The sequence below is a fragment of the Danaus plexippus genome, assembly GCF_018135715.1.
Source record: "Danaus plexippus chromosome 16 unlocalized genomic scaffold, MEX_DaPlex mxdp_23, whole genome shotgun sequence".
NCBI lineage: Eukaryota > Metazoa > Arthropoda > Insecta > Lepidoptera > Nymphalidae > Danaus > Danaus plexippus.
The window spans coordinates 144,180-196,936 of record NW_026869851.1 but is presented as its reverse complement, the minus strand read 5'-3'; the positions used below and the strand labels follow the sequence as shown (position 1 = coordinate 196,936).

The window sequence follows — 52,757 nt, the reverse complement described above, 5'->3', positions numbered from 1 at the left end:
TACAAAGCAATTTTTCCCCTGTACTTATGAATTGATAAGCCTTTATTGTTGATTGAGTATTGTTAGTCAATCACTCTTATTATAATGATCAATTTTAAGCGTCGAGTAGTTTTATCGGAATGTTAAAATGTAATAATTAATAAATAAATTTCTTTCCTAAAAATTTATATTATTATTATTAATTTTAACCGACATAAGTGAGTGATAAAAGTTTTTGAATATTTAAGTTAGTACACCCCTGACATTAAATTGTTATTTTATAAATCGATGAAGATTTTCCTACAATGTTTTGATCTCACTGTTTAGTCTCCAATAAAAGATTCTGTTCGTCTTTATTTTATGGAGATTTTTTCAAGACAAAAAACTCAAGTACAAGAAAAGTACAAATCATTTTGCAACTAGCGCAAATTATAAATTAATATATTTATTTACCGCTTACAGAATTTAATAGGCCTCTACAGAAATTGAGTGCGTATTTCTAATACGTATGTACAATACAAAAAGAGGTTAGATTATCGATAAAAACCTCAAGTTATGTCGATTTGTTCAGCTATTGAAAACATTTTCTTCAGAGTTACCTTATTTGTTGAAACAATGTCACTATGATATCTGTGATACTTGTGAAATTCGATGGAAACTGAGCCAAATGCTGCATTGCGCTTTTCGAATCAGAAAAGAATTACTAAATAATTCAATTTAATAGATCTTATATAGTGTAAATCTGTAAATTTTACTGAAAAATTAAGTTATATACTATTATATTTTATCGAATTCAGTCTCAGTCGTACAAAGGTACGATTTTAATAGCATAATAGTTAATTATATAAAGTTGTTATAAAGGGATTTTTCTTTTCACAAAAACTATTTTTCTTATGTTGCAATATCTGTATATGTTGTAGTAGATTTCTGATCCGGTCGTCTCTAGGCTATATTTAAGATTAATCTTTTGCAGGCAAACGACTGGTCAAAAAGTTCCGCTTTGCGAAACTTTGTGTTTTATTTGCATCGTGGTTACATAAAACCTCTACACAATTTTTTATATCATTTATGTTCATTTTTATGTCAATCCAAGTGAGAAACGTGACTAGATCCTAAGATATCTACAGGTTATATTTGTTTTAATAAATATTTTACCTGTTTCAAGATGAATTCACTAAAGTATAAGATAACAAACACGTGGGTGTATTTATTACAGCGTGCTATTACTTAGTGCGTAACTTACATTATTAACATTTAATCCTACCCTCTTTAACAACTTAGAGTGCAAGTTTACATTTTAACGAGATGTTTTTAAGCCACTGAGTAGAGACACATTACCGGTATGAATTGGAATCCTGTTTTAATTACGTTTTAAGTAGCTAGGATGTAGGTAAAGGTACTGAAAAATCAAAAAGAAAGGATAAAATTTCAAAATGTTGTTTAACTTCTCCTATTTTTCAGTAGTCAGTTTTGTGCACATATGTGGTGGAGATTATTATCAGCTTCAAGTCACCCTAAGGTGACTGCACTTTTAAATTTCACGAGACTATATATACATCTCGAGACTTGAAACCGAGCACACCAAAAAATCAATTGTTCCATCCTCTTGGATTCTTCTCTTTTCTACTCTCTTATGATATGCGAAGTTTTTAAAAAAGTATCCTAATGGAGTGCCGTAAAGCGGAAAAATGGTGAAATCTCTTAATCCAGGGCCAGCCAATGAATCTTCATAAAACCTTTTGGACTGCATTGTTAAAAGCTCAAAAAAAAGTAAAAAAAAAATGATTCCTGCTCTTGATTACAACAATTTACTGAAAAATGAGAAGGATAAGGAAAAAATAATGTTTAGAACAAAGATTTCAATTTTATATCTAACAATATAATATTTATATAGTAACATCGATGTTAATTTATTAATATTTCGCAAAAAAATAACAAGTTACAACAAAAAAATTGTTATAAACTATATACACATTTTAACATTATTGTTCAATATTGTCGTCGTCATTGATTTCATTGATGTGGATTGTAGGTGAAGGGTTAGTACAGCTGTCACCATTCCATTCCAAGAAAGCTACACTGCAATTTTATACCCTTTTTCTGCACCCACAAGATACTCCATCCGGTTTTGTTTTTTTGCTGGAAAATTAAATGTTATCCTCATAATGGCTCATTTGTCTCATTTTTATTGTTTTATCATCAGGAATATGATTAGTTGTTAAAATACTCTACGATTCTGTCAGAGAAAACTGGCAGTCATCTTTTTCTTCAATGTATTTAAATATCTGCTCTATTGCTCCGTCTTGGATCGTTATTGGAGGATTTTTTTTCTCCCTTTGGTATTTTTTTTATGGATTTTTTTTTTTAATTCACATAACAATCCGCGTGATATTTAGCTCCTTGAGCTACTAAATCTAACACGCCTACAATTCTTTTATAACTCTTGCGACAATATTCACTTTTTTCTCGACTTATTCTTGTAATCAGAACTAGTTACATAGCTAATTTGATGTCTTGAAGATTTAGACTTTCTGCTTTCCTTTACTTCATCTGCTTCTTTTTTAAATAAAAAAACACCTATTTTTCCAACCAAAGTCAGTTGAATCAGGCGTTTGAAGTTTTTTCTTTGGTGGAGAGCGGGGTGATGCAGTTTTTTATTTTTTTTTTAAAGAAGCATTCATACATCCTTTATTGATATATTTTTGTCTGCATACCGAATGCACGCAGACAAATTCGCGAGCATTTAAACACTGAGATAGTCCACCGCTCTTTCTGCAGAAGCAGATTTCAGCGTTGATATTCCTTTTGTTACTTTTACAATTTCTCCTAGTTCGGAGCTTAATTAAGGACTAGATCCGATTTTGGCGCAAATGAGGTCCTGATAACTTTAATCACTATTCGATGGTTCATTCATTTTGTTACGAGGCTGTAATTACAAGTATATTAATAACTTAAGTATGTTTATATCATGATTAATAATTAATTTATTGAATTTTACTATCGCATTCTAACTTTAAGCATGAAATTATTTTAAAATATATGTTTAATTATTTACAAATGTTTTTTTTATAATTATAAATGAAAAACAAATACTTACTTTTTTCAAAGTTCGAATAACACAATTGTTTTGTAATTATGTAAATGTTAAATAGTTCACTTTTGTTGCAAATGCAAAATAATGAATATACATAAATAGCCAATTTAAAAAAATATATTTTTTGTTCTTGAAAACCCAAAAATAACTTCGTATTTAGCGTAGCTAGTTGCCACGTATACTAATCTGTTAGGGACTGCGTCAACAGCAGCTGTTGCCCCTTCTATAATTCCCCCCACCTCTTACCCTTCATAACTGCAGTCCCTTGAGGCCCAAGGACAAGCTTGTAATAGTTCTCCTTTTCAAAATATAACTTTAAATTAATAAAAATCAAAGAAAACTCTGAAAATTAATAATTATAAAATTAAAAGCGAATAAAAATTTGTTTTTTAACTTTTCATATATATTTTTGAAAATACATTTCAAAAGTTTATATAAAGATTCATTGACTGGCCCAAGGGGCTGAGGTATGGATTCCGAGGTATAAATCTTACGGCGCTCCACTATCCGTGCTCACAATGTAATGACCAAAAAATAGAGGAATCGTTCGAATAGTTACCACTTAAATTGGGACGTTCTAATGATTTACGCAGAATATCTATTATTATTTACGTGGTATAAAGAAAGTACATTATGCTATTGCATATGTAATGACGGGACACTAACAAGGGGTTTAATTTTATAGTGAACTTAGTAAACTATCCGGAATGTATTCGTTGCTAAAACCGTATGACCAAGAATACAATACTCTACACCATTATAATTTTGAAGTTCATTAATTCAAAAAAATTATAAAAGCGTTTTCATTCTTCTTTTTGTCCTGCTATTATAATTTTTTCGAATATTCATTTATTTATACATTTTCATAATCATTACACATGTCAATACTAATTTTTATTTTATTTTTTAAAATATCCCGAAGGATCTTGAGTTCGCAAATAAAAGAAATCCCAAGAATCCTTTTTAACCATGAGCAGTAAAAGAGAGTCGTATAAGTTTGACATTCATGTGAATGTAAATATGTTTATGACGTCACAGAATTTTCTGGAACGTAATTTATTAGAGCTTCTCCTGTATGAAAATTATCAAACCGTTTGGAAAGCGTCAGAAGAACTCAACAAATTTATGGATAATAAGTATAATATATATATAATATAATTGATATTTGATATTAAAAATAATATAAAAATCAGTCAAAAAATAAAATTATTATTTATATTTAGAAAACAACTGAAGTCTAGTATAAGTCAAGTTAAGTGTAATAATAAAAAGAGAAAATATAAATAGGTTTTTAATTAAATTAACTTATCTAGAGAGATTTGTTGAAATTGATTCCTATTTTTTTGTTTACTAAACGGTCCTAGAAACAATGTATTTTATTGTATTTTAGATCAAACTATGAATAAAACTTATTTTTGGAATTTTTATTCATAGTTTGACTTTGTGTGGTAACAGTCCACAATAAAGAAAAATAGGCTAAACAAAGTAAATACAAAATATTGACTAAATTAAAACTTATAAAAGGTGAGCATAGCCACGTGACATGTTATTATTCATATAAAATATTTGACTACAGAATAAGAGTCTTAACTAAGGAATCAAAGGATTCGGATAAACCAAGATCTCTATTTCTGCTTCAAGAGAAATATTTTATGTATATATCAGCTTATTTTTACAAAATTCCAGTCGATTTGCTTTCAGATTTGAGAAATGATAATATAGCAGACCATAATTATAAAAAACTAATAATTAAGAATAGATATGAAATACTTTTTCAAGAGATATATTTAATATATATTTTTTTTAACATAAAATTTATGACTTAAGAAACTGGTGTTCAACTTAAATAGAAACAAAATAAAACCTGTAAAAAATAATTCAAAAGTTTTCATTGTACTTGACAATGAACTTATTATCAATTTAATTTGTTTTAATTGGTGTTATGTGAACAATATTACACAGTCCTGAATACGTATAAATATAATTCGATAGAAATATATATGTATGTATATATTATATACTTGTAGGATGATGAAGCGTTGTTTGTTTTAATAAAATAAAACCAGATTTCAATGAATAAATTTCATTTATAATTAGTAAACAGCGCACGTCATTCATTGTTCTATGGTATAAACGATTTCGTTGGCTTTTCCAGCACATGTTACAGTAGCACATTGCATTTCGAATAAAAAATATTGTGGTTTATTAAAATAAAATTTTTACGTTCACACGTGGCTGTGATTTACAAATTTAATTCCACGTTAATCTTGTAATTTATTTAAATAATTACAGCTATTTTTTTTTGTTCATATAGGAAGTTTATATAGATCGAACTAAAGGCATAATAAAAAATTATGTTCACAAATGCGAAATGTAATTTTAGATCGATATAAAATATCAACTCATTAAGTTATCAAGAAAAAATACAATAATTTTTCAATACAAATCACTGCGAAACCAAAAATATAATTCTTGACAAGTATCTACTATATATAAACATAACTTTGGAATAGTGTATTAATATACTTAAATTAAATTAGAACATTGGCATGACACTAAGTGACGGCTGTATGCTTTACATCTTGTTAACACCTGGAGTTATTGGTCACCTATGTTGATGTTATTTCTTGTTTGATTGAATAGTGATTATAAATATTTCATTTAATCTTAGTATTTTCTTAAGAAGGCAATCTATTCTGCTTATTATAAATACAAGCTAAGCTTGGATCCCGGACCGGATTAAAAATTTTAACTATAAACAATAAACAAAAATATATCTATCGTTCTAATCCCTAGATATTCTTAAAGAAAATATTAAATTCCCCAGATTTTTTTATTATCACGCTTAGGTTTTTTCGTTATTAAATTTAGCTGAACATCGTTGCTTTGAGTACTAATTATATTGACTCTATTTAATAAGCTCCTAGCAATTATATCCAACACATTATTTTATACTCTGTTTATTTTGAATTTATTTATTCAACAAAATCAAATATATCAATTTAGTTATTTGTAAATAATTAGGTATTACAGTTATTATTTTACTTATGAATATGTTAAACAAATACAAGAGATTGTATTTATTTTTTTCAAACGTTTAATTGTCAATGTATGTGTACATACCTAAAAAAAGGCTGTTTTGTGAATTCTAATTAATTATAATAAAATTATGAAACAATGAAAATCATGGTTCACATCTCATTTCAAAGGCAATGTCACTTTGGTTTGATGAGGACAAACAAGTAACTGGAGTCTAGTGACTGTTGTACACAAACGTTTCAGTAGCGTTCGTATTGTCAATGAAGGAAGTCGTCGCGGACACTTGCTTGTAAACTTTGAGTCTGTCCTAATAAGTTACATTACATCGTGTGTAATTGGTGTTTATAATTATGTTTTAGGGTAAGTTTTTTCCCATTCTTATATGTTATTTTGTAAAATATTTACGGTTCCTTTTATTTCAATATATTACATTTTTTATTATAAGAGATCGTAAATATACAGAAATAATTTAAACATACGATATTAAAATTATTCATATAGCGTTTCTTCTTTGTTATTCATGGAAATTCTACGTTTTTCCGAAAACAAACATTCGGTTTTAACCATTAAACATTATTCGGAAAAGCTTTTAAGGTAAAACGGACATTTTCGTGTAAAATTCATTATATCAAAAGGTTTTTGTGTTTATTGACGAAGAAGTGACGAAAAAAATTAAATCTACATCTTTTTTTTTTTAATAAAAAGTGCGTCAAAGGTCAATTTTACAACAACAGATAATTTATTCACACCATGGATTTATCTCTATTATTGTTATTAACACATCATTAACATTTTAATTATGTAAATTCGAAAAATGATTAAAATAGTTGTCACTGAAAATAAACGTGAAAAATATTGTCATCACAATTAATGTCTGTGTTATAATATTGATAGGAGCTTTTTTGTTATATATCTGTCATCTAATATATATAGTTCTTATATTAGACGGTATATATACTAATGATTATTTCAGGAATCTATAAACAATTTCATGGTACACATTACACGTTTATTGCAAGCCCAGATATATTTATGATTTCATTCAATTTATTTGAAAATTTATTTGTTATTAAATAATCTATTAACACATTAATGGTTACGAATGGCTTTTAATTTCTCTTCCTGCTTAAATAACAAGAAAATCACAGAGAATTTCCTATTAAAAATTCTACCGCGGAAATAAAATGTTCTGCTTAGTAAAAGGAAAAAAATTATACATAAATACGAAAATAAAATAATAATAGAGAAGAGACACTTTTATATAGAATGTAATTAATTATTGCACTATGCTTTTTTTTAATTCTCACGTTTTTAAACTATATGTATAACATTTTCATTATAATGTGGACACCGCATGTTTTTGCATAGTTGAAAAAATTTTAAGTAGAAAATTTTGCGTACCCATAAAAATTATTTCAAAATGAAGATTATATAACTTTCGGTTGATTTATAATAGGAAATTTAACTCACCATTAACGACTACAATTATGCTTCTTAATGAAATTATTGATATATTTCTTCTACGTTATGTCAGCCATTTTGTTTTTGTTTTTGATGTGTTCAGACATGTTCTAATGGATTGTGGTCAGACGATTGTAACGACGAATCCACAAGATGCTCTAAGTCTTAATTATCGTTTCAACGCTTCCTGGAATTCCTTTGGCTTTATAAACGTTATAAATGTCAGCTTCTTGAAATGTGATTGCGATGGTTGTTTTCAAAAACTGTATCTTCACAAGCTGTGAAACTACACTAAAATAAAAATACAAGACACAAAGCTATATGGTCTTAAATCTTCGTAAAGTACAATTGTGTGTCATAGGTTCTTTGTCTAAGTTTTATTAATACGCCAAATTCAATAGAAAGCCATAATTAATAATCCGTGCACTATCTGATGAGATAGTGATAAAGATTGGGTGTGTCTAACACTTTGGGACAACACTTAATGTCATATTTCGCTATAATAACAGGAAAAGTAGAGTTTGCTTAATATTGGCTCGTTTATTCGTGACATTATTTAAAAAAAACTGTATTATAATGTCTTATTGATTTACTTTAATAGGTATATAATAATCTTAACTTTTAAAAGATTACAAGGTAAAATAATTATACTTAAAGATTTATATTTAATTTTTTTTAATTATAAAATCAATGAATTATTTCGTGTCGAAAGGAATTTTAAAATACAATAATTAAATTTAAGGATCAAAGAAAAGCGTTTATGTTACAGAGTTCAAATGAGATGAGATATAAGAAATGTTTTCTTACGAGGCTTTATGAGAATTGATTTAGGGAAATAAAGCAGAATTGTATAAATAAATATATTATTGATGAGCTTGTGTCCATCAAATTTGAATATAACACGTGAATGAGTGTCTGTTTGTGCCATCAATAACTTATGAACCTTAATATAATGTTTTAATATAACGATAACCGTAATACATTTAATTAAGTTTTGGTAACTCTTTAAAAACTTTAAGATAAATAAACAAACATAACTATCGATATTATTAATTCATAATTGTAATACAAAAGTATCACATAATGTGTACAACGTAGTCTTTATAATGTACCTAGCATGCTTAACGAGCCAAAGAGTTACCTAACAAGATGCTTGAAATAAGATTTTCCATCATGAATTCAAAGAATGTCTACATACTTTCTAGGTCACTGGAATATTTTGAAAGCTGTTTATGAATAAATTTCTTTGTTTTATGAATTTTGTATCCTTTAGTATCAAAGGAGTAATTTCTGTTACTATCTAAATAATTTTGATCCTTAAATACCTTAAATTTAAAAGAATTTTTATTATTTCTTTGTAAATAATAAACAAATAAAATGGCTTCACATCGTTATGTTATTTGGTTATCAATGTGAATGTCAAGGTTTTTGACTAATATTGTGTACGAAGCTTGACCATTGACCGAAATTCCATACATTTTAATATCCTATTTAGGATGTAATTATTTTATTATAACAGTTTTGTATGTATATATACATATAAGTGCAAAACAATGGCTGAAGGGTTGCTTTAGATTATTCATGCCTTGTTACAAGATTTATAGTCCATCTAAATATCTGATGTATGTTTTTGTACGTGTTTTCTATTAATTTTAAAGGACTCATTTGAACGGACCAGCAAAGTCTCGTATTGGAATGTGAATGTAAAATAAGTAATCATACATTTTTATTATCTTAGTGACGTCATAATCATCACTAATACTGCTTAATGTTTAGTCAATCTTAAATATATAACAACTTTATACACAATATATGTATGTTATATATATTAGTTTATAGATCACTTATTTCTAGCATGTTTCTTTGGTATAACATAAAATTCAATTCTCTTATGAGATATCTAAAGAAATAATAATAGACTTATATATTGGTAAATAAAATAATATGTTCCATATATGTATATAATAAATGAGGTATGCAAAAACAATTAATTATTATGTTGCTTCTGCACGCCTCAATTAATAAGTACCACATATATGTAATAGACTATATGAATACTGTGAACGATAGATAATATAAGAAAAATAGGGGTGCCATCCTCGAAAAGGATTCCCTATAAACTATAATAATATTTAAGGCATCACAGCTGCGGGGAAAGTTATAATAATGTTGCACATCTCAAAAAGTTACCCTTGTCTTCAGTAAATATCGGCTGAATGTTGTAACTTTTCTTGTTTATAAACTGTATCGATGTGACTATTTTTATGACGGCACGTGAATCTTTATGTACATATAAGATATATTTAAATTCTTTTTATTTTATTTATATATATGCTCATTAAAAAGCAACAAAGGTATAGTTTTTTGGTGGTGTAATGTAAAATGGAATAATTGTTTAAAAACGTTGAGTATTTAATAATTTACAATCCATTTTTCACTTAAACTGTAGTAGAAAAATATGGAAGAAAGTTACACTACAAAGGTTCGTCCCTAAAGAATATTTGGGTCCTTAGTTATTAAACTGGAATTTTATCGTATTCTATCGCACTTTGGTCTCAAATAACCTAGAATTTGGAATTCCTACCTACATGGTTATATTAAGAATTCCAAATTCAAACGAATTTAATATTAACGACTGGGGATTTTTGTTTCAAATTTAATATTTCATTTGTTCCTTGTGCCATGTTTTTGTGTGTCACTTGTTCAGGGGTCGCGCATTTTTCGCTATTCTTCTTTGCAATCTGTTTTTTATAAAACGGAAAATTTGAAACGAATTCTATTTATGACTAAGAGTTCGACTATGCATTAGCGTTGTAGAAACAGCTGATTAAATTAAGGGTAGAAATGTAGAAGCTAATGAAAACACGCCACGATTTCAGTTTCAACTTTTCGTGCTAGAAATTATAATCTGTACAGCAAGTTTCGCAGATGAAAAGGAATTCAAGTTAACAAAGATGTATTGAAAGCATTTGTAGAAGTAGATCAAATAATAAAATCTGCTAGCAGCCGACTTTAGTGTACTAGTAGGATCAAAGTAGATTCAACTCGATTGTTTTAAAACAGTTATAAAAAAGAGTTAACAAGTGGGTGTCACAAAAGTGAATTAAGCAATCCAATAACATATTTAGGGCTTAGTTAACGCTGGGCTAATTTTCTTTATCCAGACTTAATCGTTACTTCTAATGAGGAAGTTTAAATGAAAGATAATTTATTAACAATGGCAAAAATTAGAACACTAGAACTATTTCTATTTACAAAGTCTAAGTAACGGTAAACACTAAGGTACCTGCAAACTTTCAAGTTTGCATATTTCCCTCCTGTTACATGTAATAAACCAATAATTGTTTCCAATTTGAAACAGATACTCCTTGGAAAATGACGGTTATCATAAAAAAAAAATTCACGCGTATTAGTATCCAAGAATAGAGTCAAGGATAAAGGCCAACTGAAACGTAATATTTCATGCAACATAGGCGTAGACATCGGTAAAAGTTAGTATTGAATAAAATATACAAATAAAGCTTCAAGTTTACCTCGACGTATAAATATGCCCGTGAAATTTGTTTAAATTTGTATAATTTATTAAACGTCATAAATTTATGAATAATTACGATCCGCCATCATAGCGCTTCTCTATTCATAAAATACACATAGCATAGTAACATCGTCTTCAAATAATCAAAACAGCAAAAATAAGTCTAAGAAAGGTCAAAGCCCACTTATATAGATTTATGATTACAAATTAATATAAATTCTACAATGGTAATGAAAAACTATCATTATCATCATCATCATCATCATCATCGTCTTCGCCGCAAGAGTCTTTGCAGACTCGTCGTGGTCATCACGTATCAGTGATCCGTATACATGAGGACTTTCTTGGGAAGATAGTTGCTGTGGTTACCAATAAGTTAAACTATTATCAAGTTAAACTATTATCATTAGTGTAGAATTGCATTGCAAGGCAAGGTGTCCTATTTTGGTTCACATCTTTTCAATAAAAACACGTTAACGTCCAAGTACGACTTCATTCTTAAAAATACTATATATAATAAATGTGTGTTTTTGTTAACACATATTTCGTTCGTTTTAAAAGAAAATATCCATGAAAACGAAATAACTTTAAAAAAATATACGCATTATATATTATGAGTGTATATGATATACAGAATACTAAGATTTTTTAATACCAGTTATGTATACCATTTATATTTTTTTTATTATGTACTTTATAAATAAAAAATGCGTATATATTTTTTTAAAGTTATTTCGTTTTCATCGATATTTTCTTTTAAAACGAACGATATAAATATAATATACTGCATGTTATTTAAATAACAAAAACTTTAAGACTCAACTAAACTGAGCGTAACAATTTACTAAAAGGAAATCTATTAATAGTTATTCACTTGGCTTTCCACGTGGAAAATGCTCGCGTTTATTGAAATATTGGAATTGACAGAGTTTGACATCTTAAATCTTTTTTGTATTAGGTCGGTATACGCTTCAATAAATTTAATGAAAGATTAATTTGGTAAATATTTGTAGTTTATTATAGAAGACATTTTCAATTAAATGAATCGAAATATAGGCCTATATAAAAAAATATTTGATTTATTACTACAAAATAGAACATTGATACATCCATTTAAAGTGTGGTAGATTGACGTCCAATTTATAAACGAAGCAGACAATTTAGGAATATATTTGATAGTCATTGTCCATTGTAATGTTATTTGGAAGATAACACAATTTTATTGAATCAAATTATCCAGTTCTCGTATTTGATTTGTAAATGACGGTTACGTGTTTTATTTGCTTATAAATAACTTAAATTATTAGCCTCCTATCAGACACTTTTTGACACACAAGGAAAAATGTTTTTTTAAATGAAATAAGATGCAGAATTCCGAGCAAGAATTAAAATATTTTATTTAACTAGTACATACGGTGTAGTTTATAATTAATGGACAGACATAAATGAAAAAAAAAATCTTTAGATTGATTAAAAACGGCATATGATTTGTATTAATAAGAAATTATTTATAGGTTTTATTTGTGCTTGATGAAATTAAATAGCTTTAAACCAGTGAGATATTGAGAAATTAACACTGATTTCAACGCAAAAAGAATTTTTTATTCGTTCAGGTTGAAATAAAAATTATAATTGATTTATGACGGTAAATGAAAAATGGTAATCGACAACGGAGTTTTCTGAAAGTTTTAAATCGGTATAGTGCAATTATAACGATTAAAATGTGTAGATGACGTGAAATCTCTAATACCCATTTATGTGGTATAGAAATAAAAAATACAATTTTATTAAGTTTTAAGGAACAATAGAGTTAATACTGATGCATCTGGTGGTGTGGTTGTTGTCATAAAGGTATGTCGACTAATATGTTTTTTGTCCTAGAAATTGGAATCTAAAAATGAAAAAAATGTGGAAACAAAGATTTGAGTTGAAAAAGCAATTTATCGCTTCCAGCACCCTCTTTTATCAAACGAAATTCACCCCAAATATCAATTTCATCTGAGTATTCTGAAAGATTTTTTTTGTCCCCGTTAAGCAACTCAAACACAAACTGAAATTTAACGATTACTACTATAATCTAAAAGCTACACGTTTAAAAAATAAAATAACCGATGATGTATAAATTGAATTTAAAATAATATTCTCTTGATACTTGTATATTTTTGAATGATACTTGTATATTTTTGAACTAAAACATTTTAAATATAATAAACGTCCAAATATTATTTAAATATTCAGGCCATGAAAGGATATCGAAAGGATTTGATAAGGTCATTGTTACAAACTTCTCATACGTCTTAGCAGTTTTAGTCGCATTATAGTTATATTTGTAGCCATTCTAGAGCCTGGCCTTTTTATACTTTTATCCGGAATTCTATAAAAAGAACGATCTATTTAAACGCCTGCTTGAAGATATACAAAGGCTATTATTATCCTTCCAACAACTCTTTTAGATCATCATTTTCATAAATTTATTATTCTTTCAATAGTTAAAAAGTACAGTTTATAGAGAATTGATATCTCTTTGCTTCATGATCTTGGATGCATTTGCAATATTTTTGCAACTCACTATAGTCCATGTTATTAAAGGAAATTTTAAAAATTTATTGTTCTATTGTTCTCTATTCCACTATATTTTTTAAAAAGGAAGATAAGCAAGTTACTCCAGCCTATCTGTTTGTTCATGAACGGTGAGATGAGAATTTTTAAAGTATTATTACAAAATACCATTGATATACAAAGAACATTTCAAGTTGTATCACTTATAGTCTGTGGCAACTTTTTTGAAATTCTTGTACTACTTTGAAAAATGTAAAAACTCGTGGACTAAAATTTTTCACGAATTAATAGCGCGAGCGAGTATTCATAACAGCAGTGCTAAAATTACGAAATAAAAGAGTCGCAACAGTAATTATAGGCCAAAAGAGATTCATTTTGAAACTTTATAACTGCTGTTTCAATTTTAATTTTATAAATGAACAGTTGATAAATGGCAATAGCTTTTAGTACACCTGAAATACGAATTCCTAATAAATATGTATGTTTTAATGAAGTAACGGTGTCAGCTTCTTAAGATGTACTAGACCTAAATAAATATCAATAGGATAAAATAAGATTACGTAACTCTTCAATTCCCATAAGAGGAGCGAATTGAGTAGAATATATTTTTTTTATGTGAATGTTGGCAAACGAGCGGACGGTCTACTTGATGGGCAGCAGTCATCGTCTCCCTTGGACATTCGCAACATCGTTGTTGCGAATGCGTTGCCAACCTTGGTTGTTTAAGACGAGGGGGGGGGGAATGAGGAAATGGCAGAAAAGGGTGGAAAAAGGGAAAGGGCAACCGGCTCTCTCACTCATCGGACGAAACGCAGCCATTAAAGACTGCTTCACGACGATCTTTTGTGGGAGGGTAGTACTTCCCTGGTCGAGCCAGCCTATGTTCGAGCTGTACTTACTTAACCACAGCTAGGGTAGAGCCTACAGCTATCAGTTACTTATTTTTTGGCATAACGCAACTATTTAGTCCAGTTTTAGCTACAGGAATTTATATGAAGATTAAATAATTAATTAATAAAAAATTAATAATATTTCCGTCTTTAATTATTTACAACAATATTTGAAACTTGCATTTTAATATAATGTTAAAACTGAGGAGTGTCATTAGACGGTAAATCCACTATCAGTAAAAAAAATATTCACTTCTTTTTTGAAGACATCGAATTGTTAGTATCAAGACAGACAGACGCAGTAACACAAAGATTGAACACTTTTATTATGAGTAACGACGGAAGGCCTTCACGCACCTAGTTGTCCTATGATAAAAAACGATATCCTACAGACTGGGAATTCGATTGAGATTTTTATTGGGTTTGTTAGGATATTTTTAGTACACCCTATGTAAATATATTTTTATATTACACATTGATCGTAATAACACCCAATTTGAGTTAAGCACGCACTGAAAAAAAATTCAAAACTCCATTTATTTTTACAGGATATTTGTTTCAATTGGATGTTGGTTGTCTTGTCAGTTCAGACAATCTCTTCTCTATGTAGTAATTTATAATTATGTACATAATAGTTTGAAGTATATAGTGTAAATTAGAAAACTTTATCAAAACTAAATAAAATGAAATACATTAGTGTCTTGAAGGATTATGGGATTTGATACCATGGTGTCCAGTCCCCGTGTGTATGGAACGTTTATGAAAGAAGTTGAATTAGAACGACTTTATCTCTTTCTTAAAAACTTATTAACATTTAAAACTTAATGATTCTTAAGCCAAATTCATAAAATTGTAAAGGAAAACAAAACAGTTTAATGGTAAAACAGTAATGAGATATCTTATACACTAATAAAAGTAGATTAGTTATGAACAGCTGACAATCGAAAAAAGGAGAACTTTATTAATTAAAATATAAAAAATAACACAATAAAATTATTTAAATAAATAAATATTATCATTTAGAAACGGTGAATATTCAAGTAGGTGTAGAAGAAAAAAAAACTCATGATAGAAATGGCAGGTTATTTACAATTACGTGTTGTTAGAGAAGTTTAGTCTGCAAGTTTTATAAAAGTGTTATTGTTCTTTGGTCCAATCTGGCTTCGCTTATGTGTAGTTCACTTCTAAGATATCATAAAAGATACGAAGAATCGCGGTAAATCTCATTTTGTCAGCAAAAGAACCAGCCAAATGGTAGGTTATGTATGGTAGTTAGCATGTAATTTTGTAACCACAAGTGTCCACTTGAATAAATTAAACTTAAAATTGTAACCTGGGTTCTTAATTAATCCTCATACGTTAGAGAATTGGCGTCTCTTTTAAAAGTGCCACTTAATTATTAGTCTCCAGGAGGTGGAGGACTTGCAACGGATAAGAGTAATGCTTCTAATGTTGGTTAATGCTTCTAATGTTGGTTAGATGCATTTTTAGTGAGACGTGCAAGCTCTGTACAAACTTGCATTTTTCATTTGGATCTATTAATTACTTGTTTATAGAGTGAGTGATAAATATAAACGAATGTTGCCTTGAAGCTACCACCAAATAATTAACCTATATTGACCGTGCTAGTAGGAGACAATGGGAAAGTGAGGACCCCCCCTTCCCTCATCTTCCACCCGGCCCGGTGATCGCTATTGAATCCTCTCACCCGGTCCTCAACTGGTACCAAGGAGATGTCCTGGGATTATGTTCAGTTGGCGGGGCACCCTTTCGTGGGTGGGAACTTTTATAAAGTATGATGAAGTACGGATCAGGTCACCATAGTTTAGTTGGCAAAAGCAAGTGGGATACGATGTCATAGAATTCGCACCTTTAAAACTGATGTATCTATTACTCTTTTACAGTATTTTATAAAGTATAAATAATTAAAATATTGTAACTCGTGTATGTTTCACTTCAATTGACGATATTGATCGATTCACGACGAAATTGGCAAGGAATAAAACACGGGCTTCAAAGGGAACTATTACAGAACTCTTAAGCCGATTTCACTGATAGTTATTACTTATTAGAAAATAGATTCGAAATTGGAATATATTTTGTCTGACCTTATTTAAGATACATTTCGGTTCTTTGATTGATAACGTTATATATTATGTATAAAAGATAGCTTGAAAGTGTTATAATTTTATCCCTTATTTCCTATGGTTATTTAATGGTGCAAAAGATCGGTAATTTTATATTTTCGATTTAAGTTCTTTAAAGTAACTAGATTATTAAAGAATATAGTTTTATTAATTTATAATTATATATTTGAAAAGAATTCATAAATTCTGCAATAATTATTCACAAGCCAAATAACGTGACCCCATAATACATTTTATTTATTATTAAAACACATATAATTATATGTGAAAAACTTGTTAAAATGTCCGCTAGTTTAACGGACAAACTATGAATAACAGATGAAGAATTTATTTGCTACTGACGTAATTATATCACGTTTGTAGAACCTCCATCAATGAAACTTACTAAGTAAAAAGTTTGTGGTTACTGAAGTTTGTAATTGAAGGAAAAAAAAAATGTAATTAATGGAGACACAATATTGATCATTCGTTTAGTTTTCCATGCTGTTAAAAGTCTTAACAGAACGTGATAGTATCACACCGATAGTACAATCGAATTTCAATTTGATTATAGTTATAACTTACACTTGGGGCCAGTGACATTGTAATCAAGCGATTTTATCCGAAAATTGAGATGGAATCGAACAATACGGAGGATTTTAATGAGGCTTCTTGTTTGTAGAGAGGCTGCTAGCAAGCCCTCTAGGAATACATTGAAAATGAATATTCTGCAAAATTATTCATGCGTAACAAATCTGAAAAGTTGGATTACATCACACCTAACTAATCTATATTTATTTTAAGGTATTTATATTACTCTTAAAAGTTAAAAATATTATTTTAATTTATAATAGTGATCCTTAATAATTCAACCTTTTTTTTAGTTTTCATTCGGATAAGTCAATAAACATCTATAAGTTTCTTATAAAATATATCAAAACCCTCTCCATTCCATTTTGATATTTAGTAGGTGACAATGATAAAATAGTCCTCTCTAGCAAATGTTCCAATCACCTTTATGTCTATATGATTAGAGGGGTAAAAATCCAATTCTGATCCAATTTTATAAGCTAGGCAACTTTCTACCAGTATTTTGTAGAACGGAATGCTTTATATTTTAATTTGCAACTCCTTAAGTTTTAAAGGGTCGTTAATTTTACTTATTTGTTTATGATTATGTCATGGTAAGACCATGCCTAAAGAGCTTGTCGTAAATATATGTGATTCTATACAAAAAATATGTAATACTAAGTGAATTTACAACAGAGTATTTACTTTAATATCATAAAATCTGTCTAATAATAAAAAAAATCTTGACAAACAGGAGGTCAAATGAGATATTTATTTTTATACTATTATAAAACTGTGCCATATGTTTTTATATATTGAATAGTTTTTCATGAATTGGTCAAGTACTCAAAATCTGGCAATAAAGAGACTGCAGTATTGCCCAAAATAGATTTGTTGTTATAAATTTAACCAACATAATTGTATCTTTCTGAATTGTTGCGTTTCCTGTATTTAATAACATATATGAGCCATGTTTGTTATCGTATAAAACTAATTGTGTTTATTTTAGGCATTAGTATTAAACATGGGAATTTCATTTTTGGTTATATTTTTTCTGTGTTCATATTTGATTAGCTTCCTTGTAAAATAAATAAATAGGATTGATGTTATTAATAAATATTTAAGACGAGCCATTTCGTGATACATTATTGCTTATTACAGTACCACGTAATGGTTGAGGCAGACTACACTGAAAACGCTTTCAGAAGAAATGTTTTTTTCTGATTAAATTGAATATGAATGAGACTTTATACTTAGGACACTTTATGAATTACTAGCATCTTTCTAAGTCATATTATCAGACTGAGGAGAACACACAGTAATGTTTCAGGTTCGTGTAAACGCAGAACTTCTGTTATCTGTCAAGGTTGTTAACTTAATTACAAAAAAAAAAGAATTCGTTCATTTTCTTCAAAATAAATTAAACAGAAAACTCAACACTAATCACTTTAATTGTGTAGAAATTATACATTACATTATACTATTAATTTATAAATGCGTATCAAAATATGTCGTTTACTTTATTATTGGGGGGTCTCTACTTATAAAATATATTTCTTTTTTTTTAATAATAATATTTGGTTATTTAAATTTAAAGTATATGTAATTGATAATTTTATCATATAAACATATAAAATCATACTTTCGAACGCTGTGTTTTAATGACTTTTCAAAGACGATAAAAACGTTGGCATTTTAATGGTTTTTAAGATAATCAGGAGTACACATAGAAATAAACTATACTTTTCATTACGATTGAATCTAAAACAATATTTCAATTCAAAGAAGCTTCCGATATTTATTTTTCACTAGCATAAATGTTTTGCTTTTTCTTTTAAGTCGTTTTAATTACTTTTTTGAAATAATTTTCATAGAGACTTTCTATAAAAAAATTCTGTCATAATATTTAATAGCTTAGAATATATTTTAAATATTATTCTTGTATTTATTTTACATTTCACATATGTACGTATGATCTTGACGTTAAAAATATATTTTATACGGTTTTAAAATAGTTTTTTTTCCATACAATTGAATTTTTAACATTAATTTTATGAAAAAGTTTTTAATTAACATTAATTTTATGAAAAAGATTTTATTATAGAATGAAATTTCTTTTGTCAAACAACTAGAACACTTTAATTCGGTGGTTATAAGTTCGAGTATTGTTCGTATCTTTGAATTTTCATGCTATATTTTTTATTTAGATATAAATTCAAGAACTTATATGTACTTTTAAATATCGTTATGCAGGATAAAAGGTTTTATCGCTCAATGATTCATTGAGGTACGATTGAATGTTCTATGAATAACAATAACAAAGTGTAACGAACCTTCAAACGTTTGAAAAATAGTCATCTTTTGAATATTGAAGGAACTAAGTTACGTTAAAATAAAATAAGACAGTGTTAAATACTACGAATTGTGGATAGAAAATCATAAAATATTTTTAAGGTAACTTTGATTAAGTTATATTGGAGTTCAATGATCTAGAAAAATAAAAAAATATTTTTATTATATCTTCTGTCGCTGTTTTAGCGAAACAAATTTCTAAATATTGAAATTATTTCATATTTTCAGATAATATTTTTTCCTTACAAATTACGATTGAATTATTGTTGAAAGGTACTTATTACGTCGAGCTTCATTCAGCTGTTTATAAGTTTTGTGTGAGAATTTTGCTTAATTTGAAATTGAAATAACGAACCGTTTAATTATGTAATTTAATTTGAAACTATAATTTACTTGATAATTTACTTTATCATTTTACACCGATGTATCACCGTTGTTTCTGAACTGAAATTTCCTTTGTGAACACGTTCGGAAATTGTCATTAAGTTCTAACTATAGGCAATTTAGAACCTTTAATTTCTAAACATCAACAATCTTTGAGTTGCTCATTCAGAAATTGAATTTAATTCATAAATTATTTTAGAAAAGATTTATTGTTATTTTTTTATTTCATTTTATACAAGTCACTAATATAAAAACACACATAGAAGCTTATAACAATAATTATAAAAACATTTGAAACTAAAAATTAAAATAAAACATAAAATAATAAATTATATATACAAATTATTTGGTTGTGGTATTGATATTTTCCAACATTGAAACATGAAATGACGTCGCTACTGAAATATCCCACAATACTGACTGACAATTTTGAATTTGTAAACTGAAAATCGTTAGCTACTTCCTTAACAGTTGTCAATAGAACTTCAAACAATTTATTTATTTATTGTAATAGGAGCTGGTAAAAATATAACTGAGTTAATTAAAAAAAAAAAATTCAAACTCCTTCGTGTTTCCTTCACACAGTATTCAAGATTATAATTCGTCCAACAAATAGAAAGATTGATATTGGCAAATATTCTACGGTTCCAGTATGAATGAAGACGTAGCATAAAAAATAAATATTAATTACTATATAATTTCATTTTACTGTACAATACTATTATTTAAATTAAAATAAAATAACATGGTAACTACATTACTGATTTATTTTATTAGGATTATTGACTATTTGGTATTGATATTATTTTATTATTAATTCTACATTAGTATGTTAGGCTGTATCCGGTTTATCCGGATATGGAAGATTTCTTTATTAAATAATTTGCAATCATATTAAAAATGTTATTAAGCAACAATTATAACAATATGTTATATAATGCGTTGTTTCATAATAAGATTTATTTTTTTACACATCTCAGGATTCTTATAAAACGCTTTAAAGGAGGCTTATGGAGGTACATAGAAAGAAGTAATGTACAAGATTTTATATGTGTGGGAAGCTCCTTATATAATATACAGTACAGAAATTGTTTTCTATTTAACTTTTCATATCAGCAAGTATTAAGTTCGTTAAACAAATAACAGACATTGTTTTATTCATTCTTTGGTAATCCTTGTTGCATTACGTTTCTAGGAATAATAATTACTTACTTCTAGTAATTCCTTTTACAAGAGGAATAACAAACACATCTATATTAAACGATTTTAAGATCATTGTATGTGTATTTTAACAATATTTCAGAAATAAATTTGACAGACAGTTAAGACAACAAAAAAAAATTTTTTTGTTATCTTAATTTACAAGTCGGTTAAGGTCTTTCTGTATAATGGTGTGATGTTCTTGCAAAGCTTCCCATGATAATGTTATACATTTTTTTTAAAGGAATATAAAGTTTTTGTTAATTAGAAGAAACCTTAAAATTGCAAGCTATATGAATCACACCCCTTTAATCTGAACCGACATATAAACAATGTAGGTACTGTACTTGTGGAAACCTTAACAAGTTTAGTTATTTTTTTCAACGAAAATTATTAAAAAAAAAAAAAATTATGATGTACGTTTAAAGTTACGAGCAGGTACAAAAAAAAAAATCTAGAGAAGGAATCTATACGGCATAATTTTGAATCGTAACACTACGAAGCGTTTCCCGTTTCTCCTTCAATTAATTACATTAATAATATAATGTGTAAAAGATTTATGGATGCAAAATTGTTGACGTTCCTCATGGATTAACTAAGTTAACGTATTAACGATCGTAATGGTATGGATTTTGAAACTGAGATTTCCGTACAAGAAGTTTTCATGAGCGATCTTAATTTTTTATAGTGTTATCTTTTTATTTAACAGTTAATATTTGCTAGCTTATTTTCATAAAAGAGATATATATATATAATATGTTCTCACATAATTTATTCATAATATAATGTGATAGTAAGGATGTTTGAGGATATTTAAAAAAATATGATATTTATTTTGGGATACTTATTAAAAAATATATATTATATATGATTTTAATTTTATGAGGGAAGACTAGTTCTTACACAACAAAATCTAAAAGTTTTAACAATCGTAAAACTTTAATTTAAACTGATTTCTATTTTCGGAGTCATTAGTAAGAAGTTATTTACACATTCTTTGTTTTTTATCCTGGTGGATAATTCTAGAATGTTGTCGGCCTTGCTATTTCTTATTTGGACACATTATTTTTATCTGTGTTTACTTCATCTTCTCTTTCTGTTTAAAATTAAGACATTCAAATCAAATATTTAATTATAAACATACTAGAGCACTTTGTTAACATTTGCATTTTTGTTTATTTCAAAAAACCCAAAAATGATTCTTGTTTTTTTATTTGGGCCTAATACAGCGTATTTTAACGAGGTTATTGTACAAAAATCCATACCAATGATTTAGAAAATTTTCCAGTTGATTTGAATTCAGTTTGAAAACTAATATTGTATACAATATAAAATACAAACAGGAGATCAAAACCGTATTTGGATAACTAAAATTCTTTATTTAAATATCAAATGTGTACATAAAATTTTGTATAAATTGACACAATCACATTTTCCCGTCCTGAAAACTATTACTGAACGTATTGTGCGATCTTTTGAATTTGTATTAGATCTTGTTTGTATACAAAGTGAAAGGATAAAGATGAAAATGGAAGAATATATACAATTTTCGTTTAGGTAATTTTCTTATTTGAAATACATATGTGCTTTTCAATATTTACTCGCATTCTTTAGTTTTCCTATTCGAAACCAAAGTTGTCACGAATAAAAGCAAAATTAACTAGCAAAGGTTGTTGTTGTTGTTAACGAAATAGAAAAAAGCATATTAGAAAAAACATGACTTTTCATGATAGGAGTAAATATTTATACTTGTTGTTGGTTAAGTTTTAACTTTGAGTCGTTTTGTTTATAATATCGACACTTTTCTTTCAAAGTTACTAGCAAATTCAGTTAGTTTAACTTTATTAATCATAGCCATCAATCATACCGTAACGACTACGGATTTGGGATGAATTGTTTAACTCAGCTTTTCCGCTGTCCGTGACTAAAATATTTATAACCATATTTGGTCAATGTTTACATCAATTTATATGATAATAATAATTAATTAATTAATTTCCTTCATTTTATAAAAAGCAATAATAATTCCAATACTAATCATTCAAGTATTTTAATGACTACAGCGTGTAACATTTTAATCTTCCAACATTATTTTAATGTAAAGTTTATTATAATAACTTTCTATGTTATTTTAATAAAATTACAGCGTGTTTCTCTTAGTGATGGATGACTGTCAGTTAGATCTAGCCGTGATAAATGACCACAATACCTTTGATATCCCGGCTATAACTGATAAATCCATTAACATGTTGTGGAAGTATGGCATAATGAGGTCGTATGGCGACTAATGGTGGTATTAAATTTCGCTATGGTCAGTAGGAAATTGGTCCAAAAGAATTAACGAATAGCTACAAACAGTTTTGGTCTGTTGCCGTTGCTGCATTTTAAATATTATGCTGATAGTTTTGTGCTTTAAATTGTAATGGAAATAAGTACCCCGTTAAGTCGAGTTTAACATTCAGATTTAAAAAAATTGGAGTAACATTTTTTCAATTTCGTTTTACTAATGTAATGATCTCTGAATTATTTTTAAATATATATTTAGAACTTTCATAGCAGTAATCGTTACGTTGAGGTTAAAAAAATATCTATTTTGATAGCTCTTAATAAAAACTCCTTTAAATAGTTTTAGCTTTTCTTTATGAATAATTTACTTTAAAAACATCGTCGTTATATTTTTTTATATATAAATAATATTTCGGAATAATTACTTTCTGAATGACTAAATCTACATCATATCAGATACGTTAGTAACGATTTCATGTGTAGCACTGTGGAATAATACCAAATAACAGTGTTGGTTGTAAAACTGACAAGGGCTTAAAGAAATATTTTTGAAAATATTATTTTTTTCATTAACATAATGAACATTAATACAATATACTCTCCACTCTTATGAAATCAAACACATTTTATTTTTAAGATACTTAAAAAAACACACACAGTTTATCCTATAGTAACTTATAAATTATCTATTTGTTATTAAAAGGATGATTAGTTGACTTATCAAATTCTTCATAGAGTTAAGGTCTGGTTACAATGGATGAAGTTACAAGCATATTTTTCGAGGTATGTCAACTCCTTTGTTATTCATAAAATTCCGCGCGGTCATTTGGATAATGAACTACGGATAAAAGGCAATAAACTAGACTTCGCGTTTCGCTGGACAATAGCCACTCGAAGCATGCAGCAATCACTGAATTGAATTAGAGCGCCTTCAAATTCTTTCCACTGATCGTTATTTCCATTAAAGCACTGTGGATGAAGGTTTCCAATCGGAAAAAGGAAAATTCAGAACATTAAATAGGAAATGAAGCTGTAAGATATTTTATAACTTAAATAAGACCTTTTAAAGAAGCTCGACAAGAAAATCTGTAAACACTCATAATTATTTAATCAATATTAAAATATCATTGCTAGAAAATCTCTTACAGGTTAACAAACGTAATTTAAGATTATAATTTAATCGAAAATAAATAAATAGTCAGTCATTATTTTCGACGAGATCATTCATAATTCATAGTTGATGAAGATGATCGTATCATTTTCCCACAGACATTTATCTTAAGAGCCCAATATATAAATGTTAAACAGCTTACTATCTCAAATGTAATTAACTATTTGTCATCATCTTGCCATTCTGAATTGCATCTGGTTTGTGTCGCACATCTCACTATTCCCAATAAGAGGATCTCATTTATTATCTTTTTCGTAATAAAAACTAGAATAAATTTACTTCATGCCTCGAATTTAATGAGTACTTATATATTAAATACTTTTGTGTAAAACTCTAATTTTAAAAGTTGTCGTTTAACTCACTATTTAATTGGTACTCGATCTTTGATTATATATTGGTACTTGTCTTGTATAATGTAATTTTATACATTAAGATGAAATTTTGTTCGACTTTATAACGATCGGGTCTATAAAGGCTTTTTTTTAAATTACATAATGTATGTTTTTACTATAAAATATTAGGTACATAAATAACTAAGAGAGGCCATAAAATTTAATTATTCTCGCAGCTTCTTGAAATATTATTTAATCGGTATTAAAAGTTTAAATCTATATATATATGAAAAATGATACTGGCTTCTGGCCAAAGGCAATCACATTATGTTTGTTTTCTTATACTTTGATACCCTCACTGATAGCGTAAATTATATTTTGTTATTTTGTATAGACTATAGCAACTTTAAATGAAACTACGATTTTCGGTTATACTACGATATTTATTATAATAATTTTTATTACGTTCGATTGGTTTTCAGCAACCGTGATCAAGGGCAGACGAGATGAAAGTTTCTGTCAGTTAGTCTTTTCATTTGTCAAGTAATATAATAAGTCGCGTAGTATATTTAATTATTATTGTTTTATTTTAATGTGTACCCCTGAAAACTTTTGATATAATTATAAATCAAGTTTTACCGAATTTTTATCAGATTATTCTTTGGACGAGGAGTCAAATATCAAAGGAATATGTGGTCTACATAATTTATTACAAACAGTGAATTGGACTAACATAATATTTTGTCTTTCAGATCATTGCTTCGGTGACTTGAAATGGGTAAATCGGTACAAGAACACATTTTGTACGTGTGAAAAACTTTTTGCAAAATGTCAAACAAATCGCAGACTTTATTGGATATATTCCAAGAGATATTGGCGGCGTCTGGTAACTCTTCGGATAGCAAAAGCATCAACGAGTCTCATATACTATCAGTGCTTAAGGAACAGGCATCTAGAGGTAGAAGCGAGAACTTGGGTTCAATTTTAGTCAAAGTAGTCAGTGATGTTCAGAACAAATTGAATCTGTCTATAAAAACTGATACATGCGGATACTGCGACGGAGACTTCAGAGATGTTGTCGAAGCCTACAACGGAATCCATGGATACGTTAGTTTGATAGTAAGTATAACATTTTTGGTTTCAGTTTAACTCTATTTTAGCAATCTTTGTGAAAATGTTAATAGGTATCCATAATAGAAGAATTACAAAGCAGCAAATACAGCGATGTTAAGAAGGCATACATAATGTCCAAAAAGTATCTTAACGATTTTAATTTTCATGATATTTTAATTGCTTACTGTTTAAATTGATCGTAAGATGCTTTCAATTTCTTTACAAATGTTGAGATCATGTTTTGTATATATACTTTTCTTACAAATTTTACTAAATATTTTGCCTTCATTCTACTTTTTTTTGGATTATCCACTTAGCATTAAGGGGGAAAGATGTTTTAGTCACGTTTTTAATAGGAGATCAAAATTCAATGAGAAGAACATTTTAAAACTTGACTGCTAAAGTAGAAGGTTGAATTTATTTTATTGATAAAAAAACAATTTAATTAATAACTTGGAAGTTGCACATTAAAAACTAAATAAATAAATATAAAGCAAGAGGAAAAATTTTGGAATTGCCATCAAAAACCGTAGTCTTCTACGGTGTAATGTTTGTAATTTATAAATAAATAGATGTACTGAACTGTATACTGTATACTGTTCTACTGGTATATATTTTTTTTTATTCCAATCATAGTGAAAAAGATGTAATCATATTATGTATTAATTATTTCACTAAAGATGAATTGGTATTGTAATTTTCTTTCACTGTTATCACGGTAACTCTGTCATAACCTAAAAAACATTTTGTCGCTTGTCATATTATTACTTAGTTTAAATCCCTTAAGCTTTGTCCCTTATTTGCACATTTTACGCGGCCCTTAGCAGCGTAGCGCCTTTATTATTTGGAAGTTCGTCAACAATTGAAAGTCTTGTAGTATAGAAATTAATTGTTTAGCACCACAGTAAAATCCTTTAAGGTTGAATTGTTGTAAAGCATTTAGTCGGCCCCTGTTTAATTTTTTTTTCATTAAATAAGTACGTAAAAATAAAGTGTGTAAAAGCCACGGGTAACTAAAAAATCTATTAAATCAAAACATATCCATTAAGCTTGTTTATATAACAGTTCTAATTTTCTTATTGAGTGGTCGACAATGACTTCTAATACGAAGTAGACTTTTGTATTTTGATAAGAAAATAAATATATATATTTCGTTTCTTGGTCATTTAAATTGTAAACATAATCCAGTTTAAGAGATATTAAATAAAAAAATATATATAAATTTTATATATTGTATTGTAGAAGTAAAATATAAAAGTGACAAAAACTTATAGACATCTATTTTTATAATAAAACATACTACGGTTTTTATAACGATGAGAAAAAAGCAGATGTGTTATTTTAAAAGATTGGAGTTAAATAAAAAATATTTTTTTATTCTTTATTATTTTATATTCTAGATATGTAGATATTTTTTTCTTTTGTGAAATTGAGTTTTTTACCACTTAAAAGATGTAAAACGACTATATATATACTCGTATATTGTATAAGGATTTTTAGGTCAATATAAAATCGTTACTTCGGGTCTTTGTCTGTTTATCTCAATATTTCATGGTTGTTATTATTACTGTTATTTGAATACGTCGCAGAAAAGTTTACATGCCTTACATTACTATAATTAAAATTGACTAGAACAATCACTATGTGAAATTCTATTGTACAAGTGATTCAGTCCCTTTTGTATAAATAATTATATGTGATGTTGGTTATTTGTAATGTCCAACTCCACTCTCTTTAATCACGATGATAGAACAATAACATCTGATATTAATCATGGCGGTATACGGTATACGGAAGAGAATAATGTTTATATAAAACCCTATAATAATGGTAATATCAAAATGCAATTTCGTTGTTTTACATATCACTTTCATATAAACAAAGATTTTTTTTATTAATAAAGTTCTATTTTAATAAAAAAAACATTTGATTAATTAAGGAAATTGAAATTAATGCATAAACTGGTTTTGATAACTAGGTAACACTGGAACTGTTTAAGAAATGAAAAATTAATCAAGTGCGAGTCACATAATATAAAAGTTATTGTAGTGCGTTGTAACTTTGATCGATGTTAGGGGGGTTCACTCATTTTTCTACTTTGGAAGCATCTATCTTTCAAACAATTGATTTTGACGAAAAATGGTTGTCAGAATCTGAATGCCTTTTTTAAAGTCCTATCCATAGACACCCATCACATATACGGACGGACGGTCGGACAGACTATAAGGGTTCCGTTTCTTGCCATTTGGCTATGGAACTCCAAAAACGGTTTAATATAGAAAATTGCCAATACTTTTATTGTTTTTCTAAGTAATCTCCGGTCCTCTCTATACCTTCGATGGAACCACTGAAAAAAGCAGTGGGCCCAATTTTCCTTAGGGATCTCTTTCGTACGCTTTCACCGCAGCTTCAGGGTTTGTAAAGCGAATATCTGGAATTTTATCTTTAATTCTTGGGAATAAATAAAAATTCAGGGCGCCAGGTCACGACTGTATGGTGGAAGACGCATTATCTCGACACCTGCCATAGTCAAATATTCAACAGTCCGTTTTGCGGCGTACACTGAAGCATTGTCGTGGTAAAGGAGGATCCAGCTTCTAGGGCGCTGTTGTCGATTTTTTTCCAGGACAACAGCCAAACAGCGATTGACAAACCAGTTTGTAGTCACTGTCCTCCCATCTTCTAGCACAACTGTCGTGAATTGACTTTTCTTACCAAAGAGTGAGGCCAACATCATTTTTCTTTGACTACTTCCGTTCTATACCTTAATGATGATAATGATGATCGTATCATCACTAGTCGCTAAAGGACGTTCCTGACGCGGATCATCATCGAGACTGCTACGTCCACGCTTCAACTCGTTAAACTAATTGTAAATAGGGGCGCGAGACGGGCCACTATTAAGAAATGCAAATCACAGCCTGTCATAGCTTTCTTGATGAGCAAGCCCACAAGTAAAGTCATAATAAATCGTTGATGGAAAATTATTTCGCGTTAGGTTTATTTTCACGTGTAACAAGAGTGTTAGATTTGCCACCATTTCACAAAAACAACAGAAAAATGAATGCTATTTACTACATTAGTTTAAAAAGATTTCTTATATTTAAATTTAAATAAAGATTTCATTTGCAATGTTTCAAACTTGTCAGTTTTAAACGTTTTCAGTGTTACCCACCTATCTAATACCTTTTAATCTAGTATTTCTTAATGGATTGTTTAAAGTCTAAATAACCAGAAGCAGTTTGAAAATTATTATCTAATGAACATAAATAATTTAATCTTCGTTTTTCAAACGTTTTGGATGGTTGTTGTGTGTTACATATGTATGTAGATATAAGGGAATTGCAATTAATAGTAATAATTGCTTTAGCCGGCGATTCGGATGTTTTTTTTTAAGTATATTGTCCTCATACTGGTTTATTGGAATTTTAACGCCTTACTTAATATTTTGCTGTATAGGGAATGGTTATTAAAGAACATGACATGTTTTTTAGGTGTAATACTCGTAAATATACCACAAAATATAACTTTCACATAATATATCATTTTTGTTGAAAGGCTTTAGAAAAATTGATTCTAGTTATTTACCATTTACGAAATCCATATGAATGCTAATAACATGTGGAAATGCCAGATTGATGACTGAATATGACAAATGAAACTTGTGTGTAAAATTATGATATATGAAAATCCAATTTTAGGTGTCATAATTTCAGTCCTATGTTCTGTTATGATTGATTTTGTACTGAGCCTAGACTACATTCAAATTTGCAGTTGTTTTACGTTTCCTTTCACAAGTGCTTTTCTAATAGCTGTACACTCTCCTAAAAATAGTCTATTTAACATTATGAAAAATATCCAAATAATCAAAGCATATTAAATAAATCAACAAACAGTCGCAAACCCTTTATAAAACAATATGCAGTACTACAGCTAACGTTAATTAAAGTTTAATAGACATAACACTTTATATATACTTATATAAACTAATATGTACAGATGTTACTCGACTAGCCGACATATTTATTTATTTACTTTTTAGGCATTATCACGTAGGAATCGTAAGAAGGAAAATCATGCTTTCGACAACTGTGAAACCTGTTATACTTATTTGTTTTACTTGATATTAAGAATTCATTACGTTCTGATACATGATTTTATTTCTAGGTTTTATGATATGGCTGTTATTTTAATTTTTATTTTGAATGATTAAGTAAACTATTTTAGACATAAGGTAAACATCGTGAATGATCAATTGTAGTACTGTTGACGAGGGTGGAGTTTACCATTTTTTACCAAATTTAAAAAACAAAATATAAAATAAGATTTTATTTCACTAAGAGCATTAATATGACTTTGGGCGCGGGCTCGAAACCTGGCAAGTAACAATGTGATCATTTTCGAAACCACTGCTACTATCTTCCTAAGAAAGTCATCGTGTATACGGTTCACTGATACTGATGACCACGATGAGTCTGCAAAGACTCTTGCGACGATGATGATGATGGTGAAGAGCATTATTATATAACATTAATTTTAACATGTATGGTTTAAAGTTTTCACAACTGACTGAAAATTAAAGATTGCTTTTAAATAATGCCTGGTGCTTGTAAACCTGGTGATAATAAGTTATGTGCAAACTTTAGATATTCCGTCTTAAATGCTGTAGTAAGTTATAATTCGTATAAATATCTTAAATTTTTCTGAAAATATTCCGATTTCAATGAAAATTCGAATTTGTAAGGTGTTGAGAGTAACTTTATACGTTTAAATGTTAGCCTTTAAAATGAACCGTGCTTCCTATTTCGTTCCCAAGTTTTGTCTTTTGTAGACAATAGCTTTTATTTTTACGTCGGAAAACGCAGCTTGGTTGCCCATTTTATAAAAATTCATTCGATATAACTACCCGCTTTGCAGTTTCATTAAATTATTATATTTCTTATTACGTTCTTAAAAACTGTTTAAGGTTGCTGGCAGTTTTACTTCTTGAATGCAGAAAGTTACAGTACTTCCTAATTCTAGTCTGCGTTCTGAATTACAAATGACTTGAGGGTTTCATTTTTTGTATATTATAGTTCTCCTATTTTGTTCTTTATAGATTCACCAAACATAATTCAGATTGTTTTCTGTGATTGTGGTAGTTCATGGATTTATAAGTGGAAGAATAATTTTAATTAGTTATAACGTTGGTTACATTTTCATTCTAATAATATAGTTGTAACATTCTAAACTTATTTAAGACTTATATAATTTTAATGGCAAATTATATTATGCAGTAAGCATTTCTAACGTTAATTTTGCTATGGATATTGTTCATTTGTCTAACTTAAAGCAGTTTTCGTGAGAAACACGTTCATTTGACATTTTTAAATATAGCTATGGATGTAGTTGTATGCAGAAAAGGAAAATTTATGTACATGGTTCTTTTAGAAGCATAATTAAATACATTTGTTACTAATTTGTTGCTAGAGTTTAAATTGTTAAAATGCAGAGAAAAATGCAGAGAAAACTTTACAATACTTTTGGGGCTTTTGTTTTACAAATATAGTAGGGATGAGGGGGTAAGATTATTACTTGAAATACTTATATTAAGTTTAAAATATTGTAAATGGAACTGTTGCAATGCATATTACACAAGCAAACATAGTGTTTGGTTTTTATAAGAACAGTTTTAAATTTAGTAAAATTATATTAAAATAAAATATCTGTACTAAACAAACTACATAAAAATCTGATGATTAAAGTAATTTAATTGTAAACTCTGTCTTATTAGTTTTTATATAATTTTAAAACATTTTTCGGTTGGTTAGTTACCATGAAAAACCTTATTAAAATTCATTTGAGTGAAAACAAAATAATTGGTGGTTCCATGTAGCAAACATACGCTTGGTATAAAATAAATTCTTGTAGGCCTCATTAAATAAAGAAATAAGTAGAATGATATATCATTTTATGTCGGACAATTAGAATGACTTGATCATATATAATGTATGTATTTTATGTGAGTCTAAGTAAATAGAGTAACATCCCATATAATTAGATTATTTTTTCTCGTATTTTTTTGACAACAAAAATGAAATCATGGAAATTTTTTCCTGTTTACTCGAAATTCAAGTGCTGTTGTGCAAAATTTTAAACATTTCGTCTTAATAAGAAGTACGACTGTTTGTTTAGATAAAGAGTCACTTGTGAAAACGTCCAATAAGCGTAGAAATTTGGCAAACTCACCATCTGAAGATGACCTTTTTAGGGAACAGGAAAGGGTTTACAATGGCAATTCATTAATAATTTTCCTCAAAATTCATACTTAATTTTAAATATTGACCTTGGTTTGGTATTTTATTTGTATTGAAATTGCTCAATTCATGTTGGCTTTGTAAATTTTAATTACCTCTCAAATTTCTGCCTTTGATAAATAATATGAGTAACAAAAGTAAAAACGAAATTTTCCAAACAGCCATAAAAGTCGTGCTCGGTTTTAATACTACAATGTCACTTTAATTAAAAAATAAACGGGATTGTCTATTTGAAATTTAACTACCAACCTTTTATTCAAAGAGTAATGTTATTTGTAATGGAAAATATGACACACCTCAGTGATGGGTTTCGTTTCCTAACCATTAGTTAAATGGTGAACAAAAATAAATAATGGTATTATTTAAAATAAAATAGATCATTTTTGGTATATTTATTAATACTAAAAAAACGATGGTTGTTATATTCGCAAAAGGCATGAATAAGTTTAACCTCACTAAAACAATAAAAATTTGCATTCGTTATAAATAAAAGTATAATATCTTATCAATGAAGAATTATATATTTTTCCTTAAATAAATAGTTAAAAATCCCCATCGTTTTTCACTTTAAAATGCAGTTACATATTATATTTACCTCAGTTTTAGGAATGTTCAGTAAAAGATATGTATTTCGTCTAGTAATTCAATAACTAAGTAGAAACACTTGAAATATCTACTTTCCTGTAGTTCACTGTCAATAAAATCGGTCCTTTGACATATCAAGTAATAAGTGTGATATTTAATCAGACCGGTGTCAAAATAAGGTTCATTGATTTTATTATGATTCAGGTGTGCACAATAGGTGTGTTGGCGAACACAATGAACGTGGCTGTACTGACGAGACGGGATATGGCAGCGGCGCCAATCAACCGTCTGCTTAAGTGGCTGGCGGTCGCTGACGTCTTCGTCATGCTCGAATACGTACCTTTCTCCATATACAAGTACTTGGTAAGTTTGGAGAAGAATTTGCATATGTTCAACACAGTTCATGAATCCAGTCTTCGTAAATATTAAAAGTATATGTGTATAGAGGCCAGTCGTAAAACCTATTCAATAAATTCTCATAATAACCGTCATGAATTTATCATGAAAACTTTTTTATAGGCACTTATTTTAAAGTTAATATTTTTTTTTATGAGTAATGAATTATTTACGAATGATCCTAAATCGATATTGTGATGTCGTAGAACTATTTGTAACTTATATTCTTTTATTAAAAGAATTTTCTTTCTAGTTTATCCTAGAAAGGAATGGACAAAGGACATTTAAAGTAGATTCGTTAGTATGACGATCCGTTTTTCAACAACGCTGTGTATATATTTGATTATTTTTTTTATATCTTGTAAAGATAACATAAGATAAAAAGTCAGTTGTTTTTTTTTAAATCGTTTAAAGACTTTCTCTCAAAAGAAAATGTCAAGCTAACGATTTTATTAGACAGGTTAATTCGAACATTATCTGTTATCTATTCAAATTACAAAAGTGTCAGGACTGTTTAGATGTGTTACCATAATATAGGGTGTTCCGTAATAGCATGACCGGGCGAGTTTTATCGCTATCTTTATTAAGAGAAAGGTTGGATAATAATGTAATTTATCACCTTCACAATTCACAATTAACTTAAGTGGTTTAAATTTCATATGAGAACAAAAACAATGTGTTAAACGATTAAAACCGTTTCGTAATATTATACTTTTAAGGTAATTTCGAAGCCAGTATTTGCTTCAAAAGTAATTACGAACGGTATAATTGATTTGAACATTAAAGTAAACTAAATCAATTGATATATAACAGTATAATATCAACATGACAACCTATGTAGGGATACAAAGTTTTCAGCTAACATACGAATAGATAAATAGAGGAAAATTTATATATTACCTTGATATTTTGTATATGTCATAAAACCTCATTTTATTTATTCTTAATGTACAAAATTCCTTGGATAAATTAATTTATATATTTTAGCTACTTAATTATATGTATAGAAACTATTAATATATACTATCATACTACCATACGTATATGTTGTAACAGTTTGTTTTTAAAAGCTCTGAGAAATGAAAAATAGTGTATTAAATCCTAGTTTTATTTTTAGGTTCTACCAGAGAAATTGGATTTTCCATATTCATGGGCTATGTATCTGCTATTTCATATGCATTTTGCACAAATCCTTCATACTGCCTCTATATGTCTCACTTTGTCACTGGCTATATGGAGATATGTTGCAATAAAGTGAGTTTTTCAATCCTTAAATTTATTGTATTAACGTATTTAAAGCACTAGGCATAGAAAGTCATTTGGAAACTCTTCAATGGAACTAATTTTCACTCTAGATAATCTCTTATATTGTAAATTAATTTCAGACTTCACATTGGTATCAAATTGATACGAACGAGATAAAGTTTTATTTTTTCTTTATCCTCTTCATCTAATTTATATTTCAGATATTCAGACCGGAGTCATATCTTATGTACTGAGAAAAGATGTAGTATTGCAATATTAACAAGTTTTATTCTGCCTCCCATACTTTGTATACCCACGTTTATGGTAAGAGAAAAATATTACATCATTATACAAAAGTATTCGTACCCGACTGTAAATTGTATTAATCATCAAGGTCATACATTCTCGGATATAAACATAATGCATTTATTACAATAAGTGTAGAATTCGTTAGACGTATCATATTTTGCGTCGAACATTGCACCTACTTTTCATACAATGCAAATTAACATCGAATGCATTCAAATTATTTTTATTCTGCAGGTATTTGATATACACACAAAGAATGTCACCGACGTACATGGCAATCCTGATATCGCCTATCACGTTGATTCTGATAACCAAGGGAGACTGTACCAAGTAAATTTTTGGGTTCACGCTGTGCTTATTAAATTACTGCCGTGTTCAATACTCACAGTCATCAGTTTATGGCTTATTCGGGCTTTATATAGCGCGAATCAACACCAAAAGAATCTCAGAAATTATAGCGCATGTCCCGCTGCAGAAAAAATGGTGAAGAGACAACATAAAGCAGACAAGAGAACAGATAGAACAACAAAAATGTTGTTGGCAGTTTTGTTGCTGTTTTTAGTGACTGAATTACCCCAAGGCATTCTGGGGTTAATGAGCGGTTTGCTCGGATGGTGCTTTTTCAAACGATGCTACGATTTATTTGGGGAGCTGATGGATTTTTTGGCATTGCTGAACGGAGCCATCAATTTCATACTCTACTGCTCTATGTCTCGACAATTTCGCCAAACATTCAGACAGTTGCTTCTACAAAGACACTTGGCGCGATTCCTACCTCCCACCGCCTCTCATTCGGAATCTCACAACCAGAATACGTAAGTTGATCTACTTATATTTATGTTATATATTTGCTTTGCTTCCTTTGTACTTCATTATCTTTAATTACAAGCAATATAAATATTCACGCACAAACTAAAACAGTACGAAGAAAGGCATGAAATTCTTTTCTCCTCACAGGTGCACAGAAAAGATAAAAAGATAGCAACTGCAGAGCTTCAGTAAAGTTTGAATAGAAACGTGAGTAAATTAAATTTAGTTTTCATAAATCAGAGCTATCAAAAAGTTTTAGGAAATTTCATTGTTCAGTAAGTCACTGTAGTGTATCGCTGAAGTACTACGTATCACGTTTTACAAATAGTTCATGATATAACTCTGTAGAAAGTTGCATAGTATTATTTTCATTGCCATTGTTATTTTTAAGTACGATTTTTTTGTTGTTATTTTTATTCATAATACATAGCATGTAATACTTACAAATGCAATTCATTCTTATATAGAAGAAATCACTTCTATATATTTAGTAAAGTGACAAAAAACGAGAAATTATTGATAATCAAATAGACGTTTCTTTTAGAATTTTATTTTCCGCTTCGTTTTTAAATATTACTTTTTATATTAAAAAGTGACACAACTCTAAATCACTTGAAAGTAGGATGTAATGACAAGGCGACGAAATTAATTTTAAATTAAGTTAAAAAGATGCTATGTTTAATTAAAAGTCTCTTCAATAAATATTTGTTAAGTAAGGTCAGACAGCTAAGAGGCGCCAAACGAAGCTGTTTTATAAGGACTTCAGTTGGCTCGGCAAAAACAATCGTAAATTTGAACTGCTTCCTCCATTTTGTCTTAAAAATATGCTATTTGAAACAAATATAATCCACTGCAGATTTAAAACGATTTGCTAATACGAAAAATTTTTCTATAAAATTAATCTGAAACTTACAATGTTTAAATTGGCCGATTAATTGAAAATTTGTATTCGCTTTAATGAAATTTTAACGTATTTTGTTAAACATAAGTAATATGTTTAACAAAATTTATGGAGCATAAGAACGTGTAACATGTTGCAAAACTATTCATCATAATCCTGCAAGATCTTTCATATCCATCAGATCGTTTAGACCTATTCAGACCGTTTTTTTTTTATGTAAATCGAATTTTGTTCCCTTAATAGAAGAGTTAAAATAATTCAGACAAGAAAGTAATACACGAAAATGCATTGCGATAAATTTGTAAAACTCTTTAGAAATCTGATTAAGTTTCCTGTGCATTATTTAGTGTAATTAATTTAAACTGTCAAACACACTATTCTTATTCTTAAAGATTTTAATAGCGTTTATTATGACATTGCCGTGTATTTTTGTAATAACTAATATTTGTTGCATAAAATCGTAATCAATAACGTTTATTTCATTAATATATTCATTGATTAAAAGTATTTCTTATTCATTTTTGTCTTAAAAATTAAAGAATTTGTGTCAGCTTTTGAAGATTGATTTAATTTCCAATTAAAAATAATGTGAATTCTTTTATTCAAAACATCATAATGTTAAAGTGATACATTTGAAGTGCTATTACTAATTCTTATACTTCTCGCTAGCTTTAACCAATCCTTGTCTGCTAAAGTTTGCATAGAGCCTAACCCTGCAAATGCCCACCCTTCGCTTTCGTTAGTAATTTTTATTTTATGTGTTATTTTGATCAGTGAAATTAATTTATTTTGTTAAGAAAATTCAAATATATAAGAGTTTAAATAGAAAAGGAGGTATTACGACCAAAGAGTTCGAAAGAATGAAAAAGGTGATATCAATGAAATAAAAATTGTTTACAATTAATAATGAAGCAATAGTCACTTGCTATGACTATAATTGTAGAAACATTAAGAATATCTTATTTTAATCATAATGTTTTTGGCCTCTGGAAGTTTTGTGGGAAGACAGACAGCAACGTGTTTTTTCATTAGCAAGCACGTTATAATACTTCTAAATAATTTTTGTTATCACATTTTTATATCAAGATTTATATATTCATTCGGTTTAATTTGAAGGTTGCTGAACTTTGTCAATAATTTGTATAATGTTGATTTATTCTCATGTTTCTGTTTTCTTTTATTATTTTTTGTTTCTTTTATGCGAATTTTTGGATAGTAAGGTATTGTTTTCATGAAAAAGAAATAAAAGAAGAATATAAGTTAGATTAGTGACCATCTTGTTATTTTTTATGATTATTTAATTTATGTCCAATCCTAACCATAACTGGAAATATTTTAAAAGAACTTTCATACTTTTTTTGAAGTTTCTTTAAGCATTTTAGTTTTGTTATTTAGTTAATAACAATTACGGAAAGAATTAGTTTCATAAATATTTCATATTAGGCAACAAGGAATAAAAAAGCAACTAAAAGTTAAAATTTATATATCCTTTGTTACAGTGCCAAAACTTCGGTCCCTTGAGGAAGAATTTTGAAAAAAAAACATGGTTTGTGAACAGTTTCTATGACAAAAGAAAAGTTTGTGATAGAGTAATTTTTATTATATTTAGGTTAAATAAGCTGTTACTTCTTATAAACTAATAATGTTTAAAGTTTATAAAAAATAAAACTGTGCTTTATGAGATAATACACATAAAAGTATTAAAAGTCAACCTAAAGTACATTTTCAGTAGTCGAATAATATGCCAATTTCTGAATAATATTCATTAATTTTAAACAGTAATCATATCAGGATAAGTTTTGTAAATATTCGTTACGACATATTCCGTATCTGTTCTCACTGAGAAGGTATCCTCTTGTTTGGTAATACAGATATAGATGATAGGAAGATACAACTCTGTTGTTGGCGAAACCCTTATAAGAACCCTTCTAAGCATAATAATGTTATAGAGCAAAATAAGTGTCTCATATTATACTAACTTAAAATAAAGTATGTTCTTATAAAAGTCTTAGTAGGGATTTCGATGTTTGATCTCATTTACCTGGTAGACATATTTTAAAGTAAAGGATGAAAAAATGATTTTTTAGTTGAAATCGTGTAAGTTGTTAATAAATATAAATTGACGAATGTATTTTTATTAGAAAACTATTTTGTAAAGTAGATGTATTTTACAGTTAATTTCATTTAACTTAATTATACTGAGTGTTAAAAGAGAGTGTTATCATGGTAATTTATACAGCAAATTTAGCATCTAAACTATAATGGTATCAATTAGGCTTTCATTGTAATGTTAATTCTTAATCAGAACTATGTGATGTTCAATGATTAATTTTATATAATGCTTATTAGTTTTGTACCGAGGGATAGTGACGATTTTATTTTTGTGATGCTCACTTACAAGCTTTATTGGTCTAATAGATAATTTAGTTATCATTGAAAGGAAAGATCGAAATCGTTTATGACACTATTACATTGTACATATATAATGTGTGACTTAAAAAAGGTCATAAACAAAATGATTTCGCTTAGAAAGTTTTGTTACTCAACAAAGTTCATAAAATTGGAAGTTGTAAATATAAAGTAAATAATTTAAAGTGTTAAGATCGCTTTTGTTTTATTTTTGTAACCCTGCCGAATTTTAATGTAATACTCTTTATATTTTAAAGCATTTTCATTATATTTTGTATTAGAAAAATAATTGTTATTTTTTGTTCAACGTAATGTTGTATATAGATTAAGGAATAAAAATGTAATCCTGTATTTTTGTACTTTATTTACCCTATTATGAGAATATAATTCTCATTTTCCTTCTTCCTGTGACTTAATTGAAATAGCTCATTTATGCCACGAAACTTTAAAGTTATAATAGTTAAATAATGTTCGCAAATTGTGACAGGCAAAGCAACTTAGTTTCATGAAAACTTAAAATTTTATGGCAACGAAGTGTCGACAAACAGTGGAGATTTACAAACTTGCGCGATCCTTTAAACCTTGTATATTTAGAGTGATTTCATCGTCGATAACGTTATACAATAGAACCTTTTCATTTCCTGATTTTTTTTTGAAAATCACGATGTAAGCCAAGAGGGGCTTAAAAGGATTTATTGGTATTATTTGAAAAGGTTTTTAGCATCAGGAATAAGTACAGGACAATATATTATAAGAAATCTTTTCATTTACATTTTTGTTTACTTTATGGCTAATACATATATTTTGTAAGAAACAATTCGAATAATATTAAAAACTCAAGGTGATCTACAAAATATCGCTTTTGATGAGCCTTATAGTTATAGAACGTGGCGTACATGACATGCAAATAAACTTTTAATGCTGTAAAGTTGAAGGAAATTATAAATCGCGTTGATAATCTTAAGGATAAAACAATTTGTGATAAGTCGAACTCGATTTCTTGGTAATTATATTATTGAAATTTAAAACCAAAACATTCATTTTTCTTATAAATGTATTTGCTAAATTTTCATTTTAGGCACATATTTTGTTGTATGATAATTCATAATCAAAGTTCTAAAATATAAGATGGTTTTAATGTGTCGTAATATTTATTCTAGTAAAAGACAATATTAATTGAAGCGTTTCAGTGATGTGATTTTTTAAAAATGTGTTCTGGAGACAACTTGATAGTTATCCTAACTGAATGTCAGTCGGAGTTGTTAAGCGTACTATTTCAATAAGTCTTTTTACTTTTTCCTTGAAGACCTCCGAATTGTTAGTGGGAGAACAAGAATAATTGCTATTATTTTGTATTAGGAGATTCCTTTTACCCTTTTATGTAGAAAATCAGAAACATTAGTTAATATCTTAATTTGCACAATTTCCCATTTACATAGTTATGACTACAAAATGCAATGTTATATCTTCAATAATTGTTAAATATACTATTTATTTCTTAAGAGTAGGATGTACTATCATATAACAACTGCTTAGTTGAACAAGCTGCTGGTATTTTTTTGATTTTTTTGATTATGGTATTTTACAACAATTAGCTTCAAAAGGAAGTGTAAGTAGAAGACTTAAACACCTTACCAGGATACAATGTTACTACCAACGTCCCTTAACAAATTTCAGTGGGTGAACGATCGATTGAATTAATCTTCTGACTTGCCAATGGAAGACGGGCTTATTTATAGAAATGCGCTGTATAATTATACTATCCCTAGAGAAACAGTGTTACTGATTTTTACAAATAACTCTAGTTTTTTATTAATAACACATTTTGTACCGCACTATTCTTCTAAGGTAAGAGGCTGTTGAATAAGGTAGCAATATTGATATATAAAGTTCATGTGCATCAGCGTTTTCTTACTTGCTTTCTGATTTTTATATTATGTTCAAAAATAATAGTCGGTTTACATAGAATTTAGTACGAAAGATAAAACAAATTTATGTATGTTAAGCCTGTCACAAAAACTAATAATCTTTTAAGAGTGATTGTTGACGTAAATGCTTCTTTTATTTCTAGTATGCTCTAATACAAAATTATTACCTGATTGTTGATGATATCTTTTTTGTGTTTGTGACTTCGTTTTTTGTTATATTTTGTTAGATCACTCTTTTTTAAATAAAGTTAATTTGAATATGAGTTTGTTGTTTCTAAATTATTCTAGAGAATAAAAGCATTATTTAAATTTATAATGGTTTTTTTGGGACATCAGCGTAATCAGCGATCCAAGAAAAAAAGAGTCATGCCAAGTAGAGAAAAAGTTAATGTTACTTATATAAAACATTTTTATGCAAAGGAGAAATATAAATTGTTGAAGCTACTAAAGCCTAGTATTAAATATCTTAAGGTTGCTTAATTGGATTTTTTATAAAATAAATTAACGGAAGAGAAACTGCTGTCATTATTTAGATAGGAAATGGTTTTCGAAATTTTCTGCAGAAAATTGTCGTATTTGGTTGTAAATAGAGAATTTTTGATTAATAAATAAACTGTGGGCTATCGATATATTCTTGTTATAATATTTAACTGTCTCTATTTCTTAAATTTTTATGTATCGCTAAGGTTAAGAGAGTTGTAATTAGGTTTATTAATAAGGAATTTATGTAGAAACGTCGTTACGTACATATAATATGTTTGATAAATTATGATCACTTTAAGTTCCAGTTTATCAGTTTAACATTGTTTAAATTGTGTACTTAGATTCTTTATAGTTAACAAACCCAACATTTGCTTCTCAAGTAGTCAAAGTTAGAAATGTTTCTACACTAGATAACTCTAAATCTAAATCTAATCTAAAGTAAAAACAAAACGTAGCTGTAAAATGAGACTTTTAAAAATTGTGTGTTTGTTTTTTGTCGCTTACCTTTGGAACGACTAGATCGATTTTGACAGGAGCTATAATCGCAAGTAGGCAATGTCATAAGAAGTAACTCATGCGATATTTGTAACTACTTCCGAAACAAGGAAGTAATCAATTCAAGAGTATGTTTTTTAAGCTATAACTTCTTCAATTATGGGCCAATTTTCATAAATATATTTTTAATCGAATGTGGAAGTCTAATTGTCATAAGTTTGGAACTGATGGAACGGTTCTCGGGAAATCGAGTAGAACCTAACAGGGATGATGGCACCTATCTCAAAAGGGTTTAATTTTATTAAATAAAAAAATTTGTCAATCGATTCATTTAAAAGCTGGTTTACCAGCGGTAGTATACGATTATATATCTTCAAAATAAGTATAGCTATTTTAAAGACATCGGTAAATTTAAAAAACAATTGAATATTTTCATATATTTCCAAGTGGGGTATCAATTGAAAGGGCACAATGTGTACATGATAAATAAACAACATTGTGTTCATTTATTGTACAGCAGTTGCATACTAAAAGTAACCCTTCCAGCTAAAGGTTCCAGGAAAGCTACGAAACTTAAACGTATATAGTAATAAAAATTGTATAACTATAGCCTTCATATAACTGTCTTCGTGATTGTCAAATTGTTAGGATAGCAATGCCATCCCATTTCATTCTAAGATATAAGGAATATTCTGGTTCACGCAGCCGGGTGTTCCAGGTCAGCAAAGTCACTAGCAAAATGACATTTTATCTATACAATAGTGATGAGCATCTAATTTCCAAATTGTTCGAAAAAAAAAATCAATAGAACAATAACATGGTTATTTTTAAATAAGCTTATTGGATGGTAATAATCTATACGTTACAATTTACCCCAAACACACAGTTTGCAGCGATATAACTTATCTATGATCCTAATTTGGAATAGAAATCCCGAATTGACCTTGATTCACCGGTGTCGAAGACGGTATTTTTAGATTTGGAACGTCCTTATTTTGACATTGGACTTAGTTTATTTTGTGTAATTAATCTTTGTATTAGTTATTTTTTCTCTTTATTATTAAGTAAAACATAGTCCAAGTTTATTACAATTATTATGTTATTTAAAATTTTACTAGTACCTTTGGTAATTATGTTTATTTTTAAGGTTGTTGGTAAAATATTGTCAAAGTAGATTTAAATTTTAAGTATATTATTTATCGAATTATTTTAAATTTTTAATAAAATGTTTATAAAAATGAAGACAAAATGTAAAATACTTCATTCAAACTGGCATGTTATGAACCTCGCCTAAAAAACATTTTTTATCGTGAGTTTTATTTTATTTAATATTTTGAGAATATAATATTAAAAATATAAATAAAATCCCATCATACTTCGCGATAGTTAATCTCTACTATTGAGCATTAAAAAACTGTGTCTTAATCGAATAGTACTTGTATATTTTATTACATGTACAGATATCTTATTGATTATTTAGCATTTAAAGTACCTTTACATTGCAACTTTGTATGTCTGTTTATTCCTATACTATGTAAATGGTACATAGGTAATATAAAAACAGGCAAAGCCGAGTGACGAAATCCAAGTGATATTTCATAGCTACCGTTGTCTTAAAGATATGTTTAGTTCTGTAAAAAAAAACGAATTCATGGTCGGAATTTGAATTCTCGCAATTTTATTTATATAAAAATTTGCTACAACATCAACTTTCTGTCATTCCTTCGTAAGAATGCTTATAAATCCGAATAACGAGCTCCACTTAAAAGTTTGTATCAAATTTAAGTTTAGAAATATAAGATACGATTACTTTTTTCTTCTGTCTTTTGTTAACAGACATTTACTCTCTTTTAAATCAGATTTCTAATTCACTTCCTAGATAATCTTATCAATTTCTTACTTATTTGAATGCCATTTTAGGGAGGAATATATTTATATATATTAAGGGAGAGGAAGTATGCTCATCAGTGATCTACATAAATGATTTTTTTTTGGTAAAACGGTAAGTTAGTACAAACATAACTAATTCACGTTTGTATACGTATTATCTCGATCAACAATGAAAGATCCTTGCAGAATTTTAGACGACATCTGTCTTACATATGAAGATCTCCCTTCATGATGTAAAAAAAAACATTAATTCGTTGCCACTTTATAGTACTATCACCTCATAGAAAATTCAGTTAAACAAAATTATTATAATAATAACAATTGAATAATTGAAAAAACACCGCAAGCGATTACGATCAAAATAACATAAAAGGTTTTAAGGTGATTTATACTTTTTAAAATAAATATTGAAATTGTTTATTTGTGATACAATAAATAGTATATAATGTATTTCATATATTCATAAAAGGTCCTTACTTTATCATATTTAAAGAGTTTGGTGATAGTGTACCTATTTATTCAAATTTATTATTAGCGATACAAAAACTTCAAATTATTGAAATAGAAGATAAAAGGAAATAGTTTTAACACAAAAAGAAGCAATATCATGACTGGCATGATAATAAAATACGGAAAAACTTTATAAACCGAGCTTAACATACCGCTCTTTAAAAAGATCACGCTCCTTATGTCATGTTCCTAAAAATATATATTTAGGAACATGCCATTGCTTTTATACAGCGCACATATAAAAGGTAAAAATATTATGTGGTTGTTTCGAAATAGCTTCAGTATTATGTATCTCTAGCTCTTCGAGTTCTTAGAAAGTTTTTGTTAGCAAAAGTTTAGGAACTTTAGGTAGATAATCGACTGTTTGTTAAGACCGTGTTACACAGAAAATGGATATGAACACCACATTTTCTTGAATATGTTAATTTTAAGAAAGATATTTCCTTTTTCTTCCTTATATAGTCAATTAGATCGTTAGATACATGAAATGGATCAACCTTGGGCAAGCGTGGTAATTAATGCTCTAACCTTCTCGATGTGAGAAGAGGACTTTGCTCAGCAGTGGGCCCTAATAGACTGATGATTGAAGAATTGAATGAGAGAAATCCTGATGTATACTTTAATATCATATTAAAATCAAGGGTTTTGTTTTTATCAAACATAATTTGTCGCTATGATTTTGTATTCAACTTTAAATATGCTGTTTTAAAGGTATTCACTTCATCCATTATCAAAAAATGTACTGATATTACGATTGACTACAATTTAGCTCCATGGAGCATTCAAGGCGCTTGTAAATATGTAAAATTTTGCCACATTGTTATACTCGTAGCAATGAAGATTACATTTAAGGGAAACTTTTAACCTCACCAGTGCTTTAAAGAGATGACCTGCAAATGCAACATTATAATCATGACGCTACAGTAACGTAACAATTTAATGCTTTTATTCATATTATATATATCGGCGCAAGCAGCTTCAATGACGGATGCTACATGGAAATAACTCAAGGCTGGCATCAATTATTATAACAACTTATTGGTCGTCGTTACTATTGTTAAAAGTAAAACGAAATCAAAGAGAATAGAACTATGTTTGCATTCTGGTATAAATATGACGTCTGGACGCACGACAGCTGACTGCAGAGTTCAGCGAGTGCGGATCATAAAGAATGTGATTATTAAGAACCTTCGAGAAATACAAGAACATTTAGAAGAATTGAAGTTTCATTTTAAAATATCTGGAACGTACTGAAACAAGTGACATTAGTGACGTCAGCGAGGCTGCCGTCCTGTCTTTAAGATAATGAATGTATAATAAATCCGATATATATAAATGAAGTTACCACATTAAGAATTTTTTATTGAACCGTATGTACCGCATATATAAAAAGAATATAAAATATAAAAGCTTATATGTGCGCTACACTAAATGTCATTGCAAGATTTACATAATTGTATAACACAATTTCTATAATCTATCTTGGTTTTTTTATAAGTTGTACCGCAGTGGTTTAATTTAGATTGGCCTGACCAGTTTAGAACCAATTGCTACAAAAAAATCAGCATACACATACACACATATACAAATACATACAGATGTATAATGATGCATAAAGTAAATAAGTTTAATTAAAGTTTATAAATCTGTACATTTAAATAATATTTATACATAAAAGTTTTAAGAAAAATGTATATCTAATCTGCAACTACTTATTTTGATAAATAGTATGTTATTTTCATATTGAATAATCATACGATCTACAAATGTTTTATATTGTTATTGTGAAAGTTAATAGTTCTTCACAATAGTTTCACGTTTGAGAACACAAAAACCAGTGATAAATAAACTCATAGATCGATAGTCTCCGACAGTTCTTTTAGTATCCGCAGGAAGTGGGAATAAAGTTTAAATCTAGAAACATGAGTTATAGAAAAATCTCAACGATAAAACTGTATTTTAAAAGAAAATTATGTACATTGCAAAAGTTTTAATTTGTTTTGATATGATTTCCAATAAATAAGTTATTCAGTCCAGTAAAAAGAGATATATCTATTTTGATTTCCTCTGTCTTAACTATTTATAAGATGAACCATAAAACCTTCATGGTTTTTAAATAAAAATATTTAAATATACTTTGTGAATTCTCTACCTATTCAATAAACACTTTTTGAATATGTCTAAGACTAGGATATTAATTTGTTCGCGAAGCTCACCTTTGAGCAGTTTTTTGTCGCAATTATGGATACAAACGCTATTCAATTTATCGATTGGAAAATTCCCATTGGCACTTCACAAGCGAGACCATATCTCCTTGGTTAGCAAAATTTAACAGAATTATGAAAAGAATTCTTGATTTTCAATGGAATTTAAATTATATGTTGGATTTAGTTACTTAATATTTTAACAATAGCAGTAAATGTAAGTAGGAATAATATGTGTTTTTATGTTAGTAATCTTTTAATAATATTATTTTAATGAACATGAGAATACGGAGCTAATATATTGTACTGGAGACTAAAAGCTTTTACTAACATTGATGTAACGATGTGACTTTACGAGGTACCGATCTTTTCCGTGTGTATTTATAGCTCTACGTAGTATATGAATAGCACTACTACTAAAACAAGATGAATATACTTTTAGTATTGTTGATACAAACTCGAACTCACAGTACTGGTATTAATGCGTTCGAAACTCAAGGCAAAATACATAACCCAACCTTACTCTAATAGACTTCTAAGTCATTTGTTGTTTCAATGTACGTACAACATAAGCTGGAAAGGTTTAAGCTTTTAAAATCTTGTTTGGTATAAACATTTTCGGGATATATTTTAATTATATTCTTTAGCATTAGCCCGAATTTTATCTAATCTATCTTAGTTATTTCAGAGACTCACCTTTCGTCACGAATTATTAATTTGTATTATATCCAAAAAACAAAAAAAAAAAACGAACAAACAGTTAAAAGGTAATATTTAATAAGCAAGCTGAGTTTTCGTTTTCTTATTTACCTCTGATGGAGAGATCACAAATTAATATCTGACATCAAACAACGTTAAAGAAAGAATGATGATTCCTAGATGTATGTATATATATAAATATGTACAAATTCATCTTAACCCAGACCATGACAATATATTTATATAGCATAATTCATATTTAAAGTTAAAAGTGATGTGGATAGTAAATGTAATTTGTTTAATGAAACTATGAATTACAAAAAAAAACCTTGAGAGGTTCAGAACAAAATATAATTTTCAGTAATAAAGGTTTATAGGATAATTCAAGCATAGTGAATTGTTTCTGGTACTTCATATGAATAGTGACACAGTACACCGACATCATGGTATTACCAGCGTGCTAAACATCACTGCTTCCTGTCATTTGTCATAACATGACACTTATTAGTTTTTTTAACCAGAATCCCTTCTCTCGTAAAAACCTTTTTGTTTTTGTTGTGAGTAAAGTCAGTGTTCGTATTCATTTATGGCATTGCTCACAAGATTAATGATATCATTACTGTTAAGTCATTCTAACCTTTTATCTGATTGTCAACAATATTAATTCTTCCTATTTTTCCAAAGTCCTTGACGGGCGGTCAACAATGAACTAAAACGATTTATTTCTAAGAACAGTTTTTTGAAATCAATTAGTCAGTTTTTCTTCAGGGTCAGCACGACTACTACATTAAGTAAAGATACAAAAGACATCACGCCAGCCATGAATAATCCCCATGTAATATATCATATCTCTAGCAGTGCTGCCTTTTATAACCTTCAGGGTAACTCCTTACACATCACCTGAGATGTTTATTTTATTTATTCATCATTTGCGTTTGTAAACGTAATAAGTACCTTTAAAATTTCTAAGGAACTCGTAGTGTAGAAGGATAGTTAGTACGAACGAAGTCCCGGAAGGGAAGGGATAATGTCTTCTCTCATTCTATTTTGTAAAAATATTTTTCCTCTCTAGCATATTTCAATATGACGACGACTTTTTGATACATCATAACTTCCCGATTTCGGTGGGTGTTAATTTGTGGCTTCAGAATTTTATTGAAGACTTGTCGAGTAAAAATCCAACATTATTAGACTTAGACTAGGCTTACACTTTTTAAATATATAGCGAAAAATTTAGGTTAGGTTATTTTTTGATAGTTTTTTCTTTATCATTTCAAATTAGAGATGTCACAAAAAACATTTGAAAGATTAATTAAATTTATATTTTCTTTTTAAACTCCTACTGAATAATATCTTTTCTGTTGTTAATATTTTCTGCTTAGGTGATCTGATACATATACACTCATTTGAAATACAATTTTGAGGCATGTTCACTTCTTCCCTGTGGAAACGGTCTCATAAATTCTCATAACTGATAGATTGTTATAAAAATCTGTATCAGAATTTTTTTTCAATCTTATAAATATTTTTTTAACTGATAAATTCTGATACCCAGTTAGCTATTTTGTATCAGAATTTATAAGACTTTTTCCACAGGGTTCGACTGTCACTATATTGGTTTTTGCCAAGTGTAGCTTTTGTTGATTATACTTAACTGTATTATTTGCCTTATGTTATGAACCTGACCTAGTATAGCTTTCTGCTTGAATTTTTTTATTAGAGACCGAAAATAAAATTTTCTAATTAATGTTCAAAAAGAAATCCAAAAGCGTGATTACAATTTATCTCAACTGCTATTAAAATGTGATCATAAAGAAAACCACAAGTTATTTAAAACCCTGATTGACATTTCAAATTCTGGGCACGTAATGTCAGGCATATTAAGTTTTGGATATAAATTTCAGTATGCAATAAGCCAGCGCTTCGTTTACTTACCTACATACCTACATACTTATACTTTATTTCAATAATTAATAGCAATGTTATTAAGGTTTATTTCTTATTATTTGTCGATGTGCTGTATTAAAATAAAAAACGCGTGTTTCTCTATTTTACACTGATGGTATATTATACTCAAGTAAGTAAAACATCTTCCTAGCACATTTTCGCTACCTCTGCAGACAAAGTTACAAGTGCATTGATTAGCCGTATTTTGTAAATTAACTATATATGGGAAAGACGAGCTTAAATCGGAATCACTTAATCAAGCGCTTTTACAAGGTGAATTTACGTTTGAAATTCGATAATGTACTATTATTTATATAATAAACTCTAGTCCTGACGGTAATGTAAGCAGCCTCTTTAGGTACGTTAACGGTAAGATTAGGAAGGGGGGACAGACTCATTAGAGATTTGATTTACACGTCACATTTCAGTATAAATAAATCCGGATAAGCAAGTTAGAATCTGGCTTAGTTAATGTAACAAGTGAAATATTTTATCGCAATTGAAAAATTAATAATAAAAAGTATTACAAAACTATGAACACTATAAATTAGGATAGATACTATACCAGAGATTTGAAACATAGTTTGGTAAATATGTTTCAATACAAAAGGAATAGTAGGTAGGCTTGTTTTTTTAAAAAGTATTAAAATACAAAATACATATTTTCAAAAAAAGTGTTTCAAATAAAACACCCCATTAATTCCAATTTCCGTCTATTCGAGTTCATTCCATGAAATCGAAAGAGGCGTTAACCAGAAGCAGGTTCATAATTAAAATGATTTTTGTTCTAAGAGAGTAAAAAGATTACAGGAATTAATTAAAACGCTGTGAAAACTCTTAAATGTACATACATACATTATATATATATATATATTATGTGTATATATAACTGTAATAATATTCTGAATACATTTCTGAAAAAATATTATTTTATATAGAAATACATTTTTACTATTTGTTTTCAAAATGTGCGTATGGATGTTCTTAAGATAATTAATTAATATATTTTCATTTAACTTATTTTATTTAATATTTTCATATTACGTTTTTATTCCACACTGGTACTTTTCGTAGAAAAAAGTATTTCACATTGCGAATTACTTATTACTTATTATCGGACGTAACCTTCGGGTATTGAAATATTTTAAATGAATAGCAATGTAGCCCGATAAATTTAATTATGACATGTGTTTACCTCACGAGGACTTATATTTTAATAAAAAAATTCTACTGTAATTGTTCTTAAAAATTACTTGAGTGCAAATAAGAGACTGTAATCAATTTACATAAACCAAAAGTTTATATAAATATGATACGACTTAATTTATAAATATCCTCTTTAAATAATCTCAAGGATAATTTTGTCTTACGGAATTAAATTAAATGACTTCGTTAAGATTTGTAAGGCTGGTTTTACACTGGTGTTAGTAAGGCGATGGGAGGCGACATCTTATATTTTTATTTCATCATATATTCTATTATATCTTAAGTCGGCGTGAAAGTTTAGGAATTTTTTAAATTATTTATTATAAAATTAATAATAAAATATATATACATGCCTAAAGCAACTTTATAATGAAGGTACATCATACATACATTTATTTTAAATAGTTCTTCCTCAGTAGATCAGAATCAATGTACAAGTGTTACAGAAAATCTCAATCTTGGGACTCTGTAGAAAGAACTTTATTAATAAACATAGACATAACAGATTAAATTAATTAATTCTGGAAGTATTTGTTGTCATCACATTTACGTTTTTTAAAGGTAAGTAGGCGTTTAGAAGCCTCTGTTGGAGGTGCTCAAAAGGGAAAAAATGAGAAAAAAAAACAAATAAAGACTTCACTATTTATATAGATAGTCTGCTTCATCTAGGCGGTAATTAATCAGCTAAACATTTGCAAACTCACACAAAGCTTTTATATTTCTTATTTAGATTTTACTTCAAGTTCAGAAAACTATAAATTGTTTAATTCGACATTATTATTATTTGCAAAAAATATTACCTTAGATTGTTTGTGAAACCGAAATAAATTTAATATACGCATGCAAAAAAAAAATAAACATTAAAATGGTTCCGTGAACGGGTTATTTTGACCCAAAAAACAATCAAGCTGAGGCAATTAAATAAATGAAGCAAAAAGAAAAAAATATACCACTCTTTTGACTCCGCGTTAAATAAGGGTGATGCTGTTAAACACTCAGTGGAAATATAACTCCTTTAAACCCGCGGGTCCTCTCCCCGTGGAATATCATATAAAAAAGAGGTCGTGGGCAAAAACGTACAACGTTAAATACAATATATTTTTACTACAATAAATTTAATAATTTTAGAATATGAAAATGATGATGAATATGATATGATGATAATAACGTCACAGAGTTTTTAAAAGAATAAGTTTTGAATGACTTTTTCATAGAATTGTCGTCAATATGTTCATAGCCAAGTCATTATTTTGAACTTCTCGTTGTATTTCATTTGAGTCTACATTTCGCACTTGGCAAATAAATCAAATTATTTAAATCTTCGAGCATTGTTTTTTAAAAAACTATTAATTTTTGTCCTGTCTCAAATGCTTAAATAGTCTACTACTTTTATATAAAAGAAACTAAGAGAATTGAGAAGTAAATCCAAGAAATAGAAACCAATTAGCTATCGTATTGAAGTTAGTAAATTAAGATTAAGACTTTTATTACCTCTGTTCCTTAGATTTTATATTTCCTTTTTATGTTATATGTATTCTAAGTTATTCTATTACTATTTTAGTTCTAAGAATTCGCAATGGAAATTTTATTTCCTACCTTATATTGAGAATTCAGTAAATGATAGAGACGGATTATTATCAATAATATGTATGATATATATGAAATTCAATTGGAATAAAATGTCAGTCGTGTGGAACGAGTAGAAACATTAATTTTCGTTATTGTTAAGTGTGGTAACCATAAACACCATTTTAATCCTTCATTAAGGTCGTTATTAGTCTAAATGTCACTGATGATCATCGATTTAATATATATTTTAGATTTCTCTTGAATCTCTCCAAACTGTTAATAATTCGTTATCAATAAATTTTCTTAGTAAACTTTATAATAAGACAAAATTAACACAATTTTAATGCTCCTGAGGAATGTTTATTCCATATAAATAATATATAAATATTGACATTTCTCATTTTGGATACCCTAGGGTCCATTTTCTTAATTAGTGCAATCATGTTGCTGAAATGCCCCGACTTAGCGAAATGTGTATAAATGTATATTGATATATGTGACTAAGAATAAACAACTGAGAATGTTACATTAAAAATCTCTTAACTTTATAAGTTAAATATTAAATAAAGAGTGACTATGAAGAACATCTAAATGTCTTTAATTGAGGAAGCACTTATGTTTTTTTCTATACATTAATTGGTAAATGGAGGTTGTATTACTATATCTGTAGAACAAAACGACGTTACTACGCTCAACTGTTCCACAATTTAATTTTAACACAGTGAGATAAAATTCTAGTCTTAAATTCTAGGAATTAAATTGATGTAGAAGACAGTGACAGTAT

The 52,757-nt window shown here is 28.2% G+C and overlaps 1 protein-coding gene across 2 annotated transcripts; it reads left to right on the top strand.

The window, feature by feature from the left end:
• Positions 1-6,364: 6,364 nt before the first annotated feature.
• On the top strand, positions 6,365-39,260 carry LOC116772177 (G-protein coupled receptor dmsr-1-like). Of its 2 annotated transcripts, XM_032664264.2 has the most exons (8): positions 6,365-6,472; positions 25,731-26,097; positions 33,177-33,335; positions 34,486-34,622; positions 34,835-34,937; positions 35,157-35,737; positions 35,880-35,939; positions 38,133-39,260. In XM_032664264.2, exons 2-7 carry the CDS (start codon positions 25,807-25,809, stop codon positions 35,902-35,904), a joined length of 1,296 nt encoding a protein of 431 aa, XP_032520155.1. In that variant the 5' UTR covers positions 6,365-6,472; positions 25,731-25,806; the 3' UTR covers positions 35,905-35,939; positions 38,133-39,260. The 2 variants fall into 2 exon arrangements, with proteins under 2 accessions (XP_032520155.1, XP_032520156.1); XM_032664265.2 differs by lacking the exon at positions 35,880-35,939.
• The last annotated feature ends 13,497 nt before the right edge of the window (positions 39,261-52,757 follow it).

Bases quoted from the DNA above. Each gene is read 5' to 3' on its own strand.
- LOC116772177 (XM_032664264.2), top strand. From the start codon at position 25,807: ATGTCAAACAAATCGCAGACTTTATTGGATATATTCCAAGAGATATTG. The intron at 34,623-34,834 runs GTGAGTTTTTCA...TTTATATTTCAG, and splicing joins TGGAGATATGTTGCAATAAA to ATATTCAGACCGGAGTCATA. The intron at 34,938-35,156 runs GTAAGAGAAAAA...TTTATTCTGCAG, and splicing joins TTTGTATACCCACGTTTATG to GTATTTGATATACACACAAA.